At 37.5% G+C, this 62118-nt stretch overlaps 15 non-coding genes across 15 annotated transcripts; 10 read left to right on the forward strand and 5 right to left on the reverse strand.

The window, feature by feature from the left end:
* Window positions 1-2707: 2707 nt before the first annotated feature.
* Window positions 2708-2818, forward strand: TRNAL-CAA (transfer RNA leucine (anticodon CAA)). The gene is made up of 2 exons: window positions 2708-2745; window positions 2773-2818. It is a non-coding gene; the product is annotated as a tRNA-Leu (tRNA).
* Window positions 2819-3600: 782 nt separating this feature from the next.
* TRNAR-UCG (transfer RNA arginine (anticodon UCG)) lies at window positions 3601-3673 on the reverse strand. Its single transcript has one exon. It is a non-coding gene; the product is annotated as a tRNA-Arg (tRNA).
* A 247-nt stretch (window positions 3674-3920) lies between these two features.
* Window positions 3921-4007, forward strand: TRNAR-UCU (transfer RNA arginine (anticodon UCU)). Its single transcript is given in 2 exon segments — window positions 3921-3957; window positions 3972-4007. It is a non-coding gene; the product is annotated as a tRNA-Arg (tRNA).
* Window positions 4008-19349: 15342 nt separating this feature from the next.
* Window positions 19350-19422, reverse strand: TRNAR-UCG (transfer RNA arginine (anticodon UCG)). The gene has a single exon. It is a non-coding gene; the product is annotated as a tRNA-Arg (tRNA).
* Window positions 19423-20659: 1237 nt separating this feature from the next.
* TRNAL-CAA (transfer RNA leucine (anticodon CAA)) lies at window positions 20660-20770 on the forward strand. Its single transcript has 2 exons — window positions 20660-20697; window positions 20736-20770. It is a non-coding gene; the product is annotated as a tRNA-Leu (tRNA).
* Window positions 20771-21871: 1101 nt separating this feature from the next.
* TRNAR-UCU (transfer RNA arginine (anticodon UCU)) lies at window positions 21872-21959 on the forward strand. Its single transcript is given in 2 exon segments — window positions 21872-21908; window positions 21924-21959. It is a non-coding gene; the product is annotated as a tRNA-Arg (tRNA).
* A 903-nt stretch (window positions 21960-22862) lies between these two features.
* TRNAL-CAA (transfer RNA leucine (anticodon CAA)) lies at window positions 22863-22972 on the forward strand. Its single transcript has 2 exons — window positions 22863-22900; window positions 22927-22972. It is a non-coding gene; the product is annotated as a tRNA-Leu (tRNA).
* A 1102-nt stretch (window positions 22973-24074) lies between these two features.
* TRNAR-UCU (transfer RNA arginine (anticodon UCU)) lies at window positions 24075-24162 on the forward strand. The gene is given in 2 exon segments: window positions 24075-24111; window positions 24127-24162. It is a non-coding gene; the product is annotated as a tRNA-Arg (tRNA).
* Window positions 24163-28088: 3926 nt separating this feature from the next.
* Window positions 28089-28176, forward strand: TRNAR-UCU (transfer RNA arginine (anticodon UCU)). Its single transcript is given in 2 exon segments — window positions 28089-28125; window positions 28141-28176. It is a non-coding gene; the product is annotated as a tRNA-Arg (tRNA).
* Window positions 28177-29079: 903 nt separating this feature from the next.
* Window positions 29080-29190, forward strand: TRNAL-CAA (transfer RNA leucine (anticodon CAA)). The gene is made up of 2 exons: window positions 29080-29117; window positions 29145-29190. It is a non-coding gene; the product is annotated as a tRNA-Leu (tRNA).
* A 782-nt stretch (window positions 29191-29972) lies between these two features.
* On the reverse strand, window positions 29973-30045 carry TRNAR-UCG (transfer RNA arginine (anticodon UCG)). Its single transcript has one exon. It is a non-coding gene; the product is annotated as a tRNA-Arg (tRNA).
* A 1238-nt stretch (window positions 30046-31283) lies between these two features.
* TRNAL-CAA (transfer RNA leucine (anticodon CAA)) lies at window positions 31284-31394 on the forward strand. Its single transcript has 2 exons — window positions 31284-31321; window positions 31349-31394. It is a non-coding gene; the product is annotated as a tRNA-Leu (tRNA).
* A 21791-nt stretch (window positions 31395-53185) lies between these two features.
* On the reverse strand, window positions 53186-53258 carry TRNAR-UCG (transfer RNA arginine (anticodon UCG)). Its single transcript has one exon. It is a non-coding gene; the product is annotated as a tRNA-Arg (tRNA).
* A 1237-nt stretch (window positions 53259-54495) lies between these two features.
* On the forward strand, window positions 54496-54606 carry TRNAL-CAA (transfer RNA leucine (anticodon CAA)). The gene is made up of 2 exons: window positions 54496-54533; window positions 54561-54606. It is a non-coding gene; the product is annotated as a tRNA-Leu (tRNA).
* A 774-nt stretch (window positions 54607-55380) lies between these two features.
* On the reverse strand, window positions 55381-55453 carry TRNAR-UCG (transfer RNA arginine (anticodon UCG)). The gene has a single exon. It is a non-coding gene; the product is annotated as a tRNA-Arg (tRNA).
* Between the last annotated feature and the right edge of the window lie 6665 nt (window positions 55454-62118).

Consider the following 62118-nt stretch of genomic DNA (forward strand, 5'->3'; position numbering starts at 1 on the left):
GGTGTATTTGTTTGTGTCCAATTAGGAGGCAGCGGAAGTCTATGGGCTCTTTCAATTAATATCGGACCGTATTTTGGACAGTCTATATATGTTGAAAGTAGTTCCATCAAGTACGGTTCCAGTTCGATCACATCTTCAGATATCCCACGAATTTTAAGATTTTGTCTGCGTGACCTGTCTTCTAGGTCTGCAAGTTTAAGATCTTGTCTTGTTAAATCTGCTTTTAATACTTCATTTTGAGATTGAAGCTGTTTGATTTTCAAATGTAGCATAGTAATTTCTTTTGATTGAGCAGCTAAAGTGACCTTCATATGGGTCATTTCTTCCTTATATTCTTTAAGATTATGGTCCAAATCAGCTTTAATTTTAATATATAAAGAATCTAGTGCCATCATCAAATTGGTCTTTGTAATATAATCTGGCGGGTTGGTTATACTAATCTCACTTAGTCGATCTGGAGACGATTTAGATGATAAGACAGAAGTATCCGTTTGACTTTTAGGAGAGTAGTAGGCACTAATTGGAGGAGGTTTCTTTGTTTTCACAGACATTTTAGATTTTTCCTCTTTATCACCCTTGCCAGTTTTGTCACCTTTTGGAGGCATTATCGTTGCCCGCTTTTATCTATAGAGAAGAGACCTTTAAAAATCTTTACGCCTTTAAACCAGAATCTATTTAAGGCGAATTAGTGCAAATTATATGCAAATCCATACACATCAGATTTCAAAAAATGAAAGGTATAATCTTCAATAGCAATATAGGATGTTATTTCCAAAAAAAAAAAAAAAAAAAAAGGGAGTATTTATATATATATATATTTATACATATATACACAGTTCGTATGTTTCATGTATTTCTTGTTGGTTTAATTCAAGTTTTAGTAATTTCATTTAGAGATATCAAGAGTGTAATAGCCAGTAGCCAGGAAACTCACGGTTACCGCTTCCGACTTTATTGGAGCTTTATTGGCACTCTGCCACGCTTAGTATCCGCGTCCAGCTAATTCAGGTTTTAGTAATTTCATTTAGAGATATCAAGAGTGTAATAGCCAGTAGCCAGGAAACTCACGGTTACCGCTTCCAACTTTATTGGAGCTTTATTGGCACTCTGCCACGCTTAGCATCCGCGTCCAGCTTCTAACACTCACGCCGCAATTGGTTGCCAAAACGTAGGAAACAAAAAAAACCAAAAACAACAGATGAAGCACCGCCGTCAGGAAACCGTCAGGAACCCAAAAAACAAAGGTTCGTCATCCGGAGTCCAGGCAATCCCCACCGCTCCACATCCAAAACTCAGCACTCTGTCTCCATTCCACCCCCCATCAAGGAGGAGAAGAAAAGGCACCGTCGTCTGAAGCCGTCCCGAGCTCAGGGCTCAGCACTGGTCACTGCGTGCGGTCGGTGCTTAATGCTCGGTGCTCGGTGCTCGGCGTTTAACATTCGGCGGTCGGCGGTCAGCGGTCAGCGGTCGGCGTTTGGGATTACGGTACTTCCGCGCTAGCCATGCTGCCCCTTCACCATCCGCCGGCCCATCACCACGCCTCAAACGTACGTAGTTACGTGACTACGTCATCACTCTTATCCTGACTGATGTTAAATAAGAACACGCAGACAAACATAGGACACAGAAACGACTAATGCATTTGAAACATCTATGTACGAAGGACTATGCGTGAGTCAGATAGGTGGTTTCATGACGTTTACTGCGTCCATATCTAGGCTCTGTGGCGCAATGGAGAGTGCATTAGACTTCTAGCACTTGACAAGGCATTCAAAGGTTGTGGGTTTGAGTCCCACCAGAGTTGTGGTTTTTCCAGTGGTTGACTGCATTTGATGTTCTTGTTTAGTTATAAGTTGCAATATCCACAAATTGCCTCTGAAAAATTTCTGTAATACTATTGACAGATCTTAAAATGACAGATTTTAATTGAAAGATTAAATTGTATTTCCAAATATCCACAATTTGTCTGTGAGAAATTATGGTAATCTGAAACAATAGAACGATCTAACACAAGTGTGGAAAGCAGTTTAGCGCTCCGTTTGTAAGATTAAAGTTTTGATGCGAAAATAATGCCAATATTCAAAGGTTGTGGGTTCGAGACCCACTAGAGTCGTGTTTTTTTTCCAGTGGTTGACTACATTTGATGTGCTTGTTTAGTTTTAGGTTGCAATATCCACAAATTGTCTCTGAAAAATGTCTGTAATACAATTGACAGATTTTACTCTAGTGCGAAATGTGTTTCAGTAGTGGGCCCTGTGGCACATTATACAAAGGATGATCACATAGATTTCTTTGGGCAAAAAGATTAGGAAATGTACAACAGAAAATCAAGGGTGCCCTGTGACTCTTATGGAGCCACTTGGAGCCAAAGTCTTCATAACAATAGTTGGAGATAGAATTAAAGTTTGCCTTTAAGTGTTTGAAACAGTACATCGCAATCAACTTTGATTTCATTAAAGGTGTTGGCAACGCACAATACGTAGAAGAACCCTGCATGCCCAGAGGGCGATAAGTTTGGTGGTCATATGGCACATCAAAAAACACATGTGAAATCTTAGCCTTCACATGCAGGATCTCAAGTCTGCTTACCCTGTGACTCTAATGAAGCCACTTTAAACCAATGCAGTGGCAAAAGGTCCCCTAAGAGCTAGTCCCTTGCCTTGAAACCATATAAAAAAAATATCTTCTTTCGTAGCAGCAGTAGCTTGTCAGGATGGCCGAGTGGTCTAAGGCGCCAGACTCAAGTAATGCTATCTTCTCTCTGTGAGGGTCTTCTGGTCTCCATGTGGAGGCGTGGGTTCAAATCCCACTTCTGACAGTCATCTCTTTTTGTGCTTTGAGCTTCGTTTAATTAAAAAATTTTTTGAGAAAGAATCCAAGATTGAATTTAAGCGTTGAAAGAGTACATTGCAGAAGACATTGATTTCATAACATAAGACAGCAATGTACAATCTCTAGACTCGAAAGAACAGTAACCTGGGGATCTAAACCACCAGCAACCTCAAGACAACTCAAATCCACAATCTTCCAATCCAAAGTCAGACACCTTACCCATTAAGCCAAGAGGTCCAGACAGAAAGCGATAGTCTTATTCCGCACTTTGGAGAAAAGACATACCGAAAGAGTTGAAAATAACGACCCAGGTGTAGATACTTTCCAATAGCTGTCACATAGATTTCTTGGGGGAAAGAGATTAGGAAGTGTACAACAGAAAATCAAGGGTGCCTGTGACTCTTATGGAGCCGCTTTGAGCCAAAGTCTTCATAACAATAGTTGGAAAAAGAATTAATGTTTGCTCAAAGTTTTTGAAAGAGTAAATTGCAGACAACTTTGATTGAATCAAATCTCACAACAACGCACTATCCGTAGAGGTACCGTGTAGGCCAAGATGGGGTTACATTCGGTGATCATATGGCACATTGAAAAAAAACACTTGAAATCTTAGTTTTGACATGTCTGCCTTTCATACCAAGAGGGACTAAAAATCTTGGGTGACACGTAACATGGAAAGAAACTGTTGAAATCTTAGTTTCCACTTGCCTGACATTCATTGATATGGAAGAACTCTAAAGAACAACAAAACCAACCCTCCATCAACTCCGACCACGAAGGGACTCGAACCCTCAATCTTCTGATCCGAAGTCAGACGCCTTATCCATTAGGCCACGCGGTCTGCATGTAACGTTTGCGAAAAAATGTGTGGATACGTTTCTCATAGAGCAACATAACTATATTTCCTTTACTTCACATGCCACAATATGCTTTTTATGACCACTGTCCTTCCTCTGACTGATGTTAATTAAGAACACGCAGACAAACATAGGACACAGAAACGAATAATGCATTTGAAACATCTATGTACGAAGGATTATGCGTGAGTCAGATAGGTGGTTTCATGACGTTTGCCGTCTACATATCGAGGCTCTGTGGCGCAATGGATAGCGCATTGGACTTCTAGCACTTGGCAAGGCATTCAAAGGTTGTGGGTTCAAGTCCCACCAGTGTTGTTATTTTTCCAGTGGTTGACTGCATTTGATGTTCTTGTTTAGTTGTAAGTTGCAATATCCACAAATTGTCTCTGAAAAATTTCTGTAATACTATTGACAGATCTTAATCTGACAGATTTTAATTGAAGCATTAAATTGTATTTCCAAATATCCACAATTTGTCTGTGAGAAATTATGGTAATCTGAAACAATAGAACTATCTAACACAAGTATGGAAAGCAGTTTAGCGCTCCGTTTGTAAGATTAAAGTTTTGATGCGAAAATAATGCCAATATTCAAAGGTTGTGGGTTCGAGTCCCACTAGAGTGGTGTTTTTTTTCCAGTGGTTGACTGCATTTGATGTACTTGTTTAGTTTTAGGTTGCAATATCCACAAATTGTCTCTGAAAAATGTCTGTAATACAATTGACAGATTTTACTCTAGTGTGAAATGTGTTTCAGTAGTGGGCCCTGTGGCACATTATACAAAGGATGATCACATAGATTTCTTTGGGCAAAAAGATTAGGAAATTTCCAACAGAAAATCAAGGGTGCCCTGTGACTCTTATGGAGCCACTTGGAGCCAAAGTCTTCATAACAATAGTTGGAGAAAGAATTAAAGTTTGCTTTTAAGTGTTTGAAACAGTACATCGCAATCAACTTTGATTTCATTAAAGGTGTTGGCAACGCACAATACGTAGAAGAACCCTGCATGCCCAGAGGGCGATAAGTTTGGTGGTCATATGGCACATCAAAAAACACATGTGAAATCTTAGCCTTCACATGCAGGATCTCAAGTCTGCTTACCCTGTGACTCTAATGAAGCCACTTTAAACCAATGCAGTGGCAAAAGGTCCCCTAAGAGCTAGTCCCTTGCCTTGAAACCATGTAAAAAAATATCTACTTTCTTAACAGCAGTAGCTTGTCAAGATGGCTGAGTGGTCTAAGGCTCCAGACTCAAGAATGGTATCTTCTCTCTGCGAGGGTCTTCTAGTCTCCATGTGGAGGCGTGGGATCAAATCCCCCTTCTGACAGTCATCTTTCTTTTGTGCTTTGAGCTTCATTTAATTCAACAATTTTTTGAGATCCAAGACTGAATTTAAGCGTTGAAAGAGTACATTGCAGAAGACATTGATTTCATAACATAAGACAGCAATGTACAATCTCTAGACTCAAAAGAACAGTAACCTGGGGATCTAAACCATCAGCAACCCCAAGACAACTCAAATCCGCAATCTTCCAATCCAAAGTCAGACACCGTACCAATTAAGCAACGAGGTCTGGACGGAACGCGAGAGTCTTATTCCGCACTTTGGAGACAAGACATACCGAAAGAGGTGAAAATAACGACCCAGGTGTAGATACTTTCCAATAGCTGTCACATAGATTTCTTGGGGGAAAGAGATTAGGAAGTGTACAACAGAAAATCAAGGGTGCCTGTGACTCTTATGGAGCCGCTTTGAGCCAAAGTCTTCATAACAATAGTTGGAAAAAGAAGATAAAAAAAAACTGGACGGTGGTGTGATGACGTGAGACCCTCACGGGGTGGAGCGTTGGAGCGTGCGGGATGAACTTCAGGTGATGGCGTCCTGCGATCTGCCTCCCCGGTATGCCTGACGATCTTGCTGCGAACTCTCAGCGTGTGGCTAGCGTACGGTTTCTTCCCCCGGCTTCCTTGGAAGTTCTTCGGTTGCAGCAACCCCGGGAGAACATCCTGAGGTGTGGCAGCTACCGATTGATGCTCCATATTGAAGGACTCGGCTATGTTGCCGTTATGCTGGAAGCTGGAATGAGACCGAGAGAAATCTAATATTTGGCGGGGAAACGCGCTACAGATTTTTGATCCTGAGGAGCTGTGGCAGGTGTCCGAGTGGGATCTTCAGAGTTCCTGGAAATCGTCAAAAGTACTTTCTATTTATTTATTTATTTATTTATTTATTTATTTATTTTTGGATCAAGATTGGAATTATTTTTTGGAACCTGTCTATATTACAATCATGATGGTGGAGGAGATTCTAATTTGGTAACAGATCTAGGGATATTTCCATTGAAAAAAGAAAAGGAAAAGGGAAAAAATGTATGATTATACTAATATATTGAAAGTACTATAATCATGTTGGAAACAGACTTTATAACTTAATCATGTTGGAAAACAGACTTTATAATTTAATCAAGCTACACAGGAGTAAGAAAATTGATCCCTTTATATGAATTCAACTTTACCAATCATCCTATCAATCATGCTATCAATTATGTTATCAACCCATTATCTATACACATGAATTCAGATTTGGATGGAATTAACTGATCCAGTTTATCTCCACTACGTGATACGGCTTGCGTCTTCTAATCATGTTGAAATCTAATTTAAATTATTAATTATTATAATTATGCTGGAATAGGACACCTTAATCTAATCAAGCTTGGAAGGAGGTGAAATTTGATTTGTCTCTGTGATTCTAATCAACTAGTGGATCATGGTCTATATATAAATTATTGATTTTGGGATCATATATTTTGATTCATATTTTGACACATACTTCACTAATGAATTTTGACACATACTTCACTAATGAATTTATAAAATTTTGATTATCACTCAATACTTGAACTGTGGTTATAAGAAGAAAAAAAAAGAAAGAAAAAAAAAAAAAAAAAGGAAAAGGACAGGAAAAAAAAGTAAAAAAGAAAAAGAAAAAAAATATAGTCATAATCTTTTTATTTGTTTATTTCGATATTTACAATAATAAAGAGGACACGATGGCGTCAAAAAGGGAGGATCCAAAATCAAAAAAAAGAGAGAAAAGAGATCTAGACCAAAAAAAAGAAAAAAAGATTTCTATGCTATTTTCACCCCAGGTTCATAGGAAAATGGAGGAATCTGTGTGCTTATCTGATTCCACTATTGATGAAATTGGAAGACACTCTTTAAGTCCTGCAGCACAATCTACTCAAATGATTACCAAAGAATATTTGCAATTATGTATGGAATCTCAGCTGAACTCATTTAAAGATGAACTCATGAAAGTGAACATGGAGTGGAAAAGTGAATTTAAAAAAACGCAAGAATGTTTCAATCTAATTATGCAAAAGAATGAGTTTCTTGAATTAGAGTTAAAATCAATTAAAGATGACCTTAACCATAAAGAGAACATCATAAGAAACCTGGAACAAAAATTAAATGACGCCGAGGATCGCACACGCAGGAAGAACTTAAGGATACATGGCATTTCGGAGGATATTAAGCAGGACTCTATCAGAACGTATTTGAAAGAATTGTTTTTAGATATGGGCATCCGTGATGTTGATAGAGACGATATGATTGAACGTGTACACAGAACGTTAAAACCAAAGAATCTTGCTGAAGGAAAACCCAGAGATATAATTATTCGCTTCTCAACTTTCTTTATACGATACAAAATATTATTGGCAACAAGTAAATATGTTCCGAAAGTAGATAAATTTCAAAACTTAATGTTCTTTCAAGATCTCTCTCTATTTACTAGACAAAAGAGATTTGAATTTAAAGAAGTGACCAAGATTTTGAGAGAGCAAAATATTAGATACTCGTGGGGATTCCCAGTAAAATTGTTTATTATGTCCGCTCAGCATCAACCAGTTAAGCTATCAACGGTTGATGAAGCTAGGAGTTGGCTTAAAGGAAATGTAGTACATGGTTTGCAATAATAATCTCGCGGATGCGCGACTTCTGGGGGGGGATTTTTTTTTTTTTTTTTTAGTGTGTGTTATTTATACAAAATTATATAGGTGTAATCTCATATTATATGGTTTTTGAAGGAGTGTAGGAGGAATATTCACTTGTGCTATTATTAAACTACAGGTATTGGTGAATTAATGGATTTGAAGGGTATGTACATATGCAATAATGATATAATTTAATCCACACTTAGTTTTAAAAAAAAATGTAATTAGATATAAAGCATTTTACCATTTGGAGTATGGTGTTTCTAATTTCACGATATATGCCACTTAACACATAATTATACTTATAACTTAAATCTTTTATATTTTTACGGGATCTTATTTCCCTAAGATATCTTTATTGATCACTTAGGATTAATTTTGGCATAGACAAGATTAATATGATTAACTGCCAAATACACTAGTTTTTTTTTTTTTGTTTATTTTTTTTTTTTCGGTTTTTTTTTGGTTTTTTTTTCCCCCCTCACCCATTTGGTCTATTTATTATTCTTTCCTCAATATAGATTAGTTCCCGTATAGCTCCTCAACAAGGTGGAGTTACTATATCCTGGGAGAATGTTGGGTTTTTTCTCCGATGTTTGGATAGTATTTGGGCTTCCATTAATTTTTGTAAATTGTGTTATTTGTGTGTGGATGTAGGATGTATGGATTGTGAGGGTGTCAAGCCTTATCAGGTTTATGTTAGTTATAATAACCATCCGAAACATGGAAGATCTATTTAAGATTATTTTGTTGAATGTTCAAGGTTTAAATCTGCCTCATAACAGATATTCGCTATTCAATTATATAAATAATCATCATATAGACATATGTTGCGTCCAAGAAACACATTTGAAAAATGCAGATATCTACAGACTGAACAATAAAAGATATATGGTGCTTGAACATTCATCGTTACCTAGCAGGAAAAAGCGAGGTGTAGCTATCCTAATCTCAAATAAAATTAAAGTTGAGTTGATCTATAAGCAGAAGGATTCTCACGCTAGATATGTTTTCATAGTGTGTAAATTAGACGAGAGATTATTTTCTATTTTGAATATATATGCACCTAATTATAAACAGAACCATTTCTTAAATGGCACACTACAAAAAATTCAGAAATATACCCAGGGAACCTTTTTGTGTATGGGGGACTTTAATTGTGCTCCTGATGCAGTATTGGACACTCCCAGTCCCCGAGGTAGAACTCCTAACAGAAATCAAGTTAATTTATCTAATGCTTTCAGTATTACTCTTGGTAAATATAAACTCTATGACATTTGGAGGACGTTGAGACCGGCAGACAAAGATTATACCTTTTTTTCGGGTCGACATAAGACTTTTTCACGTATAGATCTTATATTAACTACAGCGAACGTGATTTCAGATTGTAAGCGCATTAGTATAGGAAATGCAGCCTGGACAGATCATGATCCAGTTTGTCTGGAAATAGAAAAGAAATTTCATTTGACTTTACGCCCTTGGATAAATGAATCATCATTAGGCTGTAAGGATTCTCTTGATTACATTTCCCAGACGACCACTCAGTTTTTTCTTGAGAATTTGACGCATAATATGAGTCTGGGTAATATCTGGTGCGCTTATAAATGTGTCTTGAGAGGATATTTAATTAAAAAAGATGCATATAATAGGAAAAAAGGAAAAGAAAAATTGTCTGATCTATATATTTCATTGAGTAATTTAAAAAGGAAGTGCGGTCAATCTCATGGAGAACAAGACATTATGAATATGATTAAAATCAAAAAAGAAATTGAGGACCGTTTAATAAGTAAAGCAAATTATAATTTGATTAAGTTAAAGCAAAAATTCTACTACGCTGGGAACCGGGCAGAGAAACAGCTTACCAACCAATTAAAAAATAGAAATTTATTCAGCGATGACGTAGCACGTAAGCGTGCTCGCGCGCGGCGTTCTGGAGCCCTGGGCGCGAAAACCTCGAGTATCTCCTCCGACGGCTTGCTGCTCCTGATATTATCCCGGCACTATACCGGCATTATCCCGGCATCTTCCCGGCATCATCCCGGCATCTTCCCGGCATCATCCCGACACTATACCGGCACCATACCGGTACCATATTGCCATTATACCGGCACCATACCGGCAGTCTTATCGGCATTACCGGCACTACGCCGACACAGCGCTTGAGTTCAACAAAAGAAGATTAACTCGGGAGAAAAAAAAAAAAAAATGCCGATTTATATATATGGCTGATTTTATTAACTCTAAAAAGTCCCGATCCGATTGAACATATATACTTCAGAATTACCATGAACTGCAGACTTTTGGAAACTGCACATCTTCTCAGATAAGTCCATGAATTTATTTTTTTCTTTTTTCTTTATTTTTCTCGTTCTGCTCTCACGATATACATGCTTGATCAACTAAATGATATGAACTATAGATCTTGGAAGCCCCATACTTTTGATAATTTTCGTCTCTGGCTAACTAAATATTCACAAACTTTATAAAATGAACTTTTGGAAAGAATAAGCTATAAAAAATCCGCTCTTAAAGAACCTTCTGTTTATAATACAAGAGAATACTTTAGTAGATAGACATCTGTATTCATGAAACAATAACTTAAATTATCTGGTTCTAAGGATTTTTGGGAAAAAAAAAAAAAAAGAGGTGATCCTGGTATATAAAGAGAGTACATAAAGTTATTTGGATCTATGAAAGAGGAGAGATAGGAGGGGGAAAAGAAAAATAGAAATCAGAGAGACGGAGGAAAGAAAGGGGGGGAAAAAAAAAAAAAGGAAAGGAAAAAAAATAATAAAAAAAAAATAAAAAAATCTTTTCCCTCATGATGGCCTCAAAAAAAGTGGCTGAAAAACCTACAAGAAGAGACAAAAGAGAGGATAGGAAGGATAGAACGGATAAAAGATTATCCTTTTTCTCCCCTCAAACTTCGAAACTTGAAAAAGAAAGATCAGATGCAGAAGTTGCAATGAATAGATCGAGTTCGGGTGAAGAAGAGCAACACAGTATGACGTTACCTCTCCTGGATCCGATCCCACAAATACAGGAATATTTGAATACCGCACTTGACAAACAGTTTGAGAGGATAAAACAAGAAATACACTTACAGATTCAAGATTTGAGAACTGATTTTTTGGCACTTGCTACCAGAGTCAAAGTAAATGAAGAGAAAATTGAAAATTTAATAATGATGGACTTAATGCACCAGGATAATATTAAACAATACAATATGAAAATTGATATCATTGAAGAAAAAATGGCAGATCTAGAGGATCAATCACGACGACTAAATCTGAGGATTAGAGGGATAGCGGAAACCGTCTCTAAAGAGCATCTGGAAAAATATCTTAAAGAATATCTTTCAAAAATTGGAGTTTATTAAGAAGATCAGACCCCAATGTGGGAACGGTGCCACAGGACGATGAAACCATCAAACTTACCATTAGAGACTCCTCGAGATATCTTAATCTGTTGCACAGATTCGCGCACAAAGGAAAAGATACTGAGAGCACACAGAGAAGTAACACCACAAGAACCTTTTAAAAACATAAAAATTTTTCCGGACTTATCCTACTATACACGAATGAAGAGACGACAATATATACATTTAACTGAAATCTTAAGACAAAAACAAATTCGCTACCGATGGGCGTTCCCAGTGAAAATAATTCTAACTTACGAGTATAAAACATGGACGTTTGATTCGCCTGAGAATCTGAAAAAGTGGCTACTAGAACATAAATTAATAGCAGCAGCTAACTCCTAACGTTGGAGGACCTACTTACTTATTTATTTATTTGTTTTTATTATTTAATTCTTTTTTTTTTTTTTTTTTTTTTTCTGGGTATCACTATTTAAAACAAAATCACTATATAGAATATGGATTTAGATATAAATTAATAATATATATGAGTAGGTAATCTACAATACACTTCACAGTATGGTGATACTAAGTAATATTGTCAATTGCTAACAGATAAGATTGATAATTTTCAATTTTCATGAACCTTGGATACCATTATCTCTTTAGGACTTTAGAGTATTAGGTAACACTGTTAATTGGTAATAGATAAGATGGACAACACTTAATATTTTTTTTTATTTTTGGATATCACTATATTTCTAAATATTAAACACTACCATATATTATAAGTCTAGCAAATGATAGCCATAGGCTATGGATAAAAAAGAAGATAAGACACAGAAAAATGATCACTAAGGATTATTAAATAGATACACATAGGTGATGTGCTATCACATGTATAATGTCCTTTTTCATTATTTTTTTTTTTTTTTTTTTTTTTTTTTTTTTACCACTATAGAAAACAAAATGACTATGGATTTAGATATAAATTAATAATATATATGAGTAGGTAATCTACAATATACTTCACAGCATGGTGATATTAGGTAATAATGTCAATTATTAATAGATAAGATATTCCTGAACCTTGGATATCATTATCTCCTTAGGTCTTTAGGGTATTAGGTAACACTGTTAATTGGTAATACATAGGATGGACAACACTTAATATTTTTTAAATCTCGGATATCACGATATTATTTTAAAAATATTAAACACTACTACATATCATAAGGCTAGTAATGACAGTTATAGGCTATGGATATAAAAGAAGATAAGACACTGAAAAATGATCACTAAGGATTATTAAATAGCTATACATAGAGGATGTACTATTATATGTATAATTTCCCTTTTTTTGGTGTTTTCTTTCTATATATTACATATTTAATTCTGAGATATCACTATATAAAATGAAATGATTTTATGGAATTTGGATCTAGATATAAATTAATAATATACATAAGAGTAGGTAATGTATAATATATCTCACAGTATGGTGATATTAGGTAATCTTGTTAATTATTAATGGACAAGATTGATAATTCTTAATATTCTTGAACCTTGGACACCACTATTTTTTTTTTTTTGGTTATCATTATATAAATTTGGACCTGACAGATATAGATTATGGACATAAGAATAGATAAGACACTGAAATTGCTCACCTAGGATCATTAATAGTAGATACACATTGGGGATAAGAATTGAGTTATATAGTTTTTTAATCACTTATACCTATATCCAATAATTATTATTATTCATTTTTTTTTTTTTTTTTTTTTTTTTTTTTTCTTTAGCCCAGGGCTCCAAATTGCCATCTGTGAGATGGCAAAACATTTCTGCAATATAGGGGGTGATTGTAGAAATAGGAGGTGTGACATGGTGTCACTCTACCTAAAAATATATGTGTTTTATATGTTGTGTAATTGTTGTATTTTTTTTTATTTTATTCATGTTTATTTTAATTTTATACAATCCAAGTTCTGTATGAAGCGAGATAGAAAGATTAAGTATAAAATTTCTAATGGGTTTAATTAGATTCGGCACGATTAACACTCAAGGGCTTAATTCCCCACAAAAGAGATCTTTAGCTCTCCAGAGATTGTGGAAAGAGAAGATAAATGTTGTCTTTTTACAAGAGACACATTGGCGAACAATAGATAAAATCAATATAAAAAATCAGAACTATCCCCTATGCGTAGAGGCATCTTTGAAAACAAAAAAAAAAAGGGGGGTTGCGATCTTATTCTCTAAAGATATAGACGTAAAAATTAAACATATGGATATAGATCTAGATGGCCGTTATATCATAGCTATAGTAGAGATAAATAATATGATACTAACATTACTCAACATATATGCTCCTAATAGCTCTCCTGTAATTTATTTAACAAACATTTTGGAGAAAACTTTAAAAATAAAACAAGGCCCATTAATTTGGATGGGAGATTTTAATTGTGTGCTAGACCCCCATTTAGATAAAAAGTCGTTCAAAAAGTTAAATAAAGAACGCAGTGTTATTTCACAAGCAAACAGACTTCAATCCCTACTAAATAGACATAGTTTATATGATATTTGGCGTATATTACACACAACCGAAAGAGACTTTACCTGTTTCTCTAAAACGCATTGTGCTTATTCCCGTATAGACCTAATTGTGGGAGATATCGGGTTGACATCAAAAATTAAAAATACTAAAATCCATGAAATCACGTGGTCTGACCATAACTTGGTAACTATGGACATAGAAGACTCTGTGAAAAAATTGGCTTCAGAATGGAGGTTGAATTACAACCTATTAAGGAAAAATGCAGATGTTGAATATATAAAAGAAATAACCCAACTATTCTTTAAAGAAAATGATGTAAATAATATGTCTGCATCCAACTTATGGTGTACATACAAAGCAGTAATAAGGGGGCATTTTGTTAAATTAGCGGCACATATTAAAAAAAATACAGAAGCCAAATTATCGGATTTATATATAACTTTATTCCAGCTAAATAAGATTAACAAACAGACCCCCTCTAAATTAATTACTGAGAAAATTGAAGTTATAAAGACCAAGATAAATATAAAACTTATGGAACAAACCAATAAAGTTTTGATGGCATTAAATTCTAAAAGATATTACAAGGGAAATAAAGCAGATAAAATGCTCACGAACTTGTTAAAAAATAGAAGAGAAAAAAGAATTATCTCTAAAATATCATATAAAGGTAATATCCTGATGGACCCGAATGAAATAGCACAAGCTTTTAATGATTATTACAAAGCTTTATATAATTTACCAGATAATGCAACAGAAACAGATATCCAAGATTATTTTTCAATGAGATTCTTTCCTAAGATCTCGGAAGAAGCTTTGACAGGTTTAAATGCTCAAATTACTCTGGAGGAGGTCCAGAATAGAATTCGAGAGCTGAAACAAAAAAAATCACCAGGTCCTGATGGTTTTGACTCAAGTTTCTATAAGTTATACATAGAGGAACTCTCCCCATATTTAGTAAGGGTATTTAATGAAAGTATAGCTAGAAGATCCCTTCCAGAAGAACTTTTAAGAGGGAATATAACACCAATTTTAAAATCAAATAAAAATCCGGAAGAGATAACTAGCTATAGACCGATATCTCTCCTCAATACAGACGCTAAGATATATGCGGCAATATTGGCCCATAGATTAAGTGTAGTACTACCACAACTAGTCCATACAGATCAAGTAGGCTTTATTAAGAATCGATTAGCTACTAGTCATATAAGAGCAATTGCTGGTATTTTTGAGGAAAATCTTAAAACTAATATTCCACAACTGACCCTCTCGCTAGATGCCGAGAAGGCTTTCGATAGGGTCAGTTGGAGATTTATGGCAGGAGTATTGAAAGCCTTTGGATTTCGAGGACGAATATACCATGCAATAATGGCTCTATACACTAAACCAATGGGTAAAGTAGTAGGTCCTGGAATCATATCAAATTGGTTCCCCTTCTCGAATGGCACTCGTCAGGGCTGTCCTCTTTCTCCGCTATTATACGTTTTATCTCTAGAACCCCTAGCTAGAGATATCAGGGCGGATCATAATGTGAGGGGCTGTGGAAAAGGGAGAATGCAAAAAATTAAACTATATGCAGACGATGTGTATTGACAATTAGGGACCCAGTAAACTCCATAAAACATATTATGAAATGGATAGATCAATATAGCTGGGTCTCTAACTATAAATTGAATATCGATAAGTCAATGGCTTTACCCTTCAATTTGGATTATACACAAAGACAATGCATTGAGACAGTGGGATTCAAATGGGTTAAAGATAACTTTACTTACTTGGGAATAAGAATTAACTCTGTACCTAAATCTTGGATGGAGATTAATCTCCTCCCCCTAATCAGAGATATGAATCTGTCTTTTAAAAAATGGAGAGGACTATATATCTCATGGTGGGGGAGAATAAATGTGGTTAATTCATATACTTTGCCTAAGTTTATCTATATCTTCAGGATGGTTCCACATATAGTTCCGGTGAGCTGGTTAGAACTAATCCAACGATTGATTAATAAATTTATATGGGGAGAAAAAAAACCCAGATTGAAATTTCAAGTTATTATAAAAAATAGAAATCAAGGCGGATTGGCAGTCCCCCTGATAAGAGAATATGCACAAGCGGCATTATTCATGCAGGCTATCTTAACACAAGCGAATAACGCAAGACAGGAAATCTGGTATAAAGGGGAACTACCGGGTAATAATATAAATGGGGACCTACAATATCTGTTCTGGATCTCCTCTAGGAAAGCCATTGAAATTACTGCAACAGGAACTAGTCTAGCATTGCGGCATATAGTAAGAAATTGGCATGAGATTAAATCAAAACTGGGACTAGAGGGTATGATACCAACTAGTCTTCCTATCTCTACTTTAGAATATATGATAGAAAATTTAAACCTTTTTGCTTGGAAACAGAGCGGCATAAATAAAATACAAGATTTAATCGAGGGAGACACAATTAAGACGTTCCAGCAATTACAAGCTGATTTCAATCTCCCAATAGGAGAATGTTTTAGATACCTTAGGAAGAAAAAAAAATAAAAAAAAAAAAAAAAGGAAAAAAAAAAAAATAGAAATTTAAAAAATCGAATTCTTAAACTTATAGATGGGGATAAATATATTTCTAGTCCTGATAATATTGGGACATCTTTTGGTAAGTTTGATACATCCCTGTATAATATTGTAGGTCAATCCCAAGATGATGTACAGATGAGACAATATCTGCAGGACTCCAGATTGCCGAAGTTGACTGATACATTGATAGAACAATTGGACGCTCCCTTTTTGGAGAGTGAAGTAAATGTAGCGATAAAAAAACTAAAAGTACGTAAAGCTCCTGGTCCCGACGGATATACAGCACTGTTTTATAAAAAACTGTCCAAATTGATAGTTCCGCACCTAACAAGTATGTTCAACGAAATCAGCGCAAATAAGTCCTTTCCTAATGGCATGTTGGAGGCTATTATTCTTCCTATACCTAAAGCTGGGAAAGAGTGCTTGAAAGTGTCCGATTATAGGCCAATCTCTTTGATTAATTTGGATACTAAAATATACTCTTCAATACTAGCTGCCCGTTTAAAACCATTGTGCCCACAGTTAATTTGTAGAGATCAGTCTGGCTTTATAAAAGGAAGACAATCTAGTGATAATGTCCGTAAGATTATTGACATAGTAGAATATGTAACCACTCATGAAATTCCATCAATCCTCTTGGCTTTGGACGCGGAAAAGGCCTTTGACCGGGTTAACTGGACCTTCTTAGAACAGACATTGAGGTCTTATGGCTTTGGTGAAGGCTTTATTCGAGCTGTTATGGCGTTGTATACAACACCAACCGCAATGGTAGTTGGTCAAGGCTTTAAATCGGAACGTTTTAGATTAAATAACGGGACTCGACAAGGTTGCCCATTGGCACCTTTGCTATATATTCTCACATTAGAACCATTAGCTTCGAGAATTAGACTCAATAAAAGCATTAAAGGAATAAGAATTGGTGATTTGGAAAATAAACTTTGTCTATACGCGGATGACATATTACTATCTCTGTATGATCCGTTAAATTCAGTTGATCATTTGATGGCCGAAATTAATTTATTTAGCAGCTTCTCGAATTATAAATTGAATATCACAAAAACACAAGCTGTAATGATGAATATCTCGGCTTCATCAAAAACTAGCATTGAGGAATCCTTCGAATTCTCTTGGGCGACCGATAAAATCGACTACCTGGGGGTTGTAATCCCAATCAAGATTTCGGAAATTATAGAAGTTAACTTTAGTAAATTACGAGATGAATTGATTAAGCAAATTAAAGAGTGGAAAGGCCTTTTTATTTCTTGGCTTGGTAGAATGAATGTCATTAGATCCTATATAGTCCCCAAATGGTTATATCTTCTTCAAATGATTCCGGTCAGGCTCCCGTTGTTAGATTGGTTTGTGATTGAGCAAGAGCTGACAGGCTTCTCAAATCTGGAATGCATACTTTGGCTACATCATTTTAAGCTTAAATCAATTAGAAATAACCTACCAATTACTCTCCATAGTTCTATGGAGTTTTGGGAGTATATTAAGCCTTGATTAGGCCTCCGTAATAAAATAGTTTCAACAGCTCCGCTTGAAACTCTCCAGTATAATATCTCCCAATTAAATTTGAGAAACTGGACCAACTATAGGAATAAAAGGATTATAGATATTTTGATACAGGATAAAACAAAAACGTTCTCTCAGCTCTCAGAGGAATTTGAATTCGGCAATCTGGAGTCCTTCAATGTCTTTAGGATAACTTTCTATGTTAGATCTCATTTGTATGTGCAGTCCTCATCTATTTTGAGTCAAAAGATCTGCGATATGTTTTCTACAGAAATTATTCTAAAAAGCCTAAAAAAGTGGTATATACTGCTTGAAGAAATAGAAACTCCCCTTGTTCATATTGCATTAAAATCATGGCAATCAGACTTAAAGTGTCTGATAGATTTAAATATATGGATTGGTAGTTTATTTGAAATTAATAAAATTTCGCATTGCCTCAACATGATTGAACTGCATTACAAGATAATGTGGAGATGGTATATAACCCCGGTGAAACAGTGTAAATTTAATTATAATGCGTCCCCTCTCTGTTGGAGATGCCGTTCTTCTTTAGGATCATTCTACCATATCTGGTGGGAATGCCCACAGATCCAAAGTATTTGGCAAGATATATTTAAGCTCATTTCTGATACTTTAAATCAAAACATAGCACCTACTATGCGAAGAGCCCTACTACATTTTGATTTAAACGGATTTCGATTTAACCAAAGGGCTTTTATAGTACAATGCTTGCTAGCCATGAAGATAATTTTAGCTAGACAATGGCTACAATCATTATCTAATTCTTTGTATCATGTGGTGAATCAAATCAGCCATCAATGTTTGATGGAACGTGGCTTTTTTCTATCTCACCAGTGTTTACAGAAATTCCATAACATCTGGAGACCGTGGCTGACTCGGCACCCTGACATTCTCCCAAATTTATAACATAACGTATAAACATACTGATTATATCAACTTGGCTTGACAGTTTGAATGTATTGTATGGATGGTTTGTTGGTGATTCTTTTTTTCTTGTGGTTTTTTTTGGTTTTTTGGGGTTTTTTTTTGTTTTTCTTCTTTTTCTCGTTGTGGGGTATAGACTGGGAAGTTTTGCTGTAATCCCGGTCTAATTGTGTTGTATATGTTTTATATTGCAATTTTAGACGCATCAATAACTTATATATACAAAGTAGAAAAACTTGTTCCATTCTCTGTAAGTGGAATGATGAATATCTGCACATATATGCTGCTATATTTATAAGTGGAATGATGAATATATGTATACATATGCTGCTATATTTATTATCGGCACTTTCTGCTTATATATATGTTTTTCTTTATATTGTATGTGATGTGGTCTAATAAAAAAAAAAAAAAAAAAGTTTTTGAAAGAGTAAATTGCAGACAACTTTGATTGAATCAAATCTCGCAACAACGCACTATCCGTAGAGGTACCGTGTAGGCCAAGATGGGGTTACATTCGGTGATCATATGGCACATTGAAAAAAAACACTTGAAATCTTAGTTTTGACATGTCTGCCTTTCATACCAAGAGGGACTAAAAATCTTGGGTGACACGTAACATGGAAAGAAACTGTTGAAATCTTAGTTTCCACTTGCCTGACATTCATTGATATGGAAGAACTCTAAAGAACAACAAAACCAAACCTCCATCAACTCCGACCACGAAGGGACTCGAACCCTCAATCTTCTGATCCGAAGTCAGATGCCTTATCCATTAGGCCACGCGGTCTGCATGTAAAGTTTGCGAAAAAATGTGTGGATACGTTTCTCATAGAGAAACATAACTATATTTCCTTTACTTCACATGCCACAATATGCTTTTTATGACCACTGTCCTTCCTCTGACTGATGTTAATTAAGAACACGCAGACAAACATAGGACACAGAAACGACTAATGCATTTGAAACATCTATGTACGAAGGATTATGCGTGAGTCAGATAGGTGGTTTCATGACGTTTTCTGTCTACATATTGAGGCTCTTTGGCGCAGTGGATAGCGTATTGTACTTCTAGCACTTGACAAGGCATTCAAAGGTTGTGGGTTCGAGTCCCACCAGTGTTGTTATTTTTCCAGTGGATGACTGCATTTGATGTTCTTGTTTAGTTGTAAGTTGCAATATCCACAAATTGTCTCTGAAAAATTTCTGTAATACTATTGACAGATCTTAATCTGACAGATTTTAATTGAAGCATTAAATTGTATTTCCAAATATCCACAATTTGTCTGTGAGAAATTATGGTAATCTGAAACAATAGAACTATCTAACACAAGTGTGGAAAGCAGTTTAGCGCTCCGTTTGTAAGATTAAAGTTTTGATGTGAAAATAATGCCAATATTCAAAGGTTGTGTGTTCGAGTCCCACTAGAGTGGTGTTTTTTTTCCAGTGGTTGACTGCATTTGATGTGCTTGTTTAGTTTTAGGTTGCAATATCCACAAATTGTCTCTGAAAAATGTCTGTAATACAATTGACAGATTTTACTCTAGTGTGAAATGTGTTTCAGTAGTGGGCCCTGTGGCACATTATACAAAGGATGATCACATAGATTTCTTTGGGCAAAAAGATTAGGAAATGTACAACAGAAAATCAAGGGTGCCCTGTGACTCTTATGGAGCCACTTGGAGCCAAAGTCTTCATAACAATAGTTGGAGAAAGAATTAAAGTTTGCTTTTAAGTGTTTGAAACAGTACATCGCAATCAACTTTGATTTCATTAAAGGTGGTGGCAACGCACAATACGTAGAAGAACCCTGCATGCCCAGGGGGCGATAAGTTTGGTGGACATATGGCACATCAAAAAACACATGTGAAATCTTAGCCTTCACATGCAGGATCTCAAGTCTGCTTACCCTGTGACTCTAATGAAGCCACTTTAAACCAATGCAGTGGCAAAAGGTCCCCTAAGAGCTAGTCCCTTGCCTTGAAACCATGTAAAAAAAATATCTTCTTTCGTAGCAGCAGTAGCTTGTCGGGATGGCCGAGTGGTCTAAGGCGCCAGATTCAAGTAATGCTATATTCTCTTTGTGAGGGTCTTCTCGTCTCCATGTGGAGGCGTGGGTTCAAATCCCACTTCTGACAGTCATCTCTTTTTGTGCTTTGAGCTTCGTTTAATTCAACAATTTTTTGAGAAAGAATCCAAGATTGAATTTATCCGTTGAAAGAGTACATTGCAGAAGACATTGATTTCATAACATAAGACAGCAATGTACAATCTCTAGACTCAAAACACAGTAACCTGGGGATCTAAACCATCAGCAAACCCAAGACAACTCAAATCCGCAATCTTCCAATCCAAAGTCAGACACCGTACCCATTAAGCCACGAGGTCTGGACAGAAAGCGATAGTCTTATTCCGCACTTTGGAGACAAGACATACCGAAAGAGTTGAAAATAACGACCCAGGTCGGATACTTTCCAATAGCTGTCACATAGATTTCTTGGGGGAAAGAGATTAGGAAGTGTACAACAGAAAATCAAGGGTGCCTGTGACTCTTATGGAGCCGCTTTGAGCCAAAGTCTTCATAACAATAGTTGGAAAAAGAATTCATGTTTGCTGAAAGTTTTTGAAAGAGTAAATTGCAGACAACTTTGATTGAATCAAATCTCGCAACAACGCACTATCCGTAGAGGTACCGTGTAGGCCAAGATGGGGTTACATTCGGTGATCATATGGCACATTGAAAAAAAACACTTGAAATCTTAGTTTTGACATGTCTGCCTTTCATACCAAGAGGGACTAAAGATCTTGGGTGACACGTAACATGGAAAGAAACTATTGAAATCTTAGTTTCCACTTCCCTGACATTCATTGATATCGAAGAACTTTTAAGAACAACAGAACCAAACCTCCAGCAACTCCAACCATGAAGGGACTCGAGCCCTCAATCTTCTGATCCGAAGTCAGATGCCTTATCCATTAGGCCACGCAGTCTGCATGTAAAGTTTGAGAAAAAAATGTGTGGATACGTTTCTCATAGAGAAACATAACTATATTTCCTTTACTTCACATGGCACAATATGCTTTTTATGACCACTGTCCTTCCTCTGACTGATGTTAATTAAGAACACGCAGACAAACATAGGACACAGAAACGACTAATGCATTTGAAACATCTATGTACGAAGGATTATGCGTGAGTCAGATAGGTGGATTCATGACGTTTTCTGACTACATATCTAGGCTCTGTGGCGCAATGGATAGCGCATTGGACTTCTAGCACTTGAGCAAGGCATTCAAAGGTTGTGGGTTCGAGTCCCACCTGAGTCGTTGTTTTTCCAGTGGTTGACTGCATTTGATGTTCTTGTTTAGTTGTAAGTTGCAATATCCACAAATTGTCTCTGAAAAATTTCTGTAATACTATTGACAGATCTTAATCTGACAGATTTTAATTGAAGCATTAAATTGTATTTCCAAATATCCACAATTTGTTTGTGAGAAATTATGGTAATCTGAAACAATAGAACTATCTAACACAAGTGTGGAAAGCAGTTTAGCGCTCCGTTTGTAAGATTAAAGTTTTGATGCGAAAATAATGCCAATATTCAAAGGTTGTGGGTTCGAGTCCCACTAGAGTGGTGTTTTTTTTCCAGTGGTTGACTGCATTTGATGTGCTTGTTTAGTTTTAGGTTGCAATATCCACAAATTGTCTCTGAAAAATGTCTGTAATACAATTTACAGATTTTACTCTAGTGTGAAATGTGTTTCAGTAGTGGGCCCTGTGGCACATTATACAAAGGATGATCACATAGATTTCTTTGGGCAAAAAGATTAGGAAATGTACAACAGAAAATCAAGGGTGCCCTGTGACTCTTATGGAGCCACTTGGAGCCAAAGTCTTCATAACAATAGTTGGAGATAGAATTAAAGTTTGCCTTTAAGTGTTTGAAACAGTACATCGCAATCAACTTTGATTTCATTAAAGGTGTTGGCAACGCACAATACGTAGAAGAACCCTGCATGCCCAGAGGGCGATAAGTTTGGTGGTCATATGGCACATCAAAAAACACATGTGAAATCTTAGCCTTCACATGCAGGATCTCAAGTCTGCTTACCCTGTGACTCTAATGAAGCCACTTTAAACCAATGCAGTGGCAAAAGGTCCCCTAAGAGCTAGTCCCTTGCCTTGAAACCATGTAAAAAAAATATCTTCTTTCGTAGCAGCAGTAGCTTGTCAGGATGGCCGAGTGGTCTAAGGCGCCAGACTCAAGAATGCTATCTTCTCTCTGTGAGGGTCTTCTGGTCTCCATGTGGAGGTGTGGCTTCAAATCCCACTTCTGACAGTCATCTCTTTTTGTGCTTTGAGCTTCGTTTAATTCAACAATTTTTTGAGAAAAAATCCAAGATTGAATTTAAGCGTTGAAAGAGTACATTGCAGAAGACATTGATTTCATGACATAAGACAGCAATGTACAATCTCTAGACTCAAAAGAACAGTAACCTGGGGATCTAAACCACCAGCAACCTCAAGACAACTCAACTCCGCAATCTTCCAATCCAAAGTCAGACACCTTACCAATTAAGCAACGAGGTCTGGACGGAACGCGAGAGTCTTATTCCGCACTTTGGAGACAAGACATACCGAAAGAGTTGAAAATAACGACCCAGGTCGGATACTTTCCAATAGCTGTCACATAGATTTCTTGGGGGAAAGAGATTAGGAAGTGTACAACAGAAAATCAAGGGTGCCTGTGACTCTTATGGAGCCGCTTTGAGCCAAAGTCTTCATAACAATAGTTGGAAAAAGAATTCATGTTTGCTGAAAGTTTTTGAAAGAGTAAATTGCAGACAACTTTGATTGAATCAAATCTCGCAACAACGCACTATCCGTAGAGGTACCGTGTAGGCCAAGATGGGGTTACATTCGGTGATCATATGGCACATTGAAAAAAAACACTTGAAATCTTAGTTTTGACATGTCTGCCTTTCATACCAAGAGGGACTAAAGATCTTGGGTGACACGTAACATGGAAAGAAACTATTGAAATCTTAGTTTCCACTTCCCTGACATTCATTGATATCGAAGAACTTTTAAGAACAACAGAACCAAACCTCCAGCAACTCCAACCATGAAGGGACTCAAACCCTCAATCTTCTGATCCGAAGTCAGATGCCTTATCCATTAGGCCACGCAGTCTGCATGTAAAGTTTGAGAAAAAAATGTGTGGATACGTTTCTCATAGAGAAACATAACTATATTTCCTTTACTTCACATGCCACAATATGCTTTTTATGACCACTGTCCTTCCTCTGACTGATGTTAATTAAGAACACGCAGACAAACATAGGACACAGAAACGACTAATGCATTTGAAACATCTATGTACGAAGGATTATGCGTGAGTCAGATAGGTGGATTCATGACGTTTTCTGACTACATAACTAGGCTCTGTGGCGCAATGGATAGCGCATTGGACTTCTAGCACTTGAGCATGGCATTCAAAGGTTGTGGGTTCGAGTCCCACCTGAGTCGTTGTTTTTCCAGTGGTTGACTGCATTTGATGTTCTTGTTTAGTTGTAAGTTGCAATATCCACAAATTGTCTCTGAAAAATTTCTGTAATACTATTGACAGATCTTAATCTGACAGATTTTAATTGAAGCATTAAATTGTATTTCCAAATATCCACAATTTGTCTGTGAGAAATTATGGTAATCTGAAACAATAGAACTATCTAACACAAGTATGGAAAGCAGTTTAGCGCTCCGTTTGTAAGATTAAAGTTTTGATGCGAAAATAATGCCAATATTCAAAAGTTGTGGGTTCGAGTCCCACTAGAGTGGTGTTTTTTTTCCAGTGGTTGACTGCATTTGATGTGCTTGTTTAGTTTTAGGTTGCAATATCCACAAATTGTCTCTGAAAAATGTCTGTAATACAATTTACAGATTTTACTCTAGTGTGATATGTGTTTCAGTAGTGGGCCCTGTGGCACATTATACAAAGGATGATCACATAGATTTCTTTGGGCAAAAAGATAAGGAAATGTACAACAGAAAATCAAAGGTGCCCTGTGACTCTTATGGAGCCACTTGGAGCCAAAGTCTTCATAACAATAGTTGGAGAAAGAATTAAAGTTTGCTTTTAAGTGTTTGAAACAGTACATCGCAATCAACTTTGATTTCATTAAAGGTGTTGGCAACGCACAATACGTAGAAGAACCCTGCATGCCCAGGGGGCGATATGTTTGGTGGACATATGGCACATCAAAAAACACATGTGAAATCTTAGCCTTCACATCCAGGATCTCAAGTCTGCTTACCCTGTGACTCTAATGAAGCCACTTTAAACCAATGCAGTGGCAAAAGGTCCCCTAAGAGCTAGTCCCTTGCCTTGAAACCATGTAAAAAAAATATCTTCTTTCGTAGCAGCCGTAGCTTGTCAGGATGGCCGAGTGGTCAAAGGTGCCAAAAACAAGAATGCTATATTCTCTCTGTGAGGGTCTTCTGGTCTCAATGTGGAGGTGTGGGTTCAAATCCCACTTCTGACAGTCATCTTTTTTTGTGCATTGAGCTTCGTTTAATTCAACAATTTTTTGAGAAAAAATCCAAGATTGAATTTAAGCGTTGAAAGAGTACATTGCAGAAGACATTGATTTCATAACATAAGACAGCAATGTACAATCTCTAGACTCAAAAGAACAGTAACCTGGGGATCTAAACCACCAGCAACCTCAAGACAACTCAAATTTGCAATCTTCCAATCCAAAGTCAGACACCTTACCCATTAAGCCACGAGGTCTGGACGGAACGCGAGAGTCTTATTCCGCACTTTGGAGACAAGACATACCGAAAGAGGTGAAAATAACGACCCAGGTGTAGATACTTTCCAATAGCTGTCTTGGGGGAAAGAGATTAGGAAGTGTACAACAGAAAATCAAGGGTGCCTGTGACTCTTATGGAGCCGCTTTGAGCCAAAGTCTTCATAACAATAGTTGGAAAAAGAAGATAAAAAAAAACTGGACGGTGGTGTGATGACGTGAGACCCTCACGGGGTGGATCGTTGGAGCGTGCGGGATGAACTTCAGGTGATGGCGTCCTGCGATCTGCCTCCCCGGTATGCCTGACGATCTTGCTGCGAACTCTCAGCGTGTGGCTAGCGTACGGTTTCTTCCCCCGGCTTCCTTGGAAGTTCTTCAGTTGCAGCAACCCCGGGAGAACATCCTGAGGTGTGGCAGCTACCGATTGATGCTCCATATTGAAGGACTCGGCTATGTTGCCGTTATGCTGGAAGCTGGAATGAGACCGAGAGAAATCTAATATTTGGCGGGGAAACGCGCTACAGATTTTTGATCCTGAGGAGCTGTGGCAGGTGTCCGAGTGGGATCTTCAGAGTTCCTGGAAATCGTCAAAAGTACTTTCTATTTATTTATTTATTTATTTATTTATTTATTTATTTATTTTTGGATCAAGATTGGAATTATTTTTTGGAACCTGTCTATATTACAATCATGATGGTGGAGGAGATTCTAATTTGGTAACAGATCTAGGGATATTTCCATTGAAAAAAGAAAAGGAAAAGGGAAAAAATGTATGATTATACTAATATATTGAAAGTACTATAATCATGTTGGAAACAGACTTTATAACTTAATCATGTTGGAAAACAGACTTTATAATTTAATCAAGCTACACAGGAGTAAGAAAATTGATCCCTTTATATGAATTCAACTTTACCAATCATCCTATCAATCATGCTATCAATTATGTTATCAACCCATTATCTATACACATGAATTCAGATTTGGATGGAATTAACTGATCCAGTTTATCTCCACTACGTGATACGGCTTGCGTCTTCTAATCATGTTGAAATCTAATTTAAATTATTAATTATTATAATTATGCTGGAATAGGACACCTTAATCTAATCAAGCTTGGAAGGAGGTGAAATTTGATTTGTCTCTGTGATTCTAATCAACTAGTGGATCATGGTCTATATATAAATTATTGATTTTGGGATCATATATTTTGATTCATATTTTGACACATACTTCACTAATGAATTTTGACACATACTTCACTAATGAATTTATAAAATTTTGATTATCACTCAATACTTGAACTGTGGTTATAAGAAGAAAAAAAAAGAAAGAAAAAAAAAAAAAAAAAGGAAAAGGACAGGAAAAAAAAGTAAAAAAGAAAAAGAAAAAAAATATAGTCATAATCTTTTTATTTGTTTATTTCGATATTTACAATAATAAAGAGGACACGATGGCGTCAAAAAGAGAGGATCCAAAATCAAAAAAAAGAGAGAAAAGAGATCTAGACCAAAAAAAAGAAAAAAAGATTTCTATGCTATTTTCACCCCAGGTTCATAGGAAAATGGAGGAATCTGTGTGCTTATCTGATTCCACTATTGATGAAATTGGAAGACACTCTTTAAGTCCTGCAGCACAATCTACTCAAATGATTACCAAAGAATATTTGCAATTATGTATGGAATCTCAGCTGAACTCATTTAAAGATGAACTCATGAAAGTGAACATGGAGTGGAAAAGTGAATTTAAAAAAACGCAAGAATGTTTCAATCTAATTATGCAAAAGAATGAGTTTCTTGAATTAGAGTTAAAATCAATTAAAGATGACCTTAACCATAAAGAGAACATCATAAGAAACCTGGAACAAAAATTAAATGACGCCGAGGATCGCACACGCAGGAAGAACTTAAGGATACATGGCATTTCGGAGGATATTAAGCAGGACTCTATCAGAACGTATTTGAAAGAATTGTTTTTAGATATGGGCATCCGTGATGTTGATAGAGACGATATGATTGAACGTGTACACAGAACGTTAAAACCAAAGAATCTTGCTGAAGGAAAACCCAGAGATATAATTATTCGCTTCTCAACTTTCTTTATACGATACAAAATATTATTGGCAACAAGTAAATATGTTCCGAAAGTAGATAAATTTCAAAACTTAATGTTCTTTCAAGATCTCTCTCTATTTACTAGACAAAAGAGATTTGAATTTAAAGAAGTGACCAAGATTTTGAGAGAGCAAAATATTAGATACTCGTGGGGATTCCCAGTAAAATTGTTTATTATGTCCGCTCAGAACCAAACCTCTAGCAACTCCAACCATGAAGGGACTTGAACCCTCAATCTTCTGATCTGAAGTCAGATGCCTTATCCATTAGGCCACGCAGTCTGCATGTAAAGTTTGAGAAAAAAATGTGTGGATACGTTTCTCATAGAGAAACATAACTATATTTCCTTTACTTCACATGCCACAATATGCTTTTTATGACCACTGTCCTTCCTCTGACTGATGTTAATTAAGAACACGCAGACAAACATAGGACACAGAAACGACTAATGCATTTGAAACATCTATGTACGAAGGATTATGCGTGAGTCAGATAGGTGGATTCATGACGTTTTCTGACTACATATCTAGGCTCTGTGGCGCAATGGATAGCGCATTGGACTTCTAGCACTTGAGCATGGCATTCAAAGGTTGTGGGTTCGAGTCCCACCTGAGTCGTTGTTTTTCCAGTGGTTGACTGCATTTGATGTTCTTGTTTAGTTGTAAGTTGCAATATCCACAAATTGTCTCTGAAAAATTTCTGTAATACTATTGACAGATCTTAATCTGACAGATTTTAATTGAAGCATTAAATTGTATTTCCAAATATCCACAATTTGTCTGTGAGAAATTATGGTAATCTGAAACAATAGAACTATCTAACACAAGTATGGAAAGCAGTTTAGCGCTCCGTTTGTAAGATTAAAGTTTTGATGCGAAAATAATGCCAATATTCAAAGGTTGTGGGTTCGAGTCCCACTAGAGTGGTGTTTTTTTTCCAGTGTTTGACTGCATTTGATGTGCTTGTTTAGTTTTAGGTTGCAATATCCACAAATTGTCTCTGAAAAATGTCTGTAATACAATTTACAGATTTTACTCTAGTGTGATATGTGTTTCAGTAGTGGGCCCTGTGGCACATTATACAAAGGATGATCACATAGATTTCTTTGGGCAAAAAGATAAGGAAATGTACAACAGAAAATCAAAGGTGCCCTGTGACTCTTATGGAGCCACTTGGAGCCAAAGTCTTCATAACAATAGTTGGAGAAAGAATTAAAGTTTGCTTTTAAGTGTTTGAAACAGTACATCGCAATCAACTTTGATTTCATTAAAGGTGTTGGCAACGCACAATACGTAGAAGAACCCTGCATGCCCAGGGGGCGATATGTTTGGTGGACATATGGCACATCAAAAAACACATGTGAAATCTTAGCCTTCACATCCAGGATCTCAAGTCTGCTTACCCTGTGACTCTAATGAAGCCACTTTAAACCAATGCAGTGGCAAAAGGTCCCCTAAGAGCTAGTCCCTTGCCTTGAAACCATGTAAAAAAAATATCTTCTTTCATAGCAGCAGTAGCTTGTCAGGATGGCTGAGTGGTCTAAGGCGCCAGACTCAAGCAATGCTGTCTTCTCTTTGTGAGGGTCTTCTGGTCTCCATGTGGAGGTGTGGTTTCAAATCCCACTTCTGACAGTCATCTCTTTTTGTGCTTTGAGCTTCGTTTAATTCAACAATTTTTTGAGAAAGAATCCAAGATTGAATTTAAGCGTTGAAAGAGTACATTGCAGAAGACATTGATTTCATAACATAAGACAGCAATGTACAATCTCTAGACTCAAAAGAACAGTAACCTGGGGATCTAAACCACCAGCAACCTCAAGACAACTCAAATGCGCAATCTTCCAATCCAAAGTCAGACACCTTACCCATTAAGCCACGAGGTCTGGACAGAAAGCGATAGTCTTATTCCGCACTTTGGAGACAAGACATACCGAAAGAGTTGAAAATAACGACCCAGGTGTAGATACTTTCCAATAGCTGTCACATAGATTTCTTGGGGGAAAGAGATTAGGAAGTGTACAACAGAAAATCAAGGGTGCCTGTGACTCTTATGGTGCCGCTTTGAGCCAAAGTCTTCATAACAATAGTTGGAAAAAGAATTAATGTTTGCTGAAAGTTTTTGAAAGAGTAAATTGCAGACAACTTTGATTGAATCAAATCTCGCAACAACCCACTATCCGTAGAGGTACCGTGTAGGCCAAGATGGGGTTACATTCGGTGATCATATGGCACATTGAAAAAAAACACTTGAAATCTTAGTTTTGACATGTCTGCCTTTCATACCAAGAGGGACTAAAAATCTTGGGTGACACGTAACATGGAAAGAAACTGTTGAAATCTTAGTTTCCACTTGCCTGACATTCATTGATATGGAAGAACTCTAAAGAACAACAAAACCAAAACTCTAGCAACTCCGACCACGAAGGGACTCGAACCCTCAATCTTCTGATCCGAAGTCAGACACCTTATCCATTAGGCTACGCAGTCTGCATGTAAAGTTTGTGAAAAAAATGTGTGGATACGTTTCTCATAGAGAAACATAACTATATTTCCTTTACTTCACATGCCACAATATGCTTTTTATGACCACTGTCCTTCCTCTGACTGATGTTAATTAAGAACATGCAGACAAACATAGGACACAGAAACGACTAATGCATTTGAAACATCTATGTACGAAGGATTATGCGTGAGTCAGATAGGTGGTTTCATGACGTTTTCTGTCTACATATCGAGGCTCTTTGGCGCAGTGGATAGCGTATTGGACTTCTAGCACTTGACAAGGCATTCAAAGGTTGTGGGTTCGAGTCCCACCAGTGTTGTTATTTTTCCAGTGGTTGACTGCATTTGATGTTCTTGTTTAGTTGTAAGTTGCAATATCCACAAATTGTCTCTGAAAAATTTCTGTAATACTTTTGACAGATCTTAATCTGAGAGATTTTAATTGAAGCATTAAATTGTATTTCCAAATATCCACAATTTGTCTGTGAGAAATTATGGTAATCTGAAACAATAGAACTATCTAACACAAGTATGGAAAGCAGTTTAGCGCTCCGTTTGTAAGATTAAAGTTTTGATGCAAAAATAATGCCAATATTCAAAGGTTGTGGGTTCGAGTCCCACTAGAGTGGTGTTTTTTTTCCAGTGGTTGACTGCATTTGATGTGCTTGTTTAGTTTTAGGTTGCAATATCCACAAATTGTCTCTGAAAAATGTCTGTAATACAATTGACAGATTTTACTCTAGTGTGAAATGTGTTTCAGTAGTGGGCCCTGTGGCACATTATACAAAGGATGATCACATAGATTTCTTTGGGCAAAAAGATTAGGAAATGTACAACAGAAAATCAAGGGTGCCCTGTGACTCTTATGGAGCCACTTGGAGCCAAAGTCTTCATAACAATAGTTGGAGAAAGAATTAAAGTTTGCTTTTAAGTGTTTGAAACAGTACATCGCAATCAACTTTGATTTCATTAAAGGTGGTGGCAACGCACAATACGTAGAAGAACCCTGCATGCCCAGGGGGCGATAAGTTTGGTGGACATATGGCACATCAAAAAACACATGTGAAATCTTAGCCTTCACATGCAGGATCTCAAGTCTGCTTACCCTGTGACTCTAATGAAGCCACTTTAAACCAATGCAGTGGCAAAAGGTCCCCTAAGAGCTAGTCCCTTGCCTTGAAACTATGTAAAAAAAATATCTTCTTTCGTAGCAGCAGTAGATTGTCAGGATGGCCGAGTGGTCTAAGGCGCCAGACTCAAGTAATGCTATCTTCTCTCTGTGAGGGTCTTCTGGTCTCCATGTGGAGGCGTGGGTTCAAATCCCACTTCTGACAGTCATCTCTTTTTGTGCTTTTAGCTTCGTTTAATTCAACAATTTTTTGAGAAAGAATCCAAGATTGAATTTAAGCGTTGAAAGAGTACATTGCAGAAGACATTGATTTCATAACATAAGACAGCAATGTACAATCTCTAGACTCAAAAGAACAGTAACCTGGGGATCTAAATCACCAGCAACCTCAAGACAACTCAAATCCGCAATCTTCCAATCCAAAGTCAGACACCTTACCCATTAAGCAACGAGGTCTGGACGGAACGCGAGAGTCTTATTCCGCACTTTGGAGACAAGACATACCGAAAGAGGTGAAAATAACGAATCCATTAGGTCACGCGGTCTGCATGTAAAGTTTGCGAAAAAATGTGTGGATACGTTTCTCATAGAGAAACATAACTATATTTCCTTTACTTCACATGCCACAATATGCTTTTTATGACCACTGTCCTTCCTCTGACTGATGTTAGACAAAACATTAAAATACATATGGTACATAACAACATAGAAACATATACATAGACATTCATATATGAATATTTGTTGTATTCCCTTAAAGCTCATAGCATTAAAAAATAATAATTTTAAGTATTCAAACGCTCAGTGTTTCTTTGGGAGGAGAGGGAGATTATAAATTATCAAGGCCAAAATCGATCTAAAACAAAGGCCGTTGGAGCAGTGCTGTGGTTGTATTACTGCACAGGGAATTTTTAATCTATTATTTGAAACCTTTTCTGCCAAATGCACTCATACCTCTCTCTTGAGTTAGCTTCTTTCAGAAAAAAATATTTTTCTACATTACTTTGTAAATTTATTTGCAATTTAATCTCTTGCCAATGTGGCAAATCCTGTTTTCTCCAATATCTAGCAATACAGATTTTAAACGCCAAAAGTATATTAACCCATAAGGTCTGCTCATTACTATTTTCCAATTGTCCAGTACAAGATCAGGTATGTAAAATGATAGAACATCCAGGGGACAATTTTTTGTAAATGGAATCCCTTTTGCAAACCTTTTTTTGATTCTATAGAAAGAGGATAATATGTCTGCAATTATTAAGCTCGGAAATTTTTTCTTCTGAAATTGGGATTGAGGTAGCCAGAACAACAAGAAAGGGTCGAGATTTTTAAGATTATATTTCTCTATATTATACCAACCCAAAGAGCTTTTCTCTTTTATAGAGCCCCAGGCCATCATAAAAGCTACTTGAGAGGCTTCATATAGTTCCTTTATATCAGGATAACCTAAACCCCCAGATTCAATAGGTCTTTTAAGAAGCTCCGAGGGTAATCTTATTATTTTAGCTGCCCAAACAAATTGAGATAGTAAGTTTTCCCATTTTAAGATAACATCTTTCGAAACATAAAAAGGTATTAATCGAAAAAGATATAAAATTTTGGGAATTATGTAAGCTTTAAGAATATTAATACGACCCATCCAAGAGAATTCAAGTTTCATCCAATTTGCTAGAGAAGATTTTATTTCTAGAAAAAGTTTCTTATGATTTATATTGGCGATATCTTCTAGTATAGGTCCGATTATAATCCCCAAATAATCAATTTGATGTGTCTGATCATTATTTTGAATATGCCCATGAGCTATAGATATCTGAGACTCAGAGAGATAAAATGGAATCATCTGAGTCTTTGATAAATTAAGTTTGTAATTAGAATAGTATCCAAATTTTTCTATTCCTTTTAAAAAAGCAGGGATAGATAATAAGGGTGCAGATAATGTTAATAAAACATTGTCTGCATATAAGGTAATACTATATTCATGTTTATCAATATTTATACCATGAATATTAGAAGAGTTTCTAATATAGGCAGCTAAAGGCTCAATTGTTAGAGCATATAACAGGGGAGCTAACGGGCAGCCCTGCCTTGTACCATTATAAATGTGAAACATATCTGAGTCTAAAAAAGGGCCTCTAATCTTTGCGACCGGAGATGTATATAAGGCCATAGTTAGGTCATGAAAAAGACCTGTTAAACCAAATGCTTGAAGTGTTTCAGCTAAGAACTTCCAATTGACCCTATCAAATGCCTTTTGGGCATCTAAAGCTACTATAACTGAAGAGATTTTATATCTATGTATATATTCAATGATATTGAAGATTTTGCGCGTATTTTCTTCTCCCGCCCTACCAGGAATGAATCCTGCCTGATCTGGATGTATCAAATCTCGTATTATTCGAGCCAATCTAGAGGCCAGGATCTTAGAATATATCTTCACATCTAAATTGATGAGAGATATTGGCCTGTAGTTAGCAACCAGTGAAGGATCCTTCCCTGGTTTCGGAATTGGCGATATACTCGCCTCCAACATCTCTTTTGGAAAACTTCTTCCAGTAGAAATAGAATTAAAAGATTTTGTTAGGATGGGAGAAATTACTGAGTTCAAGATTGGAAAAAATATAGCTGAAAAGCCATCAGGGCCTGGAGCTTTCCCTTTTTTCAAATTAAGAATTGCAATAGTAGTCTCTTGAGTTGTTAGTGGTTGATTTAATTGTATTAATTTTTCTGCAGAAAGTTTTGGAAGATGCAAGGTCTCTAAAAATTGAGCTATATCAGTAGTAGCAATCTTAGGTTCGGGTAAATTATATAAGGTTTCATAATATTGTTTAAAGGCATTGCCTATCTGTGTTGGTGATATACAAGTTGTTCCATTGTGTATAATTTTTTTTATTCTAGATGATTCAATTTGTGCCTTCAATCTTTTAGTAAGATTTTTCCCTACTCTATTATTTCCATAATGCCAACTAGATTTCAATCTTTGCATTATTGTTTCAGTTTTAATTTTAAGTTTAATGATTATCGATTCTTTAATAGTCTCTAACTGCTTCGAGAAATCTCTGGATGGATATTGTTTATTTAGTCTCTCAAGTTTTGCCAACTCAATATACAGATCGGCAAGTTCTTTACCTCTCTGTTTTTTAATCCAAGCACCCTTTTTTATTAAGTGTCCCCTAAGAACACATTTTAGGGTGCACCACAAATTTAGATCTGAGGTCTCATTATTATCATTATGCTCCAAAAAAGATGTTGTTTGTTTTATCAGATCTATCTTATCGGATTCTGTTTTTAAAAGAGATTCGTTGAGTCTCCAACGAGTTCTTGTTCTATATTGAGGGTTATCCTTGATAGAAATAAATACTGGGGCATGGTCAGACCATGAGATATTTCCAATTAGAGAGGTAGTAGAGATTTCCAAAGAGTGACCAGGCATTAAGAAATAATCAATGCGTGAATATGATTGGTGTACATTCGAGAAGAAAGAGTAGTCTCTTTCCTCAGGATGTTGCACCCTCCACACATCATAAAGGCCATGTTTAAATAGAGAATCGGAAAATGCTTTGGCCCTAGTTTTTAAACACGCATCTGATTTACGGTTCTTCAAAGTCTTAGTATCTTTTTCAATATCGATTATGCAATTCAGGTCGCCTGCTATAATCAATGAGCCTTTAGAGATTTTTTCTATTGTTTCCATAGCTGAATTGAGAAATCTTGTCGATCCTTCTGATGGGGCATATAGGCTAACCATGGTATAGGTAACATCATTTATATTACAGACAAGTATAATCCTTCTTCCTTCCTTATCAGCTTCATGATGTATATACTCAAATTTATTTTTAATTGATATCAATATGGCTACTCCCCGCTTCAGAAGATACATAAATATGTCGGTATCTATGATATTTCCAAGCAGATTTTTCTATTATTTGATTCCAGTGTGTCTCTTGAATAAATGCAATATCTATCCCCTCTTTGATTAATGTGTCATACAAATAAGATCTCTTATATGGAGAATTTAAACCCTGTGCATTAATTGTCATCAATTTAAGGGACATGGAATATTTGTTTTCCCCTCCTCCACCAGCACTGCTCCCTATCCCTCAATCTCCAACTAGAAAACACCTGACAACAACATTCATAAACAAAAAAAACAATCAAACCCAACACACTATGCAGGAAAAACATTATTTCCGCCATTAGTGTGAAGAAATTCCTTGAACCAGCAAGGAATGAGGACGTGTTTTAAGGCCAACGAAGGTAAGGAGCACAATCATCTCTTATTTCCATAAAAATAGTATAAACTATATCTATCTATCCAAATATCATATTTAATGAAATTACGCAAAGCAAAAAAAATAAAATAATTTATAATAATGTGATAATCTACATCTTTTATATTGTTATTAACCATTTATATTATTTCAAGTCAATACATTGCCATCTCAGTAATATATCATTTCCAACCAGTACATACCAACTCAATAACCAGACCAAGATTATAACACAAAATATATCATTTCCAACCAGTACCATGATAGTATAGCCAATCATGATATTTCCCATTTGAGATGGTATTTTAGGTGATAGCTTGTGATAATATCTTATATCTTATATCATTAATCCTGAAAAAAAAAAAAAAAAAAAAGGAGGGGAAATAATATACATATATATATATAAATATACCCATATTAGTATATGATCATAGGTTTTTGTCAATATATGTATCAGAAAGGAAATTTATATTAATAGCTATAATAGAAGTCTCCTTCTTCTCAAGTGATTTATTCTAATAAATCTATTACTATTCACCCATATATATAATGTGTCATGAGTATATATTAGTGTCTTTTAAATTTTCCTATCCTAATATCTCAATTCTAACTTTGTAAAGATATCTTATCTAAAGATTAACAATACTTATATATCTCTGTGAGTCTCTGTGAGTCCCATAATTTTATCTAATATTTTTAAGAGAAAAACAAAAAACAAAAAAAGAATTTGTGATAATCTATATTCTAAGTAATCTATTATATCTTTTATATTGTTATCAACCATTTATATCATTTATATCGTATCCAACCAATACGTTGCCAGCTTAGTGACTGGACTAAAATTATAACACATAACACATCATTTCCAACCAGTACATTGCCAACTCAATGAATAAACCAATCATAATATTTCCCAATTAGAATAGTATTTTAGGTAATAATATGGTAATATCTTATACTTTATATCATAAAAAAAAAACAACAAAAAAACAAAAACAAATGTAAAGATTCCATTTCAGTAAATTGTCCTTTGCTTGTGTAGGATCATTGCAAATATAGATTTTCCCTTGATAATTAATTCGCAATTTTGTGGGGAAACCCCAGGAATAAATAATATTATTTTGCCGTAAACAGGTAGTTGTCACAGTCACGTCCTCGGGTCCTGTTAGCCGCGGGCGGGGGTCTGCTCGCAGATCACGGGGACCCGATACTTCTCCCTCCGGACCCGTGGTCGTCGAGCGGACTACCGCTCGCGGCGCACGGGCATCCGAGGGACGTACACGTTCTCTCCGTGCCGGCGGCGAACAGACCGACCACCGACATGGGAGAAGGAGGGTCGGATCCGGGAACTCCTCGACGAGCAGATCTAAGGCTGCCCGTCTATGCAGGAGTTCCCAGAGGGGTTCCCTTACCTGCTGCCCGGCCGCCGGTCCGTCCACTAGGGACGCAGCTACTCCTTCTGGCTGGTGCCGTGGACGTGATGGACGTCTGGAGGCGTGGCCTTGACTCTGCTCAGGGCGGGATCTTCTGTTTGGCGCCAGATTTAAAAACCTTGCTGTCCTTTCTCAGGCACCCTGTTGTGGTCTTTGCCTGTGACTCTGAGTTTGCTGCTGATCTTTGTTTTTGGACCCTTGCCTGCTTGACCACCCTTTTGCCTTTGTGATTTTGTACCTCTGCTTACCTGCTCCTGTGTACCGACCCGGCTTGTCTGCTAACCTGCTCCTGTGTACCGACCCGGCTTGTCTGCTAACCTGCTCCCGTGTACTGACCCGGCTTGTCTGCTAACCTGCTCCTGTGTACCGACCCGGCTTGTCTGCTAACCTGCTCCTGTGTACCGACCCGGCTTGTCTGCTAACCTGCTCCTGTGTACCGACCCGGCTTGTCTGACACCCTCACCTGTACCTGTTTGCCATACTCAGTACTTACCTGCTACCTGTGTTCACGGAGAGTGTCTCACTGTTGGGATCATCTAAGTCCTGGATTACCACTGTTGGGGCTTCTCCCTATTCAGCAGTTTTCTGGGCAGAATAACTCCTGCGGTGAGTTCCTCTAGTGATACACGAGCGACATTACAACAGGGTCATGGATCCTACTGAGTTAAACAAGGTACTTTCGTCACATGGACAGATGTTGGACTCCCATGAAATCCGTTTTAAAGATATGCAGGACACTCTGGACCAAATGGCCAGAGCCATTCAAGTCTTGGTCAACAGGTCAGACCCTAGGACCGGGAGTTCTGTTTCAACGCTCGGTTCTTCGTCGGCACCCAATCCTTCTTCTCCGACCGTGGCTTCTGGATCAACTTCCATGTCAGCTCCTGTTAAGCTTCCGGCTCCTGCCCGTTACAGTGGTGAACCTGAGTCCTGTCGTGGGTTTCTCAACCAGTGTTCAATTCAATTTGAACTCACTCCTCACCAGTTTCCTTCTGAGAAGGCCAAAGTGGGTTATCTGGTTTCACTATTGTCCGGTAAAGCCTTAGCCTGGGCATCACCCTTGTGGGAAAAGGACTCTCATTTGATTTACAACTGTGCTTCCTTCATTTCGGCGTTTCGGAAAACTTTTGACGTCCCTGGGAAAGCCGCCACCGCTTCTCTGTCCTTGCTACACGCCGTCCAAGGCTCTCGTTCGGTTGCGGACTACGCAATTGAATTTAAAACCCTAGCAGCCGAAGTTAACTGGTCTGATGAAGCCCTTATTGCAGCTTTCTATGATGGGTTATCCGAGCGTCTGAAGAATGAGTTATCTACCCGTGACCAACCTTCTGACCTTGAGGAATTTGTCTCCCTGACATTAAAACTAGATAACCGTATCCGAGAAAGACAGTCGTACAAAGCGAAAAGATATGAACGTACCTTTTCTTATCATCGCCGCTCCCTTTCTCCTCAGAGTCCGTCTCCTCCTGTTGTGCCTCCGGAGGAACCCATGCAATTGGGAGCTACTAAATTGTCGCTTGCTGAGAAATCTCGTCGCAGGTCACAAGGACTTTGTTTATACTTTGGGCAGAAGGGTCATTTTGTACGTTCTTGCACCAACAAACCGGGAAATGCCCACTCCCAGTCCAAGTAAAGGAGCCTTGCCTGGGAGAACAGCATTTAGCTCCTAATTTTGAAAATAATTTTATTGTTCCGGTTTCGTTGGAATGGAGTGGAAGGAAAATCTCTTCGTCTGCTATGTTGGACTCTGGGGCTGCCGGCTCCTTTATCGACAAGTCTTTTGCTCTCCTCAATAAGTTGCCTCTTCTCCAGGTTTTGCCCCCGATTGCCATTTCTGCCATTGATGGCCATCCGTTGCAGCCCTCGTTTATCACTCAACGTACTTCTCCAGTATTACTTTCTGTCGGGATTCTGCACCAGGAAACTATATCTTTCCATGTCATCTCATCCCCGTCATGTCCTGTAGTTTTAGGCCTTCCATGGCTACGCTTACATAACCCTTCGTTAAACTGGGTTACTGGGGATATTTTAGGATGGGGCCCTGCTTGTACCCAGCACTGTCTTCCTACTACCATTATTAAAAACACCTCTATTGCATCTGTTTCTGCTTCGTTGATACCCTGGGCATATCTGGAATACCGGGATGTTTTTGATAAAAAACAAGCGGAGGTGTTACCTCCCCACAGGCCTTATGACTGCCCTATTGAACTCTTACCGGGCACATTACCCCCTCGTGGGCGTACTTATCCACTGTCCTTACCCGAATCCCAAGTTCTAGAAGATTACATCAAAGACAATTTGAAGCGGGGGTTCATTCGCAAATCGACCTCCCCTGCTGGTGCAGGATTTTTTTTTGTTGAAAAGAAAGATGGTGGCCTAAGACCATGCATTGACTATAGGGGTTTGAACAATATCACTGTTAAAAACAAGTATCCGCTCCCACTCATTCCTGAGTTATTTCATCGCTTAAGGGGTTCTACCGTGTTTACCAAATTGGATCTCCGTGGAGCTTATAATTTACTTCGTATTCGTAAGGGTGATGAGTGGAAGACGGCGTTCAATACTAGGATGGGACACTATGAATACACCGTCATGCCGTTTGGGTTATGTAATGCTCCCGCGGTGTTTCAGGAATTCATTAATGACATTTTCCGTGATATATCCTTTCAATTCGTCATTGTCTACTTAGATGATATTTTGATTCATTCTCCGGATCTCCAGTCGCATCGTTCCCATGTTCGTATTGTACTGCAGCGTCTTCGTCAAAATAGATTATACGCCAAACTCGAGAAATGCCTATTTGAAGTACCTCGCGTCTCTTTTTTGGGCTTCATAATTTCAGCCTCTGGATTTGAGATGGACCCTGCGAAACTTTCCGCCATCTCAGAATGGCCTCAACCTCAAGCATTACGTCCTCTTCAGAGATTTTTGGGCTTTGCTAATTATTATAGAAAATGTATTAAAATTTTTTCCAAGATTGTGACTCCTCTTACCAATATGACGAAAAAAGGTTCTGATTGTAAACACTGGTCAGCAGAGGCTCTTCAGGCTTTCGTATTACTTAAGAATGCCTTCGCTACTGCGCCGATATTATGTCATCCTGACGCTTCCAAACCCTTTATTGTTGAGGTGGATGCTTCTGAGGTGGGGGTAGGAGCTTTCCTTTCACAGCGCAGGGATTTCTACTCTAAACTCCATCCGTGTGCCTATTTTTCCAAGAAATTTTCTACGACTGAAACGAATTATGACGTGGGGAATCATGAACTGTTAGGCATTGTTATGGCCCTTCAAGAATGGAGACATCTGCTGGAAGGGGCAAGAAATCCTATAACTATTTTAACTGACCATAAGAACCTTGAGTATCTTAGCCATGCTAAAAGACTTAATCCTAGGCAAGCCAGATGGTCTCTGTTTCTTTCTAGATTTATGTTCTTTATCTCGTACCATCCAGGGTCCAAGAATATTAAGGCTGATGCGTTGTCCAGACAGTTCGTATCTGATGCGGATACTAAGTCTGAGCCCGAACCCATTATTTCACCGTCCCGGATTATCTCTGCGGTTTCCACCCACTTACATTCCCCCCTGGTTTCCCGTATCCTTAAGGCTCAGACTGAGGTTCCGGTTCATAGTAAATGGCCGATGGGTACTCTTTTTGTTCCTGCATCTGAAAGGGAAAATGTTTTGTCCTGGGCACATGCTTCTCTACCTACTGGCCACCCTTGTGCCCATCGTACTGTTGAGATTGTGAGTAGGCAGTTTTGGTGGCCCGATGTCAGGTCTGATTGTATGGATTATGTTGCCTCCTGTACCACTTGCGCGATCGCCAAAGGTTCTCATGCCAAGCCGTCCGGCCTGCTTCAACCTTTGCCCATTCCCCTTCGACCCTGGACACACTTAGCTATGGACTTTATCGTCGACCTCCCGCCATCTCAGGGCAATACTGTCATTCGGGTGGTAGTTGATCGGTTTTCTAAAATGGCACATTTCGTTCCCCTTCCCAAATTACCTTCGGCTCCAGAGTTAGTGCCTGTTTTCGTTGCCAATGTTATCCGTCTGCATGGCATTCCGCTGCAAGTGGTATCTGATCGTGGGGTACAATTTACGGCTTTATTTTGGAAAACATTCTGTGCCTCCTTGGGCATATCTTTAGCCTTTTCCTCCGCTTATCACCCCCAAACTAACGGTATTTCGGAAAGAACCAATCAAACCTTAGAACAGTTTTTACGTCTGTTTATTAATGATCACCAAAATAATTGGTCTCAACTCCTGCCCTGGGCAGAATTTGACAGAAATAATGTCGTTCATGAATCCTCTGCTGTTTCTCCTTTCTTCTGTAATTACGGCTATCATCCGTCATCTCTACCCGCTTCACTCGGTGACTCCCAGGTTCCTGCTGTAGATCTGTATATTCGACAATTACCGTTAGTTTGGGAAAAGGTTCACCAATCTTTAGATAAGGCTGCCTGTAATTTCAAACGCCACTCTTACCGTCATCGTCGTTTAGGTCCCTCATTTATGGCAGGTGATAGAGTCTGGCTATCTACCAAAAACATTAAACTTAAAGTCCCATCCATGAAACTTGCCCCTCGATATATCGGTCCTTTCAGGATTCTTCGTAAAATTAATCCTGTCGCCTATGAGTTGTTCCTTCCCCCTTCCCTTAGAATACCCCGTGATTTTCATGTTTCCCTGCTCAAACCCCTTACCTGTAACCGGTTCTCCAAATTTACCCCTCATCCTCGTTCTGTGATTGTGGATTCCCACACTGAATATGAAGTACAATCTATTCTTGACTCTAAGAAAGTTAGAAATTCTATTCATTATTTAGTTCATTGGAACCGGAGGAAAGGTCATGGGTTCGGTCCTCGGATTTACATGCCCCTGCCTTACTTCGCTCCTTTTATGCTAAAAATCCTGATAAACCTGGGAATTTACGGCCTTCGGCCGGCCTTCGGGGAGGGGGCAATGTCACGTCCTCGGGTCCTGTTAGCCGCGGGCGGGGGTCTGCTCGCAGATCACGGGGACCCGATACTTCTCCCTCCGGACCCGTGGTCGGCGAGGGGACTACCGCTCGCGGCGCACGGGCACCCGAGGGACGTACACGTTCTCTCCGTGCCGGCGGCGAACAGACCGACCACCGACATGGGAGAAGGAGGGTCGGATCCGGGAACTCCTCGACGAGCAGATCTAAGGCTGCCCGTCTATGCAGGAGTTCCCAGAGGGGTTCCCTTACCTGCTGCCCTGTCTGCTAACCTGCTCCTGTGTACCGACCCGGCTTGTCTGCTAACCTGCTCCCGTGTACTGACCCGGCTTGTCTGCTAACCTGCTCCTGTGTACCGACCCGGCTTGTCTGCTAACCTGCTCCTGTGTACCGACCCGGCTTGTCTGCTAACCTGCTCCTGTGTACCGACCCGGCTTGTCTGACACCCTCACCTGTACCTGTTTGCCATACTCAGTACTTACCTGCTACCTGTGTTCACGGAGAGTGTCTCACTGTTGGGATCATCTAAATCCTGGATTACCACTGTTGGGGCTTCTCCCTATTCAGCAGTTTTCTGGGCAGAATAACTCCTGCGGTGAGTTCCTCTAGTGATACACGAGCGACAGTAGTAATATCAAAATATTTTTTTCTGTGTATTCTGGTTGCACGTGAAAGATCGAGATATGTAGTTAGGGATGCAAATTTTGCAATTTTAGTAGGGTTCCTTCTCATTTCTTTAACTAGATCTTCTTTGATTCTGGAGTTGGCAAAACAGATAATAACATCTCTAGGTGTATTTGTTTGTGTCCAATTAGGAGGCAGCGGAAGTCTATGGGCTCTTTCAATTAATATCGGACCGTATTTTGGACAGTCTATATATGTTGAAAGTAGTTCCATCAAGTACGGTTCCAGTTCGATCACATCTTCAGATATCCCACGAATTTTAAGATTTTGTCTGCGTGACCTGTCTTCTAGGTCTGCAAGTTTAAGATCTTGTCTTGTTAAATCTGCTTTTAATACTTCATTTTGAGATTGAAGCTGTTTGATTTTCAAATGTAGCATAGTAATTTCTTTTGATTGAGCAGCTAAAGTGACCTTCATATGGGTCATTTCTTCCTTATATTCTTTAAGATTATGGTCCAAATCAGCTTTAATTTTAATATATAAAGAATCTAGTGCCATCATCAAATTGGTCTTTGTAATATAATCTGGCGGGTTGGTTATACTAATCTCACTTAGTCGATCTGGAGACGATTTAGATGATAAGACAGAAGTATCCGTTTGACTTTTAGGAGAGTAGTAGGCACTAATTGGAGGAGGTTTCTTTGTTTTCACAGACATTTTAGATTTTTCCTCTTTATCACCCTTGCCAGTTTTGTCACCTTTTGGAGGCATTATCGTTGCCCGCTTTTATCTATAGAGAAGAGACCTTTAAAAATCTTTACGCCTTTAAACCAGAATCTATTTAAGGCGAATTAGTGCAAATTATATGCAAATCCATACACATCAGATTTCAAAAAATGAAAGGTATAATCTTCAATAGCAATATAGGATGTTATTTCCAAAAAAAAAAAAAAAAAAAAGGGAGTATTTATATATATATATATTTATACATATATACACAGTTCGTATGTTTCATGTATTTCTTGTTGGTTTAATTCAAGTTTTAGTAATTTAATTTAGAGATATCAAGAGTGTAATAGCCAGTAGCCAGGAAACTCACGGTTACCGCTTCCGACTTTATTGGAGCTTTATTGGCACTCTGCCACGCTTAGTATCCGCGTCCAGCTAATTCAGGTTTTAGTAATTTCATTTCGAGATATCAAGAGTGTAATAGCCAGTAGCCAGGAAACTCACGGTTACCGCTTCCAACTTTATTGGAGCTTTATTGGCACTCTGCCACGCTTAGTATCCGCGTCCAGCTTCTAACACTCACGCCGCAATTGGTTGCCAAAACGTAGGAAACAAAAAAAACCAAAAACAACAGATGAAGCACCGCCGTCAGGAAACCGTCAGGAAACCGTCAGGAACCCAAAAAACAAAGGTTCGTCATCCGGAGTCCAAGCAATCCCCACCGCTCCACATCCAAAACTCAGCACTCTGTCTCCATTCCACCCCCCATCAAGGAGGAGAAGAAAAGGCACCGTCGTCTGAAGCCGTCCCGAGCTCAGGGCTCAGCACTGGTCACTGCGTGCGGTCGGTGCTTAATGCTCGGTGCTCGGTGCTCGGCGTTTAACATTCGGCGGTCGGCGGTCGGCGGTCAGCGGTCAGCGGTCGGCGTTTGGGATTACGGTACTTCCGCGCTAGCCATGCTGCCCCTTCACCATCCGCCGGCCCATCACCACGCCTCAAACGTACGTAGTTACGTGACTACGTCATCACTCTTATCCTGACTGATGTTAAATAAGAACACGCAGACAAACATAGGACACAGAAACGACTAATGCATTTGAAACATCTATGTACGAAGGACTATGCGTGAGTCAGATAGGTGGTTTCATGACGTTTTCCGCGTCCATATCTAGGCTCTGTGGCGCAATGGAGAGTGCATTAGACTTCTAGCACTTGACAAGGCATTCAAAGGTTGTGGTTTTTCCAGTGGTTGACTGCATTTGATGTTCTTGTTTAGTTATAAGTTGCAATATCCACAAATTGCCTCTGAAAAATTTCTGTAATACTATTGACAGATCTTAAAATGACAGATTTTAATTGAAAGATTAAATTGTATTTCCAAATATCCACAATTTGTCTGTGAGAAATTATGGTAATCTGAAACAATAGAACTATCTAACACAAGTATGGAAAGCAGTTTAGCGCTCCGTTTGTAAGATTAAAGTTTTGATGCGAAAATAATGCCAATATTCAAAGGTTGTGGGTTCGAGTCCCACTAGAGTGGTGTTTTTTTTCCAGTGGTTGACTGCATTTGATGTACTTGTTTAGTTTTAGGTTGCAATATCCACAAATTGTCTCTGAAAAATGTCTGTAATACAATTTACAGATTTTACTCTAGTGTGAAATGTGTTTCAGTAGTGGGCCCTGTGGCACATTATACAAAGGATGATCACATAGATTTCTTTGGGCAAAAAGATTAGGAAATGTACAACAGAAAATCAAGGGTGCCCTGTGACTCTTATGGAGCCACTTGGAGCCAAAGTCTTCATAACAATAGTTGGAGAAAGAATTAAAGTTTGCTTTTAAGTGTTTGAAACAGTACATCGCAATCAACTTTGATTTCATTAAAGGTGTTGGCAACGCACAATACGTAGAAGAACCCTGCATGCCCAGAGGGCGATAAGTTTGGTGGTCATATGGCACATCAAAAAACACATGTGAAATCTTAGCCTTCACATGCAGGATCTCAAGTCTGCTTACCCTGTGACTCTAATGAAGCCACTTTAAACCAATGCAGTGGCAAAAGGTCCCCTAAGAGCTAGTCCCTTGCCTTGAAACCATGTAAAAAAATATCTACTTTCTTAACAGCAGTAGCTTGTCAAGATGGCTGAGTGGTCTAAGGCTCCAGACTCAAGAATGCTATCTTCTCTCTGCGAGGGTCTTCTAGTCTCCATGTGGAGGCGTGGGATCAAATCCCCCTTCTGACAGTCATCTTTCTTTTGTGCTTTGAGCTTCATTTAATTCAACAATTTTTTGAGATCCAAGACTGAATTTAAGCGTTGAAAGAGTACATTGCAGAAGACATTGATTTCATAACATAAGACAGCAATGTACAATCTCTAGACTCAAAAGAACAGTAACCTGGGGATCTAAATCACCAGCAACCTCAAGACAACTCAAATCCGCAATCTTCCAATCCAAAGTCAGACACCTTACCAATTAAGCAACGAGGTCTGGACGGAACGCGAGAGTCTTATTCCGCACTTTGGAGACAAGACATACCGAAAGAGGAAAATAACGACCCAGGTGTAGATACTTTCCAATAGCTGTCACATAGATTTCTTGGGGGAAAGAGATTAGGAAGTGTACAACAGAAAATCAAGGGTGCCTGTGACTCTTATGGAGCCGCTTTGAGCCAAAGTCTTCATAACAATAGTTGGAAAAAGAAGATAAAAAAAAACTGGACGGTGGTGTGATGACGTGAGACCCTCACGGGGTGGAGCGTTGGAGCGTGCGGGATGAACTTCAGGTGATGGCGTCCTGCGATCTGCCTCCCCGGTATGCCTGACGATCTTGCTGCGAACTCTCAGCGTGTGGCTAGCGTACGGTTTCTTCCCCCGGCTTCCTTGGAAGTTCTTCGGTTGCAGCAACCCCGGGAGAACATCCTGAGGTGTGGCAGCTACCGATTGATGCTCCATATTGAAGGACTCGGCTATGTTGCCGTTATGCTGGAAGCTGGAATGAGACCGAGAGAAATCTAATATTTGGCGGGGAAACGCGCTACAGATTTTTGATCCTGAGGAGCTGTGGCAGGTGTCCGAGTGGGATCTTCAGAGTTCCTGGAAATCGTCAAAAGTACTTTCTATTTATTTATTTATTTATTTATTTATTTTTGGATCAAGATTGGAATTATTTTTTGGAACCTGTCTATATTACAATCATGATGGTGGAGGACATTCTAATTTGGTAACAGATCTAGGGATATTTCCATTGAAAAAAGAAAAGGAAAAGGGAAAAAATGTATGATTATACTAATATATTGAAAGTACTATAATCATGTTGGAAACAGACTTTATAACTTAATCATGTTGGAAAACAGACTTTATAATTTAATCAAGCTACACAGGAGTAAGAAAATTGATCCCTTTATATGAATTCAACTTTACCAATCATCCTATCAATCATGCTATCAATTATGTTATCAACCCATTATCTATACACATGAATTCAGATTTGGATGGAATTAACTGATCCAGTTTATCTCCACTACGTGATACGGCTTGCGTCTTCTAATCATGTTGAAATCTAATTTAAATTATTAATTATTATAATTATGCTGGAATAGGACACCTTAATCTAATCAAGCTTGGAAGGAGGTGAAATTTGATTTGTCTCTGTGATTCTAATCAACTAGTGGATCATGGTCTATATATAAATTATTGATTTTGGGATCATATATTTTGATTCATATTTTGACACATACTTCACTAATGAATTTTGACACATACTTCACTAATGAATTTATAAAATTTTGATTATCACTCAATACTTGAACTGTGGTTATAAGAAGAAAAAAAAAGAAAGAAAGAAAAAAAAAACAAGGAAAAGGAGAGGGAAAAAAAAGTAAAAAAGAAAAAAAAAAATAAAAAAAATATAGTCATAATCTTTTTATTTGTTTATTTCGATATTTACAATAATAAAGAAGACACGATGGCGTCAAAAAGAGAGGATCCAAAATCAAAAAAAAGAGAGAAAAGAGATCTAGACCAAAAAAAAGAAAAAAAGATTTCTATGCTATTTTCACCCCAGGTTCATAGGAAAATGGAGGAATCTGTGTGCTTATCTGATTCCACTATTGATGAAATTGGAAGACACTCTTTAAATCCTGCAGCACAATCTACTCAAATGATTACCAAAGAATATTTGCAATTATGTATGGAATCTCAGCTGAACTCATTTAAAGATGAACTCATGAAAGTGAACATGGAGTGGAAAAGTGAATTTAAAAAAACGCAAGAATGTTTCAATCTAATTATGCAAAAGAATGAGTTTCTTGAATTAGAGTTAAAATCAATTAAAGATGACCTTAACCATAAAGAGAACATCATAAGAAACCTGGAACAAAAATTAAATGACGCCGAGGATCGCACACGCAGGAAGAACTTAAGGATACATGGCATTTCGGAGGATATTAAGCAGGACTCTATCAGAACGTATTTGAAAGAATTGTTTTTAGATATGGGCATCCGTGATGTTGATAGAGACGATATGATTGAACGTGTACACAGAACGTTAAAACCAAAGAATCTTGCTGAAGGAAAACCCAGAGATATAATTATTCGCTTCTCAACTTTCTTTATACGATACAAAATATTATTGGCAACAAGTAAATATGTTCCGAAAGTAGATAAATTTCAAAACTTAATGTTCTTTCAAGATCTCTCTCTATTTACTAGACAAAAGAGATTTGAATTTAAAGAAGTGACCAAGATTTTGAGAGAGCAAAATATTAGATACTCGTGGGGATTCCCAGTAAAATTGTTTATTATGTCCGCTCAGCATCAACCAGTTAAGCTATCAACGGTTGATGAAGCTAGGAGTTGGCTTAAAGGAAATGTAGTACATGGTTTGCAATAATAATCTCGCGGATGCGCGACTTCTGGGGGGGGATTTTTTTTTTTTTTTTTAGTGTGTGTTATTTATACAAAATTATATAGGTGTAATCTCATATTATATGGTTTTTGAAGGAGTGTAGGAGGAATATTCACTTGTGCTATTATTAAACTACAGGTATTGGTGAATTAATGGATTTGAAGGGTATGTACATATGCAATAATGATATAATTTAATCCACACTTAGTTTAAAAAAAAAATTTAATTAGATATAAAGCATTTTACCATTTGGAGTATGGTGTTTCTAATTTCACGATATATGCCACTTAACACATAATTATACTTATAACTTAAATCTTTTATATTTTTACGGGATCTTATTTCCCTAAAATATCTTTATTGATCACTTAGGATTAATTTTGGCATAGACAAGATTAATATGATTAACTGCCAAATACACTAGTTTTTTTTTTTTTGTTTATTTTTATTTTTTCGGGGTTTTTTTGTTTTTTTTTTCCCCCCTCACCCATTTGGTCTATTTATTATTCTTTCCTCAATATAGATTAGTTCCCGTATAGCTCCTCAACAAGGTGGAGTTACTATGTCCTGGGAGAATGTTGGGTTTTTTCTCCGATGTTTGGATAGTATTTGGGCTTCCATTAATTTTTGTAAATTGTGTTATTTGTGTGTGGATGTAGGATGTATGGATTGTGAGGGTGTCAAGCCTTATCAGGTTTATGTTAGTTATAATAACCATCCGAAACATGGAAGATCTATTTAAGATTATTTTGTTGAATGTTCAAGGTTTAAATCTGCCTCATAAAAGATATTCGCTATTCAATTATATAAATAATCATCATATAGACATATGTTGCGTCCAAGAAACACATTTGAAAAATGCAGATATCTACAGACTGAACAATAAAAGATATATGGTGCTTGAACATTCATCGTTACCTAGCAGGAAAAAGCGAGGTGTAGCTATCCTAATCTCAAATAAAATTAAAGTTGAGTTGATCTATAAGCAGAAGGATTCTCACGCTAGATATGTTTTCATAGTGTGTAAATTAGACGAGAGATTATTTTCTATTTTGAATATATATGCACCTAATTATAAACAGAACCATTTCTTAAATGGCACACTACAAAAAATTCAGAAATATACCCAGGGAACCTTTTTGTGTATGGGGGACTTTAATTGTGCTCCTGATGCAGTATTGGACACTCCCAGTCCCCGAGGTAGAACTCCTAACAGAAATCAAGTTAATTTATCTAATGCTTTCAGTATTACTCTTGGTAAATATAAACTCTATGACATTTGGAGGACGTTGAGACCGGCAGACAAAGATTATACCTTTTTTTCGGGTCGACATAAGACTTTTTCACGTATAGATCTTATATTAACTACAGCGAACGTGATTTCAGATTGTAAGCGCATTAGTATAGGAAATGCAGCCTGGACAGATCATGATCCAGTTTGTCTGGAAATAGAAAAGAAATTTCATTTGACTTTACGCCCTTGGATAAATGAATCATCATTAGGCTGTAAGGATTCTCTTGATTACATTTCCCAGACGACCACTCAGTTTTTTCTTGAGAATTTGACGCATAATATGAGTCTGGGTAATATCTGGTGCGCTTATAAATGTGTCTTGAGAGGATATTTAATTAAAAAAGATGCATATAATAGGAAAAAAGGAAAAGAAAAATTGTCTGATCTATATATTTCATTGAGTAATTTAAAAAGGAAGTGCGGTCAATCTCATGGAGAACAAGACATTATGAATATGATTAAAATCAAAAAAGAAATTGAGGACCGTTTAATAAGTAAAGCAAATTATAATTTGATTAAGTTAAAGCAAAAATTCTACTACGCTGGGAACCGGGCAGAGAAACAGCTTACCAACCAATTAAAAAATAGAAATTTAAAAAATCGAATTCTTAAACTTATAGATGGGGATAAATATATTTCTAGTCCTGATAATATTGGGACATCTTTTGGTAAGTTTTATACATCCCTGTATAATATTGTAGGTCAATCCCAAGATGATGTACAGATGAGACAATATCTGCAGGACTCCAGATTGCCGAAGTTGACTGATACATTGATAGAACAATTGGACGCTCCCTTTTTGGAGAGTGAAGTAAATGTAGCGATAAAAAAACTAAAAGTACGTAAAGCTCCTGGTCCCGACGGATATACAGCACTGTTTTATAAAAAACTGTCCAAATTGATAGTTCCGCACCTAACAAGTATGTTCAACGAAATCAGCGCAAATAAGTCCTTTCCTAATGGCATGTTGGAGGCTATTATTCTTCCTATACCTAAAGCTGGGAAAGAGTGCCGATTATAGGCCAATCTCTTTGATTAATTTGGATACTAAAATATACTCTTCAATACTAGCTGCCCGTTTAAAACCATTGTGCCCACAGTTAATTTGTAGAGATCAGTCTGGCTTTATAAAAGGAAGACAATCTAGTGATAATGTCCGTAAGATTATTGACATAGTAGAATATGTAACCACTCATGAAATTCCATCAATCCTCTTGGCTTTGGACGCGGAAAAGGCCTTTGACCGGGTTAACTGGACCTTCTTAGAACAGACATTGAGGTCTTATGGCTTTGGTGAAGGCTTTATTCGAGCTGTTATGGCGTTGTATACAACACCAACCGCAATGGTAGTTGGTCAAGGCTTTAAATCTGAACGTTTTAGATTAAATAACGGGACTCGACAAGGTTGCCCATTGGCACCTTTGCTATATATTCTCACATTAGAACCATTAGCTTCGAGAATTAGACTCAATAAAAGCATTAAAGGAATAAGAATTGGTGATTTGGAAAATAAACTTTGTCTATACGCGGATGACATATTACTATCTCTGTATGATCCGTTAAATTCAGTTGATCATTTGATGGCCGAAATTAATTTATTTAGCAGCTTCTCGAATTATAAATTGAATATCACAAAAACACAAGCTGTAATGATGAATATCTCGGCTTCATCAAAAACTAGCATTGAGGAATCCTTCGAATTCTCTTGGGCGACCGATAAAATCGACTACCTGGGGGTTGTAATCCCAATCAAGATTTCGGAAATTATAGAAGTTAACTTTAGTAAATTACGAGATGAATTGATTAAGCAAATTAAAGAGTGGAAAGGCCTTTTTATTTCTTGGCTTGGTAGAATGAATGTCATTAGATCCTATATAGTCCCCAAATGGTTATATCTTCTTCAAATGATTCCGGTCAGGCTCCCGTTGTTAGATTGGTTTGTGATTGAGCAAGAGTTGACAGGCTTCTCAAATCTGGAATGCATACTTTGGCTACATCATTTTAAGCTTAAATCAATTAGAAATAACCTACCAATTACTCTCCATAGTTCTATGGAGTTTTGGGAGTATATTAAGCCTTGATTAGGCCTCCGTAATAAAATAGTTTCAACAGCTCCGCTTGAAACTCTCCAGTATAATATCTCCCAATTAAATTTGAGAAACTGGACCAACTATAGGAATAAAAGGATTATAGATATTTTGATACAGGATAAAACAAAAACGTTCTCTCAGCTCTCAGAGGAATTTGAATTCGGCAATCTGGAGTCCTTCAATGTCTTTAGGATAACTTTCTATGTTAGATCTCATTTGTATGTGCAGTCCTCATCTATTTTGAGTCAAAAGATCTGCGATATGTTTTCTACAGAAATTATTCTAAAAAGCCTAAAAAAGTGGTATATACTGCTTGAAGAAATAGAAACTCCCCTTGTTCATATTGCATTAAAATCATGGCAATCAGACTTAAAGTGTCTGATAGATTTAAATATATGGATTGGTAGTTTATTTGAAATTAAGAAAATTTCGCATTGCCTCAACATGATTGAACTGCATTACAAGATAATGTGGAGATGGTATATAACCCCGGTGAAACAGTGTAAATTTAATTATAATGCGTCCCCTCTCTGTTGGAGATGCCGTTCTTCTTTAGGATCATTCTCCCATATCTGGTGGGAATGCCCACAGATCCAAAGTATTTGGCAAGATATATTTAAGCTCATTTCTGATACTTTAAATCAAAACATAGCACCTACTATGCGAAGAGCCCTACTACATTTTGATTTAAACGGATTTCGATTTAACCAAAGGGCTTTTGTAGTACAATGCTTGCTAGCCATGAAGATAATTTTAGCTAGACAATGGCTACAATCATTATCTATTTCTTTGGATCATGTGGTGAATCAAATCAGCCATCAATGTTTGATGGAACGTGGCTTTTTTCTATCTCACCAGTGTTTACAGAAATTCCATAACATCTGGAGACCGTGGCTGACTCGGCACCCTGACATTCTCCCAAATTTATAACATAACGTATAAACATACTGATTATATCAACTTGGCTTGACAGTTTGAATGTATTGTATGGATGGTTTGTTGGTGATTCTTTTTTTCTTGTGGTTTTTTTTGGGTTTTTTTGGGGTTTTTTTTGTTTTTCTTCTTTTTCTCGTTGTGGGGTATAGACTGGGAAGTTTTGCTGTAATCCCGGTCTAATTGTGTTGTATATGTTTTATATTGCAATTTTAGACGCATCAATAACTTATATATACAAAGTAGAAAAACTTGTTCCATTCTCTGTAAGTGGAATGATGAATATCTGCACATATATGCTGCTATATTTATAAGTGGAATGATGAATATATGTATACATATGCTGCTATATTTATTATCGGCACTTTCTGCTTATATATATGTTTTTCTTTATATTGTATGTGATGTGGTCTAATAAAAAAAAAAAAAAAAAAGTTTTTGAAAGAGTAAATTGCAGACAACTTTGATTGAATCAAATCTCGCAACAACGCACTATCCGTAGAGGTACCGTGTAGGCCAAGATGGGGTTACATTCGGTGATCATATGGCACATTGAAAAAAAACACTTGAAATCTTAGTTTTGACATGTCTGCCTTTCATACCAAGAGGGACTAAAAATCTTGGGTGACACGTAACATGGAAAGAAACTGTTGAAATCTTAGTTTCCACTTGCCTGACATTCATTGATATGGAAGAACTCTAAAGAACAACAAAACCAAACCTCCATCAACTCCGACCACAAAGGGACTCGAACCCTCAATCTTCTGATCCGAAGTCAGATGCCTTATCCATTAGGCCACGCGGTCTGCATGTAAAGTTTGCGAAAAAATGTGTGGATACGTTTCTCATAGAGAAACATAACTATATTTCCTTTACTTCACATGCCACAATATGCTTTTTATGACCACTGTCCTTCCTCTGACTGATGTTAATTAAGAACACGCAGACAAACATAGGACACAGAAACGACTAATGCATTTGAAACATCTATGTACGAAGGATTATGCGTGAGTCAGATAGGTGGTTTCATGACGTTTTCTGTCTACGTATCGAGGCTCTTTGGCGCAGTGGATAGCGTATTGGACTTCTAGCACCTGACAAGGCATTCAAAGGTTGTGGGTTCGAGTCCCACCAGTGTTGTTATTTTTCCAGTGGTTGACTGCATTTGATGTTCTTGTTTAGTTGTAAGTTGCAATATCCACAAATTGTCTCTGAAAAATTTCTGTAATACTATTGACAGATCTTAATCTGACAGATTTTAATTGAAGCATTAAATTGTATTTCCAAATATCCACAATTTGTCTGTGAGAAATTATGGTAATCTGAAACAATACAACTATCTAACACAAGTGTGGAAAGCAGTTTAGCGCTCCGTTTGTAAGATTAAAGTTTTGATGCGAAAATAATGCCAATATTCAAAGGTTGTGTGTTCGAGTCCCACTAGAGTGGTGTTTTTTTTCCAGTGGTTGACTGCATTTGATGTGCTTGTTTAGTTTTAGGTTGCAATATCCACAAATTGTCTCTGAAAAATGTCTGTAATACAATTGACAGATTTTACTCTAGTGTGAAATGTGTTTCAGTAGTGGGCCCTGTGGCACATTATACAAAGGATGATCACATAGATTTCTTTGGGCAAAAAGATTAGGAAATGTACAACAGAAAATCAAGGGTGCCCTGTGACTCTTATGGAGCCACTTGGAGCCAAATTCTTCATAACAATAGTTGGAGAAAGAATTAAAGTTTGCTTTTAAGTGTTTGAAACAGTACATCGCAATCAACTTTGATTTCATTAAAGGTGGTGGCAACGCACAATACGTAGAAGAACCCTGCATGCCCAGGGGGCGATAAGTTTGGTGGACATATGGCACATCAAAAAACACATGTGAAATCTTAGCCTTCACATGCAGGATCTCAAGTCTGCTTACCCTGTGACTCTAATGAAGCCACTTTAAACCAATGCAGTGGCAAAAGGTCCCCTAAGAGCTAGTCCCTTGCCTTGAAACTATGTAAAAAAAATATCTTCTTTCGTAGTAGCAGTAGCTTGTCAGGATGGCCGAGTGGTCTAAGGCGCCAGACTCAAGTAATGCTATCTTCTCTCTGTGAGGGTCTTCTGGTCTCCATGTGGGGGCGTGGGTTCAAATCCCACTTCTGACAGTCATCTCTTTTTGTGCTTTGAGCTTCGTTTAATTCAACAATTTTTTGAGAAAGAATCCAAGATTGAATTTAAGCGTTTAAAGAGTACATTGCAGAAGACATTGATTTCATAACATAAGACAGCAATGTACAATCTCTAGACTCAAAAGAACAGTAACCTGGGGATCTAAATCACCAGCAACCTCAAGACAACTCAAATCCGCAATCTTCCAATCCAAAGTCAGACACCTTACCCATTAAGCAACGAGGTCTGGACGGAACGCGAGAGTCTTATTCCGCACTTTGGAGACAAGACATAACGAAAGAGGTGAAAATAACGAACCAGGTGTAGATACTTTCCAATAGCTGTCACATAGATTTCTTGGGGGAAAGAGATTAGGAAGTGTACAACAGAAAATCAAGGGTGCCTGTGACTCTTATGGAGCCGCTTTGAGCCAAAGTCTTCATAACAATAGTTGGAAAAAGAATTCATGTTTGCTGAAAGTTTTTGAAAGAGTAAATTGCAGACAACTTTGATTGAATCAAATCTCGCAACAACGCACTATCCGTAGAGGTACCGTGTAGGCCAAGATGGGGTTACATTCGGTGATCATATGGCACATTGAAAAAAAACATTTGAAATCTTAGTTTTGACATGTCTGCCTTTCATACCAAGAGGGACTAAAGATCTTGGGTGACACGTAACATGGAAAGAAACTATTGAAATCTTGGTTTCCACTTGCCTGACCTCCATTGATATGGAAGAACTTTAAAGAACCAAAGCTCCAGCAACTCCGACCACGAAGGGACTCGAACCCTCAATCTTCTGATCCGAAGTCAGACGCCTTATCCATTAGGCCACGCGGTCTGCATGTAAAGTTTGCGAAAAAATGTGTGGATACGTTTCTCATAGAGAAACATAACTATATTTCCTTTACTTCACATGCCACAATATGCTTTTTATGACCACTGTCCTTCCTCTGACTGATGTTAGACAAAACATTAAAATACATATGGTACATAACAACATAGAAACATATACATAGACATTCATATATGAATATTTGTTGTATTCCCTTAAAGCTCATAGCATTAAAAAATAATAATTTTAAGTATTCAAACGCTCAGTGTTTCTTTGGGAGGAGAGGGAGATTATAAATTATCAAGGCCAAAATCGATCTAAAACAAAGGCCGTTGGAGCAGTGCTGTGGTTGTATTACTGCACAGGGAATTTTTAATCTATTATTTGAAACCTTTTCTGCCAAATGCACTCATACCTCTCTCTTGAGTTAGCTTCTTTCAGAAAAAAATATTTTTCTACATTACTTTGTAAATTTATTTGCAATTTAATCTCTTGCCAATGTGGCAAATCCTGTTTTCTCCAATATCTAGCAATACAGATTTTAAACGCCAAAAGTATATTAACCCATAAGGTCTGCTCATTACTATTAATATCTATAAACTCTAAATGAAACAAAAATCTTTGAGGGGAGAGTTCCAAATATGACCCAAACAATTCCAAATAAAGCTCAGATATTTTTATCTTAAACTGAGTTAGTTTTTGACAATCCCACCAAATATGTTTATGCGATCCTAATTCGAGATGGCATCGCCAGCACCTGTCTCCATTCTTTGGTTGAAATTTAACTATACGTGTAGGGACCATATACCATCTATATATAATCTTAAAAAAGAGTTCTTGAAGATTTATACAGTGAGTTGCTTTTTTAGTAAATTGCCATGTTTTATACCAAGAATCTAAGGGAATAGAAATTTCCAATTCTTTCTCCCATTGTTTGTGTGCCTTAGACTTATCAAGAGTCTTATTATCTTTAAAAAATTTCAAAATCTTAGACAGTGTTCCCTTAGAAATACACGAAGTAATAAATTTCAACCAAGGGTTATATTCAGGTGGTGGGTTTGATATTAAGAAATGTTTTAATCTGATATATTTAAAGATTTCTCTTGACGGTAATATATATCTATCAGTCATAAGAGAGAAAGAGGCCAGATTTCCCTCTAAATAAAGGTCCCCTATCTGCTCTATTCCTGAGATTTTCCAATTGTCCAGTACAAGATCAGGTATGTAAAATGATAGAACATCCAGGGGACAATTTTTTGTAAATGGAATCCCTTTTGCAAACCTTTTTTTGATTCTATAGAAAGAGGATAATATGTCTGCAATTATTAAGCTCGGAAATTTTTTCTTCTGAAATTGGGATTGAGGTAGCCAGAACAACAAGAAAGGGTCGAGATTTTTAAGATTATATTTCTCTATATTATACCAACCCAAAGAGCTTTTCTCTTTTATAGAGCCCCAGGCCATCATAAAAGCTACTTGAGAGGCTTCATATAGTTCCTTTATATCAGGATAACCTAAACCCCCAGATTCAATAGGTCTTTTAAGAAGCTCCGAGGGTAATCTTATTATTTTAGCTGCCCAAACAAATTGAGATAGTAAGTTTTCCCATTTTAAGATAACATCTTTCGAAACATAAAAAGGTATTAATCGAAAAAGATATAAAATTTTGGGAATTATGTAAGCTTTAAGAATATTAATACGACCCATCCAAGAGAATTCAAGTTTCATCCAATTTGCTAGAGAAGATTTTATTTCTAGAAAAAGTTTCTTATGATTTATATTGACGATATCTTCTAGTATAGGTCCGATTATAATCCCCAAATAATCAATTTGATGTGTCTGATCATTATTTTGAATATGCCCATGAGCTATAGATATCTGAGACTCAGAGAGATAAAATGGAATCATCTGAGTCTTTGATAAATTAAGTTTGTAATTAGAATAGTATCCAAATTTTTCTATTCCTTTTAAAAAAGCAGGGATAGATAATAAGGGTGCAGATAATGTTAATAAAACATTGTCTGCATATAAGGTAATACTATATTCATGTTTATCAATATTTATACCATGAATATTAGAAGAGTTTCTAATATAGGCAGCTAAAGGCTCAATTGTTAGAGCATATAACAGGGGAGCTAACGGGCAGCCCTGCCTTGTACCATTATAAATGTGAAACATATCTGAGTCTAAAAAAGGGCCTCTAATCTTTGCGACCGGAGATGTATATAAGGCCATAGTTAGGTCATGAAAAAGACCTGTTAAACCAAATGCTTGAAGTGTTTCAGCTAAGAACTTCCAATTGACCCTATCAAATGCCTTTTGGGCATCTAAAGCTACTATAACTGAAGAGATTTTATATCTATGTATATATTCAATGACATTGAACCAGGAATGAATCCTGCCTGATCTGGATGTATCAAATCTCGTATTATTCGAGCCAATCTAGAGGCCAGGATCTTAGAATATATCTTCACATCTAAATTGATGAGAGATATTGGCCTGTAGTTAGCAACCAGTGAAGGATCCTTCCCTGGTTTCGGAATTGGCGATATACTCACCTCCAACATCTCTTTTGGAAAACTTCTTCCAGTAGAAATAGAATTAAAAGATTTTGTTAGGATGGGAGAAATTACTGAGTTCAAGATTGGAAAAAATATAGCTGAAAAGCCATCAGGGCCTGGAGCTTTCCCTTTTTTCAAATTAAGAATTGCAATAGTAGTCTCTTGAGTTGTTAGTGGTTGATTTAATTGTATTAATTTTTCTGCAGAAAGTTTTGGAAGATGCAAGGTCTCTAAAAATTGAGCTATATCAGTAGTAGCAATCTTAGGTTCGGGTAAATTATATAAGGTTTCATAATATTGTTTAAAGGCATTGCCTATCTGTGTTGGTGATATACAAGTTGTTCCATTGTGTATAATTTTTTTTATTCTAGATGATTCAATTTGTGCCTTCAATCTTTTAGTAAGATTTTTCCCTACTCTATTATTTCCATAATGCCAACTAGATTTCAATCTTTGCATTATTGTTTCAGTTTTAATTTTAAGTTTAATGATTATCGATTCTTTAATAGTCTCTAACTGCTTCGAGAAATCTCTGGATGGATATTGTTTATTTAGTCTCTCAAGTTTTGCCAACTCAATATACAGATCGGCAAGTTCTTTACCTCTCTGTTTTTTAATCCAAGCACCCTTTTTTATTAAGTGTCCCCTAAGAACACATTTTAGGGTGCACCACAAATTTAGATCTGAGGTCTCATTATTATCATTATGCTCCAAAAAAGATGTTGTTTGTTTTATCAGATCTATCTTATCGGATTCTGTTTTTAAAAGAGATTCGTTGAGTCTCCAACGAGTTCTTGTTCTATATTGAGGGTTATCCTTGATAGAAATAAATACTGGGGCATGGTCAGACCATGAGATATTTCCAATTAGAGAGGTAGTAGAGATTTCCAAAGAGTGACCAGGCATTAAGAAATAATCAATGCGTGAATATGATTGGTGTACATTCGAGAAGAAAGAGTAGTCTCTTTCCTCAGGATGTTGCACCCTCCACACATCATAAAGGCCATGTTTAAATAGAGAATCGGAAAATGCTTTGGCCCTAGTTTTTAAACACGCATCTGATTTACGGTTCTTCAAAGTCTTAGTATCTTTTTCAATATCGATTATGCAATTCAGGTCGCCTGCTATAATCAATGAGCCTTTAGAGATTTTTTCTATTGTTTCCATAGCTGAATTGAGAAATCTTGTCGATCCTTCTGATGGGGCATATAGGCTAACCATGGTATAGGTAACATCATTTATATTACAGACAAGTATAATCCTTCTTCCTTCCTTATCAGCTTCATGATGTATATACTCAAATTTATTTTTAATTGATATCAATATGGCTACTCCCCAGTGGCGTCGGCAGGGGGGGGCCAGAGGGGGCCATGGCCCCCCCTACATCATGCTGTGCCCCCCGGTGTGCCCCCCCAATTGAAACGCAGGCTTTTTTTTTTTTTTTTATAGACCCGGAGGAGAGAGTGAGAGGCGCCGAGCGGTTGCTGAGGAATAAGTTCTCAGCAACCGTTCGGCGCCTCTCACTCTTCTCCGCGACCGCGAGGCCTCTTCCTGGTTCGCAGTGCCGGCATTTCAAGCCGAGCGCCGGTATATGTCGTCATATCCGGCGCCCAGCAGTGAAGCCGGCAGAACCAGGGATACAGAGACCTCGCGATCTCACCGCTGGACAAGCCCAAGGTAAGTGAACTTCAAAGGGGGGGTTAGAAAGTTAGGAGGGGGTTAGAGAGTCAGAAGAGGTAGGAAGTGAGAAGGGGTAGATAAGGATAGATTGGGAGGGAGAGGGGGTAGATAGGATAGATTGGGAGGGAGAGGGGGGTAGATGGGATAGATTGGGAGGGAGAGGGGGGTAGATGGGATAGATTGGGAGGGAGAGGGTGTAGATTGGGAGGGAGATGGGGGTGGATGGGATACATTGGGAGGGAGAGGGGATAGATAGGATAGATTGGGAGGGAGAGGGGGGTACATAGGATAGATTGGGAGGGAGAGGGGGGTACATAGGATAGATTGGGAGGCAGATGTGGTAGATAGAGAGGCAGTTGTGGTAGATAGGGAGGGAGAGGGGGTAGATAGGATAGATTGGGAGGGAGAGGTCTTTATGGGACAAAAACGGTGTACGTTCAGCTGTTTGGGGACAAAGTTGACATAATGTGTAACTTAGGTGCTGGTCAGGTTCTATGTGGGCAGCGTGGACACCAGGGTTGGCTTTGGGGTGTGTGACCAGTGATCTATGCCTGTAATTTAGGGGGTTTTATCTATACCTTTAATGCAGAGTTTATATGTAATTTCCAATTGATTTATATCTGCAAAGCTGGGTTTTGTGTCATTCTGTTCATCTGTATCGGCTATATTTCCATACATTATTAATGCTTACCTGCAAATATAGGATTTGTATGTCTTATTCAGTTGATCAATACCTGGAGTGCTGTTTCCATGTGTTGTTTATTTGATCTAAACCTTCAGTGCTGAGTGTACATGTGATTTCCAGTTGATATATACCTGCAATGCTGGGTTTGTGTGTCCTGTTGGTTTATACCTGCAATGCTATGTTTCCATACATTATTTATGTATACCTGCAAATACAAGGGTTTTTTTTATCTCATTCAGTTGCATGTGCTGTTTCCATGTGTTGTTTATTTGATCTATACCTGAACTACAGGGTGTAAGTAAAAGAACGCTATGGTTTAGTGAATGAGGGGACAAAGGGACTCTGGGGATGATTACAGGGGAGAGGACCTCTCAATGTCACGGTGCAGTCAGAAGGAGGGAACACTGCACTGACTCTCACTGTCTTCCCCTGATCTGCAGTCAGTGTGGCAAATATATTGGCAGCAGGGTCTAATATTAATATATATTGGCTGCAGGGGCTAATATTAATATATATCGGAAGCTGGGACTAATGTTTATATATATCGGCAGCAGGGGCTAATATTAATATATATTGGCTGCAGGGCCTATTATCAATAAATATTGGCTGCAGGGGCTAATATTTATATATATTGGCTGCAGGGACTAATACTATATATCGGCAGTAGGGGCTAATATTAATATATGTTGGCAGCAGGGTATAATTTGTATGTATATCGGCAGCAGGGTATAATATAAGTATGTATCCGCAGCAGGGGCTAATATTAATATATATCCGCAGCAGGGGTTAATATTAATATATATCGGAAGCAGGGTGTAATATTTCTATATATCTGCAGCAGGGTCTAATATTTATATATATTGTCAGCAGGGGCTAATATTAAAGAATGAAAAATAACTGTCACTTTAGCTGTTATTTTGAAATCATATTTTAATCACAGTCTTTACTTCAAAGAGATAAGTGCATATTATGTAGTTAAAAATGCACATCTAACGTGTGTGTGTGTATATATATATATATATATATATATATATAGTGTATACGTACCGTTTTATAATTGGCCCCCCTACTTTGGTCCCTGGCCCCCCATGTGCCCCCCCTAAATATGAAACCTGGAGACGCCACTGCTACTCCCCGCTTCAGAAGATACATAAATATGTCGGTATCTATGATATTTCCAAGCAGATTTTTCTATTATTTGATTCCAGTGTGTCTCTTGAATAAATGCAATATCTATCCCCTCTTTGATTAATGTGTCATACAAATAAGATCTCTTATATGGAGAATTTAAACCCTGTGCATTAATTGTCATCAATTTAAGGGACATGGAATATTTGTTTTCCCCTCCTCCACCAGCACTGCTCCCTATCCCTCAATCTCCAACTAGAAAACACCTGACAACAACATTCATAAACAAAAAAAACAATCAAACCCAACACACTATGCAGGAAAAACATTATTTCCGCCATTAGTGTGAAGAAATTCCTTGAACCAGCAAGGAATGAGGACGTGTTTTAAGGCCAACGAAGGTAAGGAGCACAATCATCTCTTATTTCCATAAAAATAGTATAAACTATATCTATCTATCCAAATATCATATTTAATGAAATTACGCAAAGCAAAAAAAATAAAATAATTTATAATAATGTGATAATCTACATCTTTTATATTGTTATTAACCATTTATATTATTTCAAGTCAATACATTGCCATCTCAGTAATATATCATTTCCAACCAGTACATA

Source organism: Sceloporus occidentalis, unplaced genomic scaffold, assembly GCF_023333645.1.
Source record: "Sceloporus occidentalis isolate IW3139 unplaced genomic scaffold, rSceOcc1.0.p SCAF_67, whole genome shotgun sequence".
NCBI lineage: Eukaryota > Metazoa > Chordata > Lepidosauria > Squamata > Phrynosomatidae > Sceloporus > Sceloporus occidentalis.